Genomic DNA, 72,089 nt, shown 5'->3' with positions numbered 1-72,089 from the left:
TAAATCTCAGAATTCTGGAATATTTTCCATTCGCTTTAGTGGAATGTTTTATTGTTTTATTTATTATTATGATAACAGAGTTTGGGTGAGGTATACTGTGGCATTATACCACAGTATTATATGGACAGGTGTCTTTATGCAGCTAACGACCTCAAACAGGTGCATCTAATTTAGGATAATAAATGTAGTGGAGGTGGACATTTTAAAGGCAGACTAACAGATCTTGGTGTCAGAATTCTAGCTGATAGACAGGTGTTCAAATACTTATTTGCAGCTGTATCATACAAATAAATAGTTTAAAAATCATATATTGTGATTTCTGTTTTTTTTTTTTTTTTAGATTATGTCTCTCACAGTGGACATGCACCTACGATGACAATTTCAGACCCCTCCATGATTTTTAAGTGGGAGAACTTGCAAAATAGCAGGGTGTTCAAATACTTATTTTCCTCACTGTAAATTAAATCGCACTCCGTTCTGCTTTCAGAGGAATTCATTCACCCGTCAATTTGATTGTCCTTTTAAAGCTAAATAAAATGTGTGCCTGCCATGGTCAATTCCATTTCCATCAGCTCTGTGTAGCAATTCAATTCCCAGCTCCTTATCAGCTTGGAAAAGCCTCTCAGACACATCTCATAATGGACAGCTTTGTATTGATCTGCAGTGACCCTTCCTTCTAAGTGGACAAGTTAAGCCAAATCATGCCAGCAAAATGCCCACATGGTATAACAGAGTCACACAACCTCCTCAGTAGTGGTTAAGCATTCAGGTACTTTTCTTTTGCATGCAAATGTGAAATATTGAAAATTTACACAACTCATTTTTCATCATTATGATGGATTTCATGACTGGTTCGTGCACTACAGCTTTACCCACCCCGTGTTTATTTTGACGGATAGCTTATCGTTTCCTGCAATTACATTCTCAGTCACCCGAAGAACAGTTATTTACGTACACTCGTATGCAGTCATGCATGTGTACTCTTCACCACAACATCCAGCCCAGTTTACTACGGATTCTTTCCACAGACCTAAACGCACGTCTGCTGAGTCACTGTTCCTACTGAATCACAATTTCCGCTATTTCTACAGAAACTCTTCTTATCCTTTCCCCAATAATCCCCAAACTCTGTTAGACCTTTAGACCATCTGCACGTTTTCAGTGGATTTTAGGTCAGGGGAATAGAAAAGCCATATCACATGTCGATTCTGTTGTCAGCTGAAAAATTTGTGTGGATTTGGTGGTTATGCATTTCAACACTGTAATTCTTTTTTTACCCTGGTTTAGCCCTGGAGTAGACAGGGTTAAGGGCCTTGCTCAAGGGCCCAAAAGCATCTTCCGATCAGTAACCCAGAACCTAAACCATTAAACTACCACTTAAAAGCTTTCCCCAATTACGGTACTTGTTTTCGGGGTAACTGCAGAGGGTTTACTTGAATTCGCTTTTGTTTAGGGGCCAGATGATCTCAGGAGAAGACTGCGAGTTCATCAAGAAGTTTGAGGTCGCTCATTCTGAGCAGAAGCAGGCAATTCTGACGAATGAAGGACATCAGGTCGGTTGTGATTTATATGTTTGTTGATTATACGGTTATAAGTACTAAATATACTGAAGGTTAATACATTTCCAACACGTTAATGGAAGAATCGTTTTTGCAGGTAAAACATCAAAGCTTTTAATGATCGTGTTTACCAGAAAGACTTTCATACCTTCTGGGAATGAATGTTCGTGTTTGCACTGCTGTTTTAAAAATCAGTGTTTGTTTGCAGTGTGCAAAGACTTTTCTTAACCTAATGGCCCACATATCGAAGGAGCAGACGGTTCAGTACATCTTAACCTTGATCGATGACACTTTGCAGGTACGATACACTCACTCACAAACACAATAAGCGTATACAATAAATGTGTATATATATATATATATATATATATAAAATAGTAGGTGCTGACCTTCACTTATTACCTGAAGTATCTGTTTAAACATTGTAGTTTCAAGAGGAAATTTATTTAGAGGTCACCATGTTGGTTTAAGCTGCAAACACACCGTTTTTATTCAATTGGACAATTCTGACGAAAAGATTGCACAAATACAAGCCAACAGCTTCAGTTAATATTCACGTTAAACATCAGAATGGGAAAGATTGAATCTATGTGAAAACAGTCGATGTCAGGTGGATTGGTTGCGCTGTTTCATAAACAGCTCATCTGGTAATAGGATGTCCATAGACAGCAGTCTCTGGAGTGACTTAGAATTATGCATTAAATGAACTTTAGTTTTGGAGGAAGAAACCTCTTGTTTATGAGCGAGGACAGAGAAGAGTGGTTGTGGTCAATAGTTATTTTTAAAAGCTGAATTGAATTGGTTTGAGCAGTGTTGAGCAGAAGGGACAAATTGACAACTAGGTCAGCTAGACAACTGGGTCAGAGGGGTCGAGGTGGTCGAGTGTTTACGATGCGGCGCTCTCACCGCTGCGGCCCGGGTGAGATCCCCGGTCAGGGAACCAACCCCAGCCACTCTTAGTGCCGGTCCCAAGCCCGGATAAATGGGGAGGGTTGTCTTAGGAAGGGCATCCAGCGTTAAAAACATGTGCCGAGCAAAGGCTGGCCCGTGGGTGGTCCATACAGCAGACGAGCTGCTGTAGATTAAGTTAACGCTGTAATTAATCAATGGGTCAGGACTGTTTTGGCAGCAATAGGGGGGACCAACACAATATTAGGCATGTGGTCATAAATGTATGCCTGATCAGTGGCCATAATGTTATGCCTGTTACTTAAGTCACTTAAGCTCTTGACTAGATTTTATGCATTGTGCTGCCTGTGTGATTAGCTGCTTGGATAATTGCATGGAAGAGCAGGTGTACAAGTGTTTCTGATGAAGTGCTTAAGGAATTGTGTAAATCCTACCAAGATTTAGGTACTACCACATTTGTTTGATAATGAGACGTTCATGCGCCTAGTGGCTAAAAATACTTCATTTCCTTTGAGGTATTAACTGTATATACTTGTCACCAGTAAATTTGGAAAATGGTGTTGCCAAAGTGGTACGTTTTAACTGCGTTACAATTTTCGGCATTTCACCAGCGCAATTCAGCATCTGGGAGTCCGCTTCGAATTTTAACACTTCGGTCACCTCTCACACATCTGACAGTTTAGTGGTGCAAATAAAAAAAAAATCATAAATGGTCAATATGGCTTCAAATTGCTGGATTAATTGAGTATGCAATTAGGCTTTTATAGTTATTAAAAAATTTTTTATCCCTGTGAGTCCTAAATAAACATTCACGTTTCCATTCAAACCCAGGAAAATCATCAGCGAGTCAACATTTTCTTTGATTATGCCAAGAAGACAAAAAACACCGCCTGGTCATATTTCCTGCCTATGCTAAACCGCCAGGACCTTTTCACCGTTCACATGGTAAGTTATTAAAGCAAACACTACTGCAATTAGATGCTCGAAATTCATTTTCCCTAACAGCCACCAGACACTCTGAGTAAATTGTGTCTGCTTTAATTACTTGCCCAGATTGTCTTCTATTATTGAGTCGCTCCTAAAGACATAAGCAGCAATTACAATGACCAAACACATGAAATTTAAAAAGTGCCATGTTCTTGGCCATGAACTTCTTTTCAATTATTTATTTATTCAAATTTCTGCAATGCCAGTTGTCATCAGTCATGATCATGCCTACAGCCATGTGATTTCTGATGGGCTAGAGCAGCGGTCCCCAACCTTTTTTTGGGCCACTGACCGGTTTAATGTCAAACAATATTTTCAAGGACCGGCCTTTAAGGAGTGGTGGATAAATACAACAAAAAATAAAATGATACGACCGGCATAAAAACTGGTATTTTCTAAATATAATAAACGTCAAATCCACTGTGTTGTTTTCTGTTCATTTTGCTGGCTTGGGGGGTTGAATTTAGCGGTAATGTATTATGTGTTAGCGGCCGGAGCAGCCCCTTTAACAAGGTAGCGGATGAAAGTAAAACATGTGACCGAGGCATCATGACATGCATCAAGAGTGAGTCATAGACAGATGTGGCGTTGAAAATCCGGTCATTTTCCAAAATAAAACATAGTTCAGAATCAGATAATAAATAAAACGGAAATAATGTAAGTTATGAATTCTTTTCCGGCGGCCCGGTACCAATTGACCCACGGACCTGGAGGTTGGGGACCACTGGTCTAGGGTGCTCGGATGTTTTGTTCTCAAATAGGAAAACACGCTATACCGACAAACGTGTTGGAACACCTGTGCTTCCCAACCATGTGCGATTCTTCCCCAAAACTGTCATCACAAAGTTGGAGACACACAATTTTATAGGATGTGTTTTGGTGTCCCAAACCTGCTCCAGCATGCTCCATGAAGATGTGGTTTGCATGGGTTGAAGTAAAAGATCTTGAGTGGCCTGATATAAAGCTCTGACCTCAACTCTACTGAACACCTTTGGAATAAATTGGAATGCTGAGTGCACCCCATGTCTCTTCACTCTTTTATCAGTACCTGACTTTGCTAACGTCCTTGTGGCTAAGAGAGCAAAAATCTTTACAACTACACTTCACATCTTCTCAGGAGATGTAACAGTATGAAATGTGGACGAAATGTGGAACGGACTGTTCAAAAAGCTCATTTGAATTTTCTGAGCAGGTGTCCATAAACTTTTGCCATATAGTCTAGATTAGCTATCTTGAGAAAGTTTCAAGTATGAACACTGACTCATCTTTTTGGCCATGGGAGATTAATAATCCTAATAATACTTGATGATTAAAATGTAAAAAGGACTGAAAGTATTTCTAAAAAATAACAACGGCAAATAATAAAAATAGAAAAAAAATCATTAACTCGGAATGTATGATTTCAGGGCAATCTCGGAGAAAACGATCCGAACGAAACGAAAGGACGTAAAAATCATTTTCTTTCTGTTTTGCAGTGTGAGGGTGTTTCCCCCATCCTTAAGAAAAAAAACCAAAAACACTCTCTGGCATTATTGAATTTCTTTAAAGGTCAAGAGTAAATATCCTCAGAATCCAGAGCGATGGCCTGGGTTTGTTTCTTCAGCCGTGAGTTTATAGAATCAGTACCAATCTGTATTTTGATTTATGCTGCGTATCTCTTTCTGCACACGATCCTCCAAATATTCAACGTAAAAAAAAAAAAAAAACGGACACGTTTTTCCGTGTCAATTTCAAGAGTCAAGAGTCAAGAAGCTTTTATTGTCATTCAACCATGTATAGCTGATGCAGTACACAGTGAAATGAGACAACGTTTCTCCTGAACCCAGGTGCTACATAAAACAACATAAAACAACAGTAAACAACAGTCACAGAACAGAAGAACACAGGGCCAGGAACTAAGATCCTCGCCACATAAAGTGCATGTGTGCAACTGGTGCAAACAGTGCAAAGACATCACAAGACAGTGCGAGACAACAGAGGACAGTGCAGGACAATACAAAATACACAAAATATAAAAATAAAAACAACAATAGCTCCGCCAGTAAAACCTGTCATAACAAAGTAAGGTGCACAGTAGCAGAAGAATGTAAACAGAGAAATGTAAACAATTGTGCAATAGCAGCAATCAAAAATAAAGTGATCATTCATTTTCAATTTTCCGTGCCAATAATAAACACAGGTTTAATATTGTAAACTAAATGTGCAACAGGTTCACACTATAAATTCAGATGCATTACATATACAAAATAAGAAAATGTTCAATTGAATGCATTTTGAATCATCAATGATTCTGGATTCGAACAGCTATAACATAATGAGCCCTATATAAAATGCGCACTCCTGCTATTTCACACTCGTTTTGCAAGAAAAGGTTCATGGAACGGGGAGTGGCGAGAACCTGACTCTCGGCGCATGGAAACAAAAAAAGTCGGGCTGGATACAAATTAGAAGTGGCAGCTGTGTGTCTCTGTCCAATCGTGACAAGTGCCGCAGGCAGCGTGCACATCAAGCAGTGAATTTAAGACACAGGGAACAGAGGGTGAAAAGAAAAACCCACCAGCGAAAAACAATTGCGACTGAACCTTCAAATCTCCACTTGACTTGCACTCAGCCTACGGCGCTTTAAACCTGAAAGATGTGTCCGCCTCCCAGTTTACACGAGATCCTTTTAATCATATAAAAGTGCGGATTTCAATTATAGATTAGTTTTATTTCTGTTACCTAGCAACCCACGTGTTATTTTTAATCTTTTAATGCCGTTTTGTCACCTTCTTGCTTTTAACTCGGCAAGAGTTGTCCATATAGGGGTCATGCATAGAGCAGAGTGATACTGCTATAAAAACGTTTCGTAGCTGGATCATTGACTTCTGAATCACACTTGGTCAGGGCTTAAGGTTAGTTGTATCCAGTTCACGTTATTTCACTCAGTCAATTTCTCACTGCTCACCACTTGCTTAATTTTTTTGAGCAACCATCTGAAAACCATCTTCCTCACTAACGTTTCACTTGTATCACACATTGTAAGGATAACCAGTAATAACCAGTAAACCATCAAATTATTAATGAGTGGCGAAAATATGACTTGTTGTGGATTAGAAACTAGAAAAGATGAATGTGAGCGGAAGACACGAGCTTCGATGTATGTGGAAAAATGCTCACGCCGCATTCTCATTAATCGAAGCGCAGGTTTCATTGGACTTTAGATTAGATTGTACGTAACAGCCACAGCACAGCACCAGGTTGTAGCTCAGGTCCAGGGCATCAAGTCCAGTGGTCTAAAACAGCGGTCCCCTTTTTTTGCGCCACGTCCGGTTTAATGTCGGACAATATTTTCACGGACCGGCCTTTAAGGTGTGGTGGATAAATACAACAAAATAAAATGATACGACCAAAATAAAAACTGGTATTTTTTAAATATAATAATAAACGTGAATCCACTGTGATGATGTTTGTTCATTTTGCTGGCTTGGGGGGTTGAATTTAGCGGTAATGTATTATGTGTTAGAGGTCGGAGCAGCCCCCTTAAGAAGGTAGTGGATGGAGGTGAGACATAGACCAAGGCATCATGACATGCATCAAGAGTGAGTCATAGACAGATGTGGTGGAGAAAATCTGGTCATTTTCCAAAATAAAACATCATTCAGAAACAGATAATAAATAAAACGGAAATAATGTAAGTTATGTATTCTTTCTGGGCGGCCCGGTAACAATTGACCAAGGGACCAGAGCCGGTCCGCAGCCTAGGGGGTTTGGGACCACTGGTCTAAAATTCTGATCAATTCTTGGTAATTCTTTAAGGTCTACTAGGTCAGCCATTATTTGAATTATTATTATTTACATAACAAGGCCACCCTGTTGAACAGGGACGAGTTTGTGCTTATATTTAGGATATTCAAGTGAAATTAATTACAGTAAAAAAATAAATAAGACGATCGACAAATTTAAGGTGAAACCCAAAAAAAACTTTTTTGTGTCATGGCAAATCAATGATTAATTTTTAGATTAATCCATTATGTCGATCCCTCCTTACGTCTTTTCACCACACTAATGCATTTTATGCCTTTACTATTTTCACATTCTACAACTACAATATAATATTTAAATATTTCAATGACTGCTTGCTCACTGAGGTTCAGAACATGATTTCTGTATGATCCAGATGATTTCAGAAGATTTCTATTCATTTATTATACGTTAACAATGATGCCCGTTTGAAAAGTTTAATTGTAGTTCATTCCTACTTTTATTTTCCTCTTGGAAGGGATTGCGGAAAGCATGCAGTTCCTTTGAGAAATCTCATCGTACTGAACTGCTGTAAGGCATCTGAATGCACTTGGATGAGAGTGCTACCTGCCCTCTCTTTTATATTCCTGAGAGACATAGACACTAGAGAAATGACTAGCACTGCTCTAATTGATAGAGGGGAAAGAGAAGAGCTACTCTTCCCACTCAGAGAACAGAGCCAATTATGCTCTCTTGGGCCAGGGACGGCTGCAGCCTTTGAACTCTCAATTTCCGGATGATGGAGCAAAAAACTTTCGAGTGGCACTGATGATATTGTAACTTTATGTGGATTGAATATATGCAGGAATCTCGTGTCATTTACTTTTTCTTTTTTCGGTCTTGCAGCTGTTAACTTTTTGAACTTTTTTTAACTTGAAGCATTTTTATCTGATGCCAAGATGTTCGTGATAAATGTTTTTTTCCCCCTTTCTTTTTAGGCTGCCAGGATCATCGCCAAGCTGGCAGCCTGGGGCCGGGATCTGATGGAAGGGAGTGATCTGAACTATTACTTCAACTGGATCAAGACTCAGCTTAGCTCCCAGGTAGAGAAGCGTACTGTATATATGTTTCCATTCCGCAGCATGACAAAATGTGTGTGAGATCAAATTCCTATTAATCCCCAAAACAACGATGAGAAGAACATTGACCAAACCCAGTCCACATCACGTTTCACCGCCTTGCACTTTACATACGAGTTCCTTCTAAAGTCGAGCGGTGTGTGAGCCTGTACAGGATGTCAGGTATTTCCCTGTTTTTCATTCAACCCATTGTGTTCTTGGTAAGTGGTGTGGATGGGCATCAAAGTAGTATTGATATTTCAAGGCCACATGACTGCATCATAAAGTGTATTCAGTTGAAAAATGTGCCTTTTGATGTTCTCATAAGCTAATTACTTTGTGCTGAAGCCAGAGCGGCTGCTGGAGTGAACTTCTATTGTGTTCTCCACCTTTCTCTCCAATACTAGAAGCAACATGCAAATTATATATTTTTTTGTTCTCCTTGTATTTCGGTAGTTTTTAGCGACAGAGTGAATTGCAATAGAAATATTTTAAGGCTCAATAACTGATTTACATTTACATCAATTACTATGTTTGCAATATTGTATTTTATTTTTTTAAGAATTTTATTTTTTTATTTATTTATTTATTTTTTTTACTTTTAGTAGTAAGTGGTAGTAAAACAATAAAATGAAGAATCCTTTTGTTGTAAGGATATAAGTAGCATTTAAAATTGCCTATTAACTAAAATGTCATTATTATTATTAATATTTTTATTTACACAACAAGGCAACCCTGTTGAACATGGATCAGTTTTTGAGGTAATAATCTGAGGTGAAAGCACAGATCACAAATCAAATATTTATTATTGGATTGAGCCATAATGTTGATCCCTTCCCCCCCCCCATCTTTTTACCACACTAATGCATTTTATTAATATGCATGCTGAACTTTGATTCGAAAACATTATTTAAAAAAAAAAAGAAAGAAAGAAATGCTTACAATTCATAGCACTTAAATGAAAGTACCTTTAATGAAGAGGGAAATGCGGCTTTTATGGCTCTGCCTCTCAGCTTTTATTGTATTTTTCCTATATGCAGGACCTGTGACAACAAAAAGCACTCACATTTTCTGTTATGCTAATAAAACACCTCACTGTAATAAAGCAAAAAAAATGTACATGCTAGATAGAAAACCAAATATGGAAAAAAAAATAAAAACCTTTTAAAGACGCATTCTCAATTGTCTACAATTTAAAAGGCTCTTAGACTACCATACATTTCTTCATTCTCTCCCGTTGTATACAGAGGTGGACGAATGATCGATTCTGCCAAGTTAGCAGAGCACGAGTCCAATTATCAAGGATTAAAAGCAGCAACTAAACCTTAAATGTAATCTCAAATTCAACAGTCAAGCAAAGGTTGAAAAAAAAAAGAGGAGTTTTGCCTAATATTTAGGAAAGGAAAGATGGTATTTAGGATTATAAGTTATATATTTTTTTGCTCAGTGAGCTGTTTTAATATTGCATAGAAATGTACTTACTGTATTATGCACAGTTACTGGTATATACACCAGTTGGTGCGTACGGTCTGTAAACAAACGTATCAAAATGAAACTTTTCCTTTGTGACAATCTGTGGTGAAATAGGGTTTCTGCTTGTTCATCCTGGCAACCGTGATTGAAAATCATTACGTACATTCTGTTTGTTGTGGATGCGTGGTCAAACAATTTGCCCAGGTCTGGTTTATTATATAACAATACAACATAGTGATTCAGTTTACGTTGTACACATTTTTATTTTATTAAATATTTTTTTATGCACAATACGCAAAAGAACGTTTCTGGAAACCTGATTTTTTTGTAAATCTCATTCCACACTTCATTTTCTGTTACAATAAAGTCCAATCCTTTTTGGAGGCCTGGGGTACAGTCAGCGTTCTAATTCATCCTAAAGGTGGTCTGTAGGGTTAAGATCAGTGCTTTAAAGCAGGCCGAAATTGAATGGAACTGTGACTAAAAACCGAGTCATGTCCCAAATTTTGTTCACCGTTACACTCCTTACACTCCTAATAAATAATATAATACCAAATACCATCAGTGGCGGGCCGTACATTTGGTACCTGAGCCTTCAGTGGGGACTTATTCGACTTAATCCACCTCTTAACACCACCACTATCACATCGCAATTATAGAAACCATCAATGCTGTACAAAAACGCAATATAACAACGCGACTCATAATTTGCACCACTCCTCAGAGGCTGTATGCCAGTGGTGTCGCTCGTATTCACTGGTATGGAAGTGGCGAACAAACCCTTTCCCGGGCTGAGACACGTTAGCTAGCTTCGGGGTTGGCCGACCTCTCCTCACGACGTCTAGCTTTTCTTGACAATGTTTTTTTCAGTATGTCCGCAACCAAATCAATTTCTCTTCCTCCGTAGGCATAAATAAGTCTAACTCTGATGCATTAATGTGTGCAGAGCTACACACGTGTTTTGCTAGTCGAACTGTCGGCTGTAAAAGTTTCCCTCTGACCATCCAATCAGAGGACGGAAAAATGCTGACATTACTCTGGGCCAGCTAGCTGAGCTAATTTTCAAGGAGACTATGGTAAAAAGGTTAGCAGTCCTGACTTTGAAGGTCCTGGGCAGATTAGATTGACATGGCAGCACATAGAGGGTGAAATCTGATTGGACAAATAATATAATTTCCACATACACGTACTGGAAGCAGTGCATCCAAGAGAAACGATAAAGAAGAAGAAGATAAACTGTTGGGAATAAATGAATACAATTTCATGGAAATTATCTTAGACTTTAGGTTGTAAATGTAGGTCAGTGCTTCTAATAGTGTTTAGGCCAGCAGAGAAGGCTTTGCTAGCCCTGACCGCCTGCTACTGAATACCATTTGTTCAGGGGACACAGTGTAATTATTTATTCATTCATCCCCTTGATTGTACTTCCATATTGGATTCCTCTATACTCCTATAGATTTCCAATAACCAGTCTTACAGCCTAGATTTTGGACAAGAATCAACATTTAAGTTTTTACCTCAGCACACATGCTTTTCTTTTCTGATTTTTTTGTTATCTTTTGTTAGAAACTGCAAGGTACAGAAACAGGAACAGGAACCATCTCTCCCAGTGAAGTAAGTATCATATAGAGAGGCCTTGGTCAGCTTTCAGAAGGACAGCCGTGCTAAATGCGGCATTACCTGACCTCTGCTGCATATCTTTTTCATTCACATGTACTCGATTTCCCCTTTTATCACTACAGCTCTGCTCCTACTCTCACACTGGTCTCTCTTCATCTAAACCCATGCAGTGCTTTAAAATTTTTGGGTTCCCAATCTTCTATTGGTTAATTACGACTTACTCGTTGTAATATGTGAAATTTTTTTCATGCCACTCTTTAATCTGCCGCTATGATGCAAACTGGCATATCCCTAATTCAATTTCCTGTCAGCACTCACAATATCTCAGCCCACTAATTTGCTGTTCTTCAGAACCCCTCTCTCTCTTTCTTTTTTTTCCTCTTGAACACTCGCATTGTATGCATAATTCCTTCATGCTAGCCTGCAACGACACATCTCTGTGTTCCTCTCTCTTTATTTAGCAGCGATTAATTGAATCTTCTTCCTTCTCTCAGCCTCTCTGCTAACCTTTCTCAATCCAGGTTGCAGACGCCACTGTCTTGTTTCTACTGCATTGTGGGAACGTCTGTCTTAAAAAATTTGCATGATCACGATATTTCCCCCCCAAGGTCTTGCACGTGCTTAGGCGAATGCGAATCGATTGTATTACTTTGGGTGGCCTTGGTTCATTGAGTCCTCTTCTGCTAACTCCTACACAGGATGGCCTTATCCCATGCACCCTTTTCCCTTGCTTCTGTGGATTGTTAATGTTGCTCATCTTCTGACCGTTTTGTCCTATCTGTCTATGTCTTGTGTGCATGTCTATATCGTTTGTCTACGTTTGTTCGTGTGTATGTGTGTTTCTCCTCCCCCTCCTGCACAGAGCTCTCAGTATGTTCAGTGCGTCGCCGGTTGCCTGCAGCTGATGCTGAGGGTGAACGAGTATAGGTTCGCCTGGGTCGAAGCCGATGGAGTGAACTGGTAAGACTCGGTGCTTTAAATGTTAATACTTTTATCGTTTAATAGCATTCGATAAAAAAACAACATTCGAATGCGTCAATTACCAGACTGACTGATAAGCACAAATGAGACCAAATGAGCAGTCATGCGAAAAATGCAAGTTTCCCCCCACCTGTTTCCCTTAGTATTTGTTTATACTTAGCCCCATCATACAGGCAGGTTGAACGCTGCATACACTCCTCCATCTGCATCTTTACAGAATACAATCCACACAACACAGTCTAATGTCTTAATCACAGTTTTTAAGTCACAGTTTGGTTTAATTTCTGTATAGATAGGGGGAAGAAATGCAATTTCTGCAAATAAAATAACAAAATTGCTTGTTTTTTTTTTTTTTAATAACGCAGTATATTATTATTCACATTTGTGAACATCAACAGTTCACATTTTCAAAGCAATTTTAAATAAAATGCCTACAAATGAATGCAATGCGCTTTTTATGATATTGATTCATTTGCCCAATCGGTTAAATTGGCACAAATTAAATTGATTATATACGATTAAATAAATGGAAAATAATAATAGTAATAGAATTTGTACGTTAGTTAGACCCCATTTGCGTAGTGCAGATGTGTATTTAAGTGTGTGTTTGTTTGTTTTGCTTTAATATTTAATTTTCTAAAGATATATTCTATTTAACTGTTCTAAATATTTCAGCATTTTTTAACAAATGTCTTTATTTCTTCCATGCTTCATTGATTCACAACCTCGATATGTGAAATTGTCATTTTCTGCTTTTAAGGCTGCAATTTCGTGTAAACACAAAACAGTACTACGGATCATATTTCGGCACGCTACAGTTCATATTTCCAGTACAGACTTTCTTTTTTTCCCCACACCCCTGGCATTGTGTGTTTTCAAGTTTAATAATAATAATAATAAAAACAGTCCGCGACCAAACAAACTTGCGGTCCACCACTTAATACGTTCCCGTGGGTATGTTTCACACATAAAAAGGATTGCATTCGTTACACATGTGCACCAGATTCAAACACGTGTACCGTTACAGCCTGTAGATTTGCAGATCGGCGTGGGCTGGAACATGTGTAACATTTGTGCTGTGCTTCTTCTAGCATCACCGCAGTGCTGAGTAACAAGTGCGGCTTCCAGCTTCAGTACCAGATGATCTTCTGCGTTTGGCTTCTGGCCTTCAGCCCTCAGCTGTGCGAGCAGTTGCGCCGGTACAACGTGGTGCCCGCCCTTTCCGATATTCTGCAGGAGTCTGTCAAAGAGAAGGTCACTCGCATCATCCTCGCCGCTTTCAGGGTACGCCAACCTCAATCACCTGATGCACTTTATCAACCAAGACATAAAGTCTTTATAAGCTGTTGGGGGGGGGGGGGGGTTTGGGGGGCGTGAACGTTGTAGAAAGTACTACAGTAAGGCGAAATGATAGAATAGTCATGAATTAAAGAGTAAAGAAGTGGCACAGGGCCAGAGTGTGCTGATTTTACACACTCACACAAACGCACACACTGTAACCATAACAACGCTTTTACCAGTCCTAGCTACTATTGGCTAAACAATTTGCATTGCTCGCCGTCTAGATTAGATTTATTATAAGCGGTAATAAGGACTGGTTTGAATATGGCGCTGAGGAGGTTGTTTACTTTCGCTGTAGCTTTGAAGTCAGCAAATCAAGGGAAGTGCTGCTGCTTGTGCTCTTTGACTGTATGCACATTGAATCGTCACACCATGTACCTTTTTTCTTCTTCTCCGAAATCAATTTTTTTTAAATATCGGAACCGATTGTGATCAGGTGTAAACTGTGCGGTCTTTTGAAACGAACATTAATATCGCAAAGTGTATAAGAGCTAAAGAAATTAGCGAACGGGAAGCTTAAAATTCAGTAGTGAGGACCACCGGATTTATTTATTACGAAACCGTATCATGGCGACATGACATTCAGAAGAAAAAGACAACTTTATTTCAGAGTGAGGATTTATTGGACAGGGTACACGGCACCAACATTTGCACAACACTTTCTCTTTGCTCACATAAACGAATTACCTGAATGTCCTCCCATCTTCACATGCTGGCAAGTAGAGGGTGTTAAAAAGATCATGGTCTTCATTGTGGGTTATGGATTATTTATTTATTTATTTTTCACACCCTCGCTTTTATTTCTGTGAGCTGGCAATTGTACCATATCATGCATTTAGTCAAAAAAAAAAAAAAAAGGTTTATCTTTTTTTCCTGGGGCTTCATTATGAAATTACAAAGTATGCCATTATTTTCTTCATTTGAGATACAGAATACTAATAGTGTGCTTTTGGATCATTTTGCCTACACCCCCACCCCCCACCCCTCCACTTCCAATGGCACACTCGTGCAGCTTCGCACAACTTCAATTATACTTGCATTATCTTGTACGCTTGGTGAAACCAAATTTTGCTCCCACTTATTATTATCAAGCACCATCTTGGGAGAGGTGCACCTGCACTACAACATTAATGTTAAAGGGGGGAGAAATACCTGTTTTTCTCACTCTGCGATTCTTACATCTGCGGCACATGACACTTAGTATTTAATTTAGCCCTGAAAGCTGGAAGCTGTCACAGGCATTAGAGTTTGGTAATGAATTCATTGTCCACGTCTCTGACAGTATTGAATTAGAGTTCTTCGTTTTCATTCGTTTCATCTGCTTAAGATCTTATTAACTCTAGGGACTGCCTTTGTCCGCACTCATAATTACATGATGGCTTTCATTTTTGAAGCTTGTGGTAAAATGATACTGTTGCCTGTCTTCTTGTTGTGTGCTTGGAATTTTTTTTTTGTGAAGGGGGTTAAACAACTTTAATAAATTAATAAAATAACTTGGGGTAGGACATTAAAACAGTGCTGTGAAAATCATTTTGTTATAGACACTTATTGTTTGACTTTTTTGGGAGTTTTAAAAAGTTACTTTTTTCAGCAGAGAGTAAAAAAAAAATTTTCATCAGGAAAAAAGAATAACAATTCAGTCTATTGACCAAGTTTTTTTATTTGTTTTGCTTTTTGTAGAAAAATGTTTCCATAAATGTACAAAGTCTCCATTTGGTCAACCCCAGTTCCAAAAAACATTTGAGACACTTTGTACAATGTAAATACAAACAGAATGCAGTGATTTTTTTTTTTTTTTTTTTTTTTTTTTTTTTAAATCTTATATACCTAAGAATAATATACTGTTTGAAGGAAATGGTAAGGTAAGTTTGATTTTCATGGTTGCAACACGTCTCAAAAAAAAGCTGGGACGGGCAACAAAAGTGTGGAAAAAGTCAGCATTATTAAAAGGTTATTTGACAACAGGTAAGTGAGATGATTGGGTATAAATTGTGTATCTTAAAGAGGCAGGGTCTCTCATTAGTAATGATTGACAGAGCTTCACCAATCTGTGAAAGACTGTGTCTGCAAATTCTAGAACAAGTTCAGAATAATGTTCCTGAAAATAAAATCGCAAAATAGTCGAATATCTCATTATATCAAATGTTTAAAAGAATCTGGAGAAATCTCTATGCACAAAGGACAAGGGCAAAAATCAATATTGGATGCCCGTGATCATCTTCGGATGTCATCTACAAATTCGGGTGAAATCTCTATCATAAAAGAAGGGACGAGTGAACATCATCCAGAAACACCGACCTTCCTCTCTGGGCCAAAGCTCATTTAAAATGTGCTGATTCGAAGTGAAAATCCGTTCTGTGTTCAGACAAATCAAAATATTTCTTGCTTTTTGCAAACCATGCAAGTCCTCCAGACTAAAGAGGAGAGGGACCGTCTGGCTTGTTATCAGTTTGTGCTCAGTTAAAAGAAACTTACTGCTACTTCTAACTGCTAACTGCATACTGTATTTTACAATATTACTATAGCACGACTTTGTAGTAGAGTCTGTGTGCTGATCTGGTCTGCCCGCAGTCTAGACCTTTCACCATTTGAAAACATTTGGCGCATCATCATAAGAAAAATACAACAGAGGAAACCCAGAACTGTTGACCAGCTGAAATCCTGTATCAGACCCATATAGGACAAATTCCTCTCCCAAAACTTTAGCAGCTGGACTTCTTAGTTCCCAGATGTTTCCAAATGTATACGGACAGATGACGTGATGCGACTCAGTGGTAAACATGGCCCTGTTGCAGCCATCATTCAAAATAACCTTGTTTTTTCCCCTAAAATGATATGTATTGTGTTTTTGTTTTTGTTTGTTTAATTGTGAATAGAGTATGGATTTATGACTTTTGCAAATCATTGAATTGTTTTTATTTAAGATTTTCCAACTTTTTTTGGAACTGGGGTTGTGTGTGTATATACAGTACTTACAGAATATTGTAAATTATGTCACAGCAGAGTTTGTGGGATTTGTACTTTTTAATATACTTTCACAATAACGCATTATTATTTAAATGAACATTTTATGTTTGCTTGTTGTATTCGCTTTTAACCTGTTGAAACGACGTCATGACTGTAGACCTTTATTTAAGATTCAGTCTCCTCTGGGACACGGCCTGTTTTCTTGAATTAAACTTTCTTTGTGAAAAATATTAGTAACCATCTGGCAAAGTGCTATGCTTAAAATTTCCAATTTCCTTCTCTGCTGCACAAGTCCTCCCCAGTACACAGTGCCTCCTATTAGAGACTATATCACGGCCTGTCAAGCCGCCTTACTGCAATTCTCAATTTAGCATTCCCTTTAGCGGCACTTCGGTGTGACAGATTAATATGTTAACACGGTTCTCTCCAAAATACATTACTGCCATAATTCAAGGTGACAGCTTTCACTCTATCAGTTTGGCTTTTTGCTTTCTTCAGTACTCAGATATTTATCTTGTCATTTTTATATGTATTTCCAGCACATCCTTAGTTGATGGTAACTCGATGTCTGACCTTTGTGTCTGAGGCGTGTGTGTGTGTGTGTGTGTGTGTGTGTGTCACCAATGTAGTCAATCAGCAGTTGCCCAGAGCAAGCAATTATAGTGCCTAATAATCACCCTTCTGGATTGTGCTTTCCCTCATCTATACTTGCAGCGTTGCTTATTATTGGTTTCAGTGTATTTTATTACAGGCTGATTTTGAAACATGAAAGCAGTCAGTTGCCAGACTGAAAAATAAAAGAAATGTGTGAGCTTGTGGTGGTAACACTGAGAGGCTATTTACATACAGTGGATACAAACCTCTACAGACCTCTTTCAAAATAGCAAGCTTTTGTGATGGAAAAAAACAATAAAACCAAGATAAATCATGTCAGACCCCACCGGTGCTATGATATAGCCACCAACAAAATGTAAGTGAAAAACAAATAGAGAAAACAAATTGCACAAGTGTCCCTGTCCTTGTTTAAAGCACCTTTTGCTTAGAATAGAACACACAATTTTTTTTTTTTTTTTTTTGGGGGTGGGGGGTAAGAGTCTGTCAGCATAAGTGCATCTTGGATTTGCTGTTTTATTAAAAAAAACACTAGATCTATGAGATTATGAATGGATCACCTCTGCACAAAGCCCTTTCACAGGCTTTCTATAGAATTTGTATCTGGGCTCTGACTGGGTCATTTTCAAAATGCTGAGCTTTTCTTTTTTTTTTTTTTTTTTTTTTTAAAGCTGTTTTTCGTTCACTTTGATTTGTGCTTTGTGTCACCATTGAGCTGCAAGATGGCATTTTTCTTTATGTTCTGTCTGAGTTTTATGGATTTTATGCCAGAATAGATTATTAGAGGGAATATTAGAGGGGTTATTTGATAACACCAATCTTTGCTAAGTTTACCAAGCCTCAGTTCTATGCATAGAGAAGGAGTCTCATACCACGATGCTGCCAGCGCTAGGCTGTATCATTGTTATAATGTTTTTTTGTTTTTATTTATGATACGTTTTAATAGATTTTACACCAAACTCAATTTTTACCATCAGGGCATATACATTTTGCCACATGGTTTGGCAACATTTAGGCAGATTTGTCAGTTTTCTGGCATTCTTCAGGTAAGAATGCACAAGGAGTGATTAGGTATTCCTTCATCTCCTTTTATAAATGTTTTGCCTTAACAAAAATCCGTTTTGCACATGCTTTAGCTTTTTCAAGATGTCACGATAACCCTAGAGAAACAGCGGTTTAACAGCTGTATCTTTCATTTGTTGTTAATTTAGGGTTAATCAGAATCCCTTCACCAATGTCAGGCGTATGATCATTCATTTTTTTTTTTATGTTTTCGATTGTAATTGGTTAATCCTGAGCTCAGTCACATTCATTATTAGAAAAAGGATATACACTTATCTAACCACGTTATTGGCAGAATTTTTTCTTTTTCTCTTCAATTTCTTGTCTTTTTTTTTCACTTCCTTGGAAAAATGGTCATAGCCCAGATCTAAATCCTGTTGAAAATCTGTAATGATTTGAAGAAGGTTGTTCACAGGAGTAATTTGATAGATTTGAAGCATTTTTGCCAGGAAGAGTGAAATCAAATTGTCAAATCGAGATGTTCAATGTTGTTAGACTCTTATCCAGGAACAATGAGAACTTGCTGAACTTCAAGCAAATGTATAATATATATATATTTATAATGTGTGTGTGTGTATGTGTGTGTGTGTGTGTATTGTCAGGATTTTCTCCTTTTAAGAGAAATTCTTGAAGCTGGATATAAAAGGACCTATAGCGCTAGCGTTAACTGCTAGCTACTTCCTGGCTAGTTACTTTAAACAAATCCAATACGTAGTGAGTAGCCACAGTGACACTGCACTAACTCTAGTTTCTTTTTCATACCCCTGGCATTGCTGTGTATGTTAAAGTTCAATAATATTATTAATAAAAATAATAATTATTATAAATGCACTCAGAGTGTAAACAAACACCTGCACGTAAAAATGTAAACAGTTTGCTGAAGACGACCTGTTTAAGAGCATGAATTACTGGAACCATGTCCTGTGGTCTGATGAGACTAAGATAAATTTGTTTGGGTCAGATGGTGTCCAGCATGCCACACATCTTGACTCAAGATAATTGAGTCAAGCATGGTGGTGGTAGCATCATGGTGTGGGTATATATACAAATATACCGCTATCAGTTTCCAAATAATAAATATTCTTTAGGAGGATGGAAAGTTGTTGTTTTTTTTTTTTGTTATGCTTAAATATTTTTGAGCATGTCATGTTCAAAGCAGGGAGTATGTTTAAGTGGCTTCGAACCTTGCTGAATAGATGAATGCCATCGAAAAACTACCTTTAAACTACATTTTTGGAACAGAAAATGGATTTCAGGATATTTCTTGTTTCACCATTTTATACATGAGAATGAAATAGGTTTTGGGGGCACGAGTGGACCCAATAGCTGACACTTCAGGCTTTTATTTTAGTCCACATGTGGTGAAAGAAGGCTTGTATAATGTGTTTTTTCCAGTTTTTTTTCTATCCCCCAGCAAGGTAATGATTAATGTGTGCTTTTGTGAAGGTCTTCTATAATACACTAGCCAGTATTTTCACCCTGTAGTCCATTTAATATAGTCCATTAAAATGTTTTGTGTGGTTTATGAGGAACAGTCTAAATCCATTTTATATCTTTTTTCTAAACAGGAAACAGGCTATCGGATATTTTTTTGTCTTTAGATCTAATTAGCGTTGATCAACTTACTTGTTTAAGTTTAATGTTGGTCGAAGGAGGAGAAGGAGAGGAGGAAGACGTCTACAAAGACAGCAGGGAAAGGAGAAGTGTAGGAGAGTGGAGGTTTGGGTTGGTATTTTAAATGTTGGTATTATGACTGGTAAAGGGGGAGAGGTAGAGAAGAGAGTTTCTGATAGGGTGATGAATGTGAAGCTGAAAGTTGAAGGGGTGATGATAAATGTGATCAGTGCTTATGCTTCACAAGTGGATTGTGAGATGGAGGATAAGGGAAAATTATTGAGTGAGTTAGATAAAGTGGTGGAGAGTGTAACTAGGATTGAAAGATCGGTAATTGGGGCAGACTTAAATGGACATGTTGGTGAAGGGAACAGAGGTGATGAGGAGGTGATGGGCAGGTATGGCCTTTGGGAGAGGAATGTGGAGGGGCAGATGGTGGTAGATTTTGCTAAAAGAATTGAAATGGCAGTGGTGAACACTTATTTTAAGAAGATGGAGAAGCACAAGGTGATATATAAGAGTAGAGGAAGGTGCACACTGGTGGACTACAAAAATGCTGCCATTGAGCAAGGCCCTTAACCTTCCCCTGCTCAGTTGTAAGCCGCTCTGGATAAGGGCATCTACCAAATGCCGTAAATGTAAATGTATTGTATGAGGAAGTCAGGTGTGTCAGAGAAGTATGTGAGGGTGGTGCAGGACATGTATGAGGACAGTGTGACAGCAGTACAGTGTGCAGTAGGAACGACAGACTGGTTCATTGTGGAGGTTGGACTGCATCAAGGATCGGTTCTGACCCCTTTTTTGTTTGCAGTGGTAAAGGACAGGTTGATAGACGAGGTCACATAGAAGTCTCCGTGGACTTTGTTTTGTTTGCGGATGATTGTGATTTGTGTTGAGAGTAGGGAGCAGGTGGAGAACAGCCTGGAGAGGTGGAGGTACACACTGGAGAGAAGGGGAGGGAAAAGTCAGTAGGAGTAAGACAGAGTACGTGTGTGTGAAAAAGAGGGAGGGCAGTGGAGTGGTGCGGTTGCAGGGAGAAGAGGTGGGGAAGGTGGAGTAGTTCAGGTACCTGGGATCAACAGTGCAAAGTAATGGAGAGTTTTTTAGAGAAGTGAAGAAAAGAGTGCAGGAGTGATTTGTGATAGAAGAGGATCTGCAAGAGTGAAAGGGAAAGTTTATAGGACTGTGGTGAGACCTGCGATGTTGTATGGTTTAGAGACAGTGGCATGAGGTGGAGCTGGATGTAGCAGAGCTGAAGATGTTAAGAATTTCTTTGGGAGTGATGAGGATGAACAGGATTAGAAATGAGTTCGTTTTGGAGACAAATGGGGTGCATCGGTGGGAGAATGTTGAGGATGGAGCCACCAGGAAGGAGGAAAAGAGCGAGGTCAAGGAGGCGGTTTATGGATGTGGTGAGGGAAGACATACAGGTGGTTGGTTTGAAAGAGGCAGATGTAGAGGACAAGGGGGGGTGTGGAAACGGATGATTCGCTGTGGCGACCACTAATGGGAGCACCCGAAAAAAGAAGGAGGAGTTTGAATTTAATGTAACACACGTGATTTATTTTTTTATTTTTTTGATTGATGAATAATATAGAGAACAAGAGCTAAATGGAATGGGCCAGAGTCATGTGATTTTATCATATGTATGTTTTACAGCAGAGATGCACAAACTAGTTGCATGTGGGCAAATGCAATATATGAGAGGAAGAAAAAATGGGGGGAAAATTGCACCTACACAGATTTTTTGTTTTATATTTAAGCAGCAAAAAGTCAATTGAAACAAAATGCAAAGAATGTAAGTGAATTTGATCCCATTTTGGAAAAGAAATATAAGGAGCAGCTTCATGACTTTCATTAGAGATCACTGATATTACAAGCATATTTCTGTCTTGCTTATAGCTTGGTATTAAAATCTGTTGTATTATAAATAGGATTGTTTCTGTATCTTCACTGTACTATAACTGCCATTAATCTATACAACTGCTTAAGACAAGCAGATTACAGGGTAATATTTAATATTTATTTGTTTCTAAATATTATGAAATCATAAATGATGGGAACCATGGCAACTTATTTTATTACAGTTTGGTATAATGCGACATTTAGTTTCAGCGCACGTCTTTGATCAAGTTTGATTTTTGGTCCTTCAAAGGAAGAGGTTTGGGCACTTCTGTCATAAAGCATATCATTTGCTATTTACAATAATAAGGGGCTCAGCAAAATGTTGTTTTGATTGAAGTCAGAAATTGACTGAAATTGCATATTAATTACAGAACCTGCTGGAGAAGTCTGGAGAGAGGGAGACTCGTCAGGAGTATGCTTTGGCCATGATTCAATGCAAGGTTCTGAAACAACTGGAGAATCTGGACCAGCAGAAGTATGATGATGAGGACATTACTGAGGACATCAAGTTCCTTCTGGAGAGACTGGGAGAAAGTGTCCAAGACCTCAGGTACCATTCCTTGTTGTTATATATGAAACAAATCAGGTAAAGCATTATAGGTCACTTTGATTTTAAGAAGTTGCTGTCAAAGTGACTTTTGTTGCATATCTGTTTCTGTGTACAGTTGATCAGCACTATTTTACCTGTCTGTTTATGGGAAGAGATCACTATAGACCAGATGTTATGTGAGTGCGGGGCATTTTTAGGGTAGTGGGAGGCAGACAAATTACACATAGTAACAGATGGGCTAGAGGAAATTTTAGTTTATTCATTTGCTTTGTCATTTCTCTTATTACTTTAATCTCCATGACAAGTACTGGCCTCTTTGTAAGGTGCCTACAATTCGATTAAGCTCATCTCCTGTCAGGCACAAAACTGTTACTAAACATTTGCTGCCCACTTCTGGATTGTAAATAGTCTGTCAAACATGAATGTCCAGCCTTCAGCAAACTATAGTCCCGAAGTGGCACTGATAAAGGGCTTGAAGACAAATTGGAAAAGATCCCTAGTCTGTAATTGCGGAACAGTTTGCTCAGCCTGATACAGTTTTAATAAATACTACCATGCCAGTGTGTGTGTCACTGCTCTCTGATATAATAGTGCGGGGGCCCTGCACTCGTCTGGTTCTTTTCATTAACTGACAGGAAAGTAGGGGGAGTAGCGAACGGGGAAGTGTGACGATGGGCAACAGCCAGTAATTGTTTTTCTACAAAGTCCCCTATATATTAGGTTTACCTGTTAATGAATGACCGCACAAAGCTGCATGTAACGACGATATTGTGGGTTTGAACTAAAAAACAATTTGTGAAATGACAGACTGTTTCTAATAGGGGTGTAATGGCATACATATTCGTACAGAAAAAAACAAACAAAGGAACTACAGTTAGCACAGTGTCACTGTGGCTTCTCACTTCATATCAGAAGCAGATTTAGTAGTGTTGTTTTGCGCATGTGCGAAATCGCACCACCATTGCCAATGAAGAAATTGCCATGAATGTCTCTTAAAAGGAGAAAATCCTGACAATTGTGAATGAAGGAAATAATAGGAATATAAAATGAGGGAAGGAAATTTAATAACAAAATACTGCATTAATAAAACAATAAAAATTGTGGAAAATTGAACCGAACTACGAATTTTGTGTCCCGTTACACCTCCAGTTTTCGAAAAATGCCTTATTGTTTGCATAGTTCATTGATTTTATCTTTTCATCTTTGCTCAGCTCCTTTGATGAGTACAGTTCCGAGCTGAAGTCTGGTCGACTCGAATGGAGTCCGGTGCACAAGTCCGAGAAGTTTTGGAGGGAGAATGCGGTCCGTCTAAACGAGAAAAACTACGAATTGCTCAAGTGGGTGGTTAATATAACATGTCCAAATCAAATAAACTCTGGTGTTGACATTGTGATTTCGAATGCTGAAGTTACATTTGGTGCATAGACTGAAGAGGATTGAGTGGATTAATCTTTTTTTTTTTTTATAATGGATTTTACGATAACAGATAAGTGATAAGTATGCACAGTGTACAGTAGAATATGCTGTTTGTTTTCTCACTTTCTGTCTATTACTTAATATAGACGCTCACCTGTAAACCCGCTCATTATTCAGGTAGCCAATCAGCCAGTCATGCGGGAGCAGCACAATGCAAAACGGGGAAAGGTTTACTTTAAGCATTGCAGCATTGTGGTTGAGGATGAGCTGGTTTGAGTACTGGTGATCTTCTGAGATTTCCACACAAGAGTTTATATAGAACACTACCTGTGTGCTGAGGGTCTGTAGGCTGAACCTGGCTGATCAGAGAGATCAGCATGAGACACATGGGCATTGACTTACTCAAACCTAACAGTTAAAAACTGAAGAAAAAAAAATAGACCAGGTGGGTTTTTTTTTTTTTGTTTTGTTTTTTTCCCCGTTCGAATTTTCAACTGAGTTTGGTGCCCACAATGGCCCCAGATTTCTGCTCACGGGGGACAAAAATTAGACCTGATGTTCTTTTCTGCTGTTGTAGCCTATCTACCTTAAGGTTTGATCTTATCAAATACACTTTTAGTTTTTGCACTGTTCCCTGTGAACACCTGAGATGGTTGTGTGTGAAAATGAGCAGTTTTTGAAATACTAAAACCAGCCTATTTGGAGCAACATGCCACTTTTTCCCCATTGTGATGTTTGCTGTGAACATGAACTAAAATCCTACGGCTGTATCTGCATAATACTAATATATATATATATATATATATATATATATATATATATATATATATATATATATATATATATATATATATATATATATATATATATATGAGAAACATGAAAATCAACTGGTCCTTATCAGGTCTTAGTAGGGTGGAGATCAGAGCTCTATAGCAGGCCACTCAAGATCTTTCTCTCCAAACCATGTAAACCATATCTTCACGGATCTCGCTTTATGCATTGCCATTCTGGAACTCGTTTGGGTTTCCAAGTTTGTGTGAACACAAAATTGTTTTATACCGCATCCAAAGATATATACACATTGGAAAAAACCAAACCTTAAACTCTTCCTGATTGAGTAAGAAGACATAATAATCGGAGATGTGTGATCCCAGACAAAGACATTCCATGTATCTTACATCCTCTCATTGTAAAGACCCTATAGACACTGAACAAACAACATAGGAATGGGTATGAGAACCAGTGTAAGCCCATCTTAACACTAACAAGTATCATCTACATGGTGCTTCTTGGTGGCACTTTTTCTACATGTAGTCCACGCACGGCTGTTTCGTACAAAGAAATGTACCTCATTAGACTATGCTATTTTCCTCCATCGCTCCATGATCCAGTTCTGATGCTCGCAGGATTCAGCTGGTGTTGGCAGCTATGCAGCCCGGTACACAGTAAGCTGTGATGCATTGTGTGTTCCGACACCTTTCTATCATAGCGAACCTTTTCAGCAATTTTTGCTACAATAGCACAAAATGGACCAGACGAGATTGCCCATCATTGTGCCTTTGGCCAGTTCAGTGATCATCTGTCCTTGGACTACTTTTGATAGGTGCTCACTACTGTGTACCAGGAGCACCTCACGATACCCTTTAGTGTTGTGATACGCAGTCTTTAAGCCATCACAGTTTGGCCTCTCAAAAGGTCCCAGTGTAATGAGATAATCAATGTTATTAATGCCACTTGTGAGTGGTTTGAGTGTTAAGGCTGCTTGTGTGTTTATAGGCAATATGGTGGATTAAAACGAAAGTTCTACGCAGCCATTCTCTTAGGTTTGGAGGTACATTATTCAAAACTGCAGCACAAGAAAAGTAAATCCTTTCAGTAATTGAAATCATTAATCATGACTCCTTCTAGCCCTTTTGGCACGCCGTAATTTATGTATCTCATCTCACTCATCACTCCTGTCTCCATAATCAGTCCTGGCTTCCTTTTAATACACCTATAATTTCTTTTATCTTAGTCGATCCTGTCCTTCATCCTATACTCCAGCACTTGTAGTTAATTTTCTCTTTTGTTATAATGGATGTCTCTCTTTGTCCATAAGCCATTATGCATTCTTGTACAATTGTTCTAATTACCAGTGCTCCTTGCGATTGCAGCCTCAGGCTTTTCTTGGCCTGTTGTTTGCGATCTCTCTTCTAATCCTGGCAGAAGTCCTGCTGCTTTATGTGTCCGTTACATCTAAAATCACATGCTGTTATTCTCTTACCGCTTTGAACCAGGGCTATTATAAAGAACATCCTTCTTGATGAATGAAGTAGTATTTTATCTTGCGGTTGAGCTAACACTTTAATCTACATTTCTGCTGTGCCTGAAATAGGCCACATATTACAAGGAAAGAGATCTTATAGGTTTGACTCACTTAAACTTTTTTCCTACGTGTTTCCCTGGGACAAAAATCGAACATAAGAGAAACCGTTGATCACGAGGGACTAAATACGGGACAAAAAAAAAAAGAAAAAAGCAGAGCAGATTTTTGAACCGTGGCAGCCGAGAGAGCCGAATCTCTTTGATGTCTCATCAGAGTTGTATCATGACAGGGCAAAAAAAGGGAAACGGCATGGAAAGAAATCGCGGATAAAATGCGGGCTTTGTGCATCCTTATCACATGAGTACACTTTGAAGAATTGGCATTCATGTCGGCGTGTTTTTTTTTTTTTTTTTTTCGCTTTAATACGCATCCATGACTCTTTTTCTTCATGTTTTTGAAGTCATTTCTGTTGCCATAACATTTGGCGCTAGTGAACCAAAAGCTTTTTTTTCTGTTTATGCGACACATTTTATAAACCGAGCTGACTGATGACATAAGCAGAACAGTAATTTTCTCTAATTGTCTGTCGTTAGAGCATCTTTTTTCATACAAGCTGTTATTACGTGTCATTGTGTGGTTTGTAATAGAATTCTGCCAGGTTTTTATTAAGATCATCTCAAACAGTGTTGGAACCATTGACCTTGAAATCTGTATTTTTGCGCTTATTTTCCCCCAGACACCTGAGTTTATATTTGTTTTGCTGTGTTCCAGGATTCTGACCAGGCTGCTTGAGCGGTCTGATGACCCCCAGGTTATTGCTGTGGCTGCTCACGATGTGGGAGAGTATGTAAGGCATTACCCTCGCGGCAAAAGGTAAGCCGATCCACCACCCCTTCCACAGACGCACCATCGTAAATCTTTCATTTGCATAATCGTTTTTTGTGACAGTACAAATATTAGCCGTGCGTTTAAACAGTTGAACGCGCAGGTAATTCCGGTCAGTTTACTCAGCGCCCTGAACGAACGTGCCGTCCTTTTAAACAACCGTAACCATAGTAACATGCAGTCACAGTTGCATACCGAGCGAGGCCGCAATTGTCAACATTTCCTATTGACCCGTTGAGCTGAATGGATAATTGTGCATGTCGTTTAACTCGTATGGTGAATATGGCATTTTTCGATAGAGGCACCGGACGATTTTGAAATTGAAAAAAAATAATAATACGACCTCGACAGCTTTATTATCAGTAATTGAGAAGCAGTAAAGATGCACAGGATTCATTCACTCCTTTTGCACTGCTTTATGTCGGTGTATGATCTAACGAAAATTAACCATAATATTGGTCTTTTCACGCATATCTATCTATCTTTCTAAATTGGTACTGTGACATTGGCACAGGAATTACAAAGTCCTTTATTGTGTTGTTATTAGACAGTATTAAACATCCAAGTGATAACGGCATCAAAACCACCCTGCCGCTGAATTGTTTCCATTCCAACCGCCCAACAGGAGTGTTTTTTTTTTTTTTTTTTTTTGTGAAGTACGAAGAGACTCTACTGCTGATTATTTTCTGTGGGTGACCACCACAGGGGTGCATTTTTACTCTGCTCTCAACAATGCCCCAGTCTTTCCAGGAAGTTCAGTGCTCTCCATAGGCGCTCACGGTTATGAATCACCTCTTGTACTAACCCTTTAATTGACCCACTTCAAAGCAATTTAGTCTCGTAGCTCTGCCCTGCTGGATATCAGGAATTATTCAGGATAATTATTCCCATTTTATTTTCCCTTACCACCCAGGTATTACATTTGGCATCGATTGTGTTTTTTTTTTTTTTTAATAAACATATAAAATGGCATTTGTTTATTCTAAATGAACTTCGAACATTTATTTTGTTCTGTTTTATCGTCTTACCAATGAGTTTCTCAAAAAAAAAAAAAAAAATTGCATCAACGCTCTGTAATTAATAAAAAATGACTGATACCCGGGAGTGCCATTTCCACACTCAGCAGTGCTTCTTCTACTGTATAAGCAGAGTGTTTCAAATGCTCCCAAATGGACGCGTTGAAAATTAATAGTGTGACTTGCCAGTGATTATCAAACGAGGCATTTTAATACAGCGCCTTTATGCTCAACTGAATGACTCTTGAAATGAGATGTTTTGGTAATATGAAGTGACTTTGGCAAAAAAAAAAAAAAAAAAAAAAATTTAATTATCTTCACAGCAGAAATATCTGGACCTTTTCATCGTATCCATTACAATATCGACGCGCCGCTAATGCGGACTTCTCCGAAATAATCTTGAGCTCGAGTGTGCCGTCGTCGAATCACTTAATTGACTTACATTTAATTGATTCACTTTGCCGGAATGCAGATTATATTACACCGTGTGTTGTGTCTCTTCGTTGTTGATGGGTTCGGAGCGTTCTGTCATTTTTAAATGCTATGTTAATTCTAATTAACTGCTCCATTCTCTGTAATTTATCTCAGTCTCTGCCCTGCACTCATTATTTTACTTTGGCTCCTCACTTTTTCTTTTTTCCATTTCCTTATCAGGGTGATTGAACAGCTGGGTGGGAAGCAACTCGTGATGAACCACATGCATCACGAGGACCAACTGGTGCGCTACAACGCTCTACTCGCCGTTCAGAAGCTGATGGTCCATAACTGGTAAGTTCCGAGTTCGTCAGCGTTCGTCACAGTGTTTAAAAACCGGCGCAACACGAACCCGACCCGCCGATGTAAGATGCTGAAGCAATGCAATCAGTCGTTACATGCACAGTACAGGGATGATTAATGGTCAAGTCAGAAGATGAGGGTTCAAGCGCTGACAGATGTGCTGGCAGTCATTCCAACGACGGGTTTATATTACTGTGCTAATTTTAATCCATTTGCGTTTCTATAGTTACAACTAAGTCACAGGGACTAGTTCGGCAGATGATCCGAGTAATCTAAGGCTAAAAATAAAGCGAGCTATTAACACACACAAATAATAAATAATTATTAATATGGTAAATTATGGAGGAGATTTGTTCGAGGGTCATGTACAGAGTTCCAGGTGTCAGAACTGTGTAACAGGCAGGAAGGTTTTCCACCATGAGGACAAGAGGCATGGCTCTATGTGGCTTCTCTGTCACATGTAACAAGCTGCATTTTTTTTCTTATTAAAAAAATGTGAGATGAGAGAAGCTGATTAGGAAAATAATTTTTTGTAATTCGTTGGCTTGACAAAATAAAATTTATCTACAGTCTCCCCAATTTAAAAAGTTGCGGACACTGTATAAAATTAAAATAATAATATGTAATTATTATAATATAATTAATATATAATGAATATATAATATAATTATAATAATAATTCAGGGTAATATATAATAAATGATATAATTATAATAATAATTCAGGGTTTCTGCAGGGTCTTTAAAAGTAAAGTAAAAAAAAAATCTTAAATATAAAATAGAAATTTTAAGCTTAAATTTTTTTTTTTATAATTTTGCTGTTTAAGGTCTTAAATCATTTTTAGATTCTCCCGCAGGACTTTATAAGGTTCTTTCTTGCGCTAGTCCAAATATAATTTGCTGTATTACGACTAAAACATGCAACGGCCAATCGGCTTTGTGTCATTGGTGCGAATCTGTCTTATATTGTACCACAAACTGAAACGGATTTTATTTTTCAGGTATGTGCAAATTTACTGACACTTGGCTTGAAAAAATTTATTAAAAAAAATCAATTAAGGACTTGGGTATGGCCAGCTGCTAATAACTTATATGTGTGTGTTTTTGATGTGATCTGGGTTTTAAATTGTATTTGTAATGTTCTTTCAAAGGTCTTAAAAAGTCTTAAATGTTACTTTGTGAAACCTGCAGAAACTCTGATTTTACAGTGTCCCAACATTTTGGATTTGGGGTCGTATTATCGATCAATAATGGAACTACAGTGTAAAAAAAAGTGTAACTATAACTATAACACTCCGTCTGGCCACGTGGTTATTGGAAGATATTCGGGGTTGTCTTTGGGGTTGTATAACAGCACATCCTGTAATATTTCCAGGATCCTTACATAACCATGGGCCACTAGTTCTTTTATATTTTTCTGACAGATACTTTACTATATTAAACCTTTAAAAACAGTTTCATTTGTCAGTGAAAATCTCAAAACATGGCATTCAGGAAACCACCGTTTTATCACGAAGCACTCGAGGTAAAGATGCACTTCTTGGTAAATGCGCGTATCGGAAATCGTTCAGTTTTTGATGAACACGCTGTTGTTGACTAAAAGCATTCTGGGATGAAGGAGAAAAAAAATAAGAAGAGCACAAATATTTGCTTTCTCGAAAAATTTGTAAACGTACCACAGTATCACTTTAGTCTGTGTGTGTAGAATTGATTTCGCCCGTCAAGGATATTGCTCTATTCTCAGGACTGGCTCATCTTGGCTCAGTGTGGATGGTTAAAGTAAATAGGCTCAAGTTTGATTGTCCCTGAGAACCTGCCAACAACAACAAAATAAACAAATATGCATCCAAGATGTTCCATTTGTGTGCCACGCAGTCCATAAGTAAGCAATGAATTTATATCCAAATTGACTTTTGCATGATCCAATGATCCTCTTATTATGAAAATTACATCAAATTATTAAAAATATATTTCTATAACAATTATCTGCTGCTATTGGTGCTCCGATTATATCACTACCTCTAATTTCGCCTGCTATACACACAATTTTATCTAAGTTCATGTTAAAAAAGGTTCCCTGGTGGTCTAGTGGTTAGGATGCGACGCTCTCACCGCTGCAGCCCGGGTTCGATCCCCGGTCAGGGAACCAACCCCAGCCACTCTCAGTGCCGGATGAGGCGACCCCTAACGGGAGAAGCCGAAAGAAAGTTTTTCATTTAAAAAAAAAAAAAAAAAGAAAGAAAGAAAAAGGAAAATGTGTGGCACTTATCCACCAGTCAAGAGATTTTTTTTTTTTTAACCTTAGCATTTAAATAACCGGTTTATACAATGAATTTATTTTCATTACAAATAGAACTTCAATTTAATCTAGAGAGAACAAGGTAATAGCACTGATACGTATGTGTAAGGATTTATCTAGACAATTTAGACATGGAGTGCTAAACAGTCTATACAGAGGAGCTTGTGTAACACCATCTGGTCCAGAGGTCAGCTTTTATCCATGCATTGGGTAAATACACTAAATGGACAAAAGTATTGGGACATCTGACTTTTCCAGCCATTTATCTTCATTATCGTCTTGTCCAAACGGTTACCACTAAGTCGGAGGCACACCAAACCTGTTCCAGCATGAAAGTGCCTTTGTGCACAACACAAGCTCCATGAAGATAAGGTTTATATAAGTTCTCATTAGGATGAATTGGAATGCTGACTGCACCCCAGGCCTCCTCACCCTACATCAGTAACACTCTCATGGCCAGATGAGGACGTGTTCCCTTTTAAGTCTGGTTCCTCTCAAGGTTTCTTCCTCGTACCGACTCGGGGAGTTTTTTTCCCGCCACAGTCTATAGGCAATATTCTTTTTGTAACTTGCGCATTCTTTTATATAACCTTATTACGTTGTTATTGTAAAAAGACACGTGAACATGTTACTCCTGTTGTAGAATCCTCACAGTGATCTAATAGTTTTGTATAATTACGGAAAACTATGGCATTCACTTCCAGGTGACATCAGACACACACAGACATGATGCATTTTTAAAACATCACCTTAAAACACATACAGTGGTGTGAAAAAGTGTTGGCCCCCTTCCTGATTTCTTATTGTTTTTCGCATGTTTGTCACATTTTAATGTTTCAGATCATCTAATTTAAATATTAATAAAAGATACCACACGTGAACACAACATGCAGTTTTTAAATAAAGGTTTTTATTATTGAGGGTAAACAAAATCCAAAATGACGTGGCCCTGTGTGAAAAAGTGTTTGCCCCCCCTGTTAAAACTGTGGATTATCTCACCTGAGTTCAATTTCTCTAGTCACACCCATGCCTGATTACTGCCACACCTGTTCACAATCAAGAAATCTCTTAAATAGGACCTGCCTGATAAAGTGAAGTAGACCAAAAGATCCTCAAAAGCTAGACGTCATGCCGAGATCCAAAGCAATTCAGAAACAAATGAGACTGAAAGTAATTGAGATCCATCAGTCTGGAAAAGTTTATAAAGCGATTTTTTTTTTCTTTAAATTAGTTTGATGATCTGAAACATTAAAGTGTGACAAACATGCGAAAGAATTAGAAATCAGGAAGGGGGCAAACACTTTTTCACACCATTGTACAGGATGCCAAATTTACAAGTTCCGTCTTTCTAATCTTATTTTTAAGGAAATAGCACCGTGATTGATGGACAGTAATGCTGTAAGTGCCCATTAGATGAATCATTTCAGAGTAAAGCCACTCAGTACTTTCATAGAACAAAATTACCCGTCCTGGTGGTTCTGTATGTTTTGTTTGTTTTGTTTTTAATGGTATTCACAGTTTGATATGGAGAGCTCCTTGGCCAAGTTCCATGGCTTGGTAAATTCAAGTGTTTGCCTTCCTAAGTCATGTGCAATTCAAGTTATTTCAACATAATTAAAGCAAACATGATGCACCTGAGTTCAATTTGGAGTGCGCGAACAGGGGGTTTGGAAAACGAAAATTCGAAAAGCGTCTTTACTTATAGCACATGTCTCTATTTTATGGCTTTTATATTTCACACACGGGAGAGTCACAGGTAGACCACTTCTCCATTAGCCTCAGACCATCGCGGATGCATGCTGGCGTAATTGTTGCTATGGATTTGTTCTTCTAGCAGATGTTCGTGCTGAAGTACACTGTTTATATATAGCACAGATTGTCTTCTCTGGATGCCTGGGTCTATGTTCTTTGTGACTGACACATGCTTATTGTCATCTTATTAAATTCGCATCGGTGTGGGATTGTTCGTACTGCTTAAAGAGATGGAAAGCGATATAATCTTCAAACGTCTCAGTGACTTTTTGTAAGCGTTCGGGAGCTCTCAGAGTCTTACAAAGCACATAAACATGGATTTCTCGCTCCATCCGAAGAGGTCATGAAGCTCTTTAGCTCGTGCTGTGTGTTCGTGGTCTTTTAGCTTGTGTTGCGATTGAGGTTGGAGCACCGCTGGAGCTCTTTTAGGCAATGTCTCAGTTTCTCTGGGACTATCAGGAGCATGCTATTATCACGTTTTTTTACTTTCTTTTTGCCCCAGCAGCTGTTTGATGGGTTGTGACTTTAGAAAAATCCTGTATTTTGCTGCAGCGACAGAAATTAAATGGTTTAATTAAAATGCATCACTCGGAAGATTCTACTCACTGACCGAAAGCGAATGACCGAATTAGTTTTTATTAGTATTAGATTAAATGGAGCATCTGCCATCTACGTCCCTGTGAATGAGCTGTGAATTTCTAATGATACTGAGAATAATTCTTAATATTGCGATCAGTTTTTTACGAATTGAACAAAAATCTAGCATAATGGAATAATAACAGTATACTCAGAGTATGTATTTATTTATTTATTTGTGTGTGTGTGTTTGTTTGTTTACTTATTTGATATTTTCTGTCTGGATTATTCGATAAAAATGTGCAGGATTTATTTATTTATTGTTTTTTATTTAAAAAATGCTTTGTAATATCTTCCTAAGAACAAGAGTGCAAGTGCATTTCCTTGTTTTGTTTTTTTGAGTCATTCGTTCAGACAAAATGAGCCGGAAGGCATGAATATTGAATATAGACTTCAAGATGGCGGGCTTTTAGGGCTTTTAAAGCTTTTAACCAGGAAGCGGTTTCACACAGTATGAAATCCAAATGCTATTGTGTCTTGCTTATGAAAGTGGCCTTTTTTTTTTTCTCCAGCTTTCTATCCTGGAACATAACGTTTCCATAAAAGATTATTCAGAAATGCAGAGTTGGATGCGGTTGCGGTGTGCATTCAGCTTATACGCAGGTCACAATGCGGCGCCTTTGAAAGTGAGACTGTAATTAACATCTCTTTGTCAGTCCACAAATTACTTCTTTAACTCCGTTTAAATAAGTGGCTGAAAAGATCCAGCGCCGCCCCGAACTACATACCTGCAGCCGATTTCAAGAAATCCATAAAGCTGGAAGCAACAGGGAACGAGGTGAAAGGGTTTAACGATTGTGTCTTGTTTTGCAGGGAGTATCTGGGCAAACAGCTGCAGTCCACAGAGCAGTCCACACCGGCTGTGGCCGCCCGCAGCTGAACTCCTTTTCTCTCTCTCTCTCAGCGTTCGTGTTTGCATCAGTGGATGTTGTGTGAGTGTCTGTTATTGCTGCATTGTGGGGGGGAAAAAAAGCCTTGATCCACTCTGTGTTGATGTAAGTGTGTTTGTGTTTATAAGAGTAACTTAACCAACCTCAGGCTCACTGAGTTAACAGAGCATGATTAGTGTATATACGCTACACATCAGTAAGTGTATACGCTTGTAGTCCTCCTTCAGTTTTCCGTGTGCAGCCATTAAATACAGGGGCTTTAACTTGATTTTCATAGGGTTACTCATATTCAGAAATATTATGAAATGGTTCCCAAAGTGACTGATATGCCGTGTTATTTATGTCTTGTGTGTAATACGAGGATGCATTCCAATAAAGGGTAAATTAATGAACCAAATTGTGTGATATACTGTACCTTTATTTCTTATCTGTTTTTTTTTTTCCCTCAGTGATGTTTGAACTCTGGGGTCATGCTCTTCATTTTTCTTTTAAGAACAACTTTATTGAGCTCCTGAACCTGACACCCAAGCAGGTCCTCATCCCAAGCATCCTATTTTGTGTCTGTGAAGGTAAAAATCAGTTAGAAGACTTGATTAGTGCTGCGAGATCCTCGTGCACGCACCTTTTATTCCAACTTTAATTTAATTCCTATTCGTTTCCGCATTCAGTAATAAATAATTCAGTCCGAATCGGTTACATTACTGCTAAACTGGCATTAGAGGAAACATCTGTCTAAAGCATTCATCCATAAATCTGAAAGCTTTGCTATGCATTACTTACCTTTTTCTCCGTATATCATCTAAACTTGTTTACTTGACTCGCCGATGGAGAAAAATTCAATACTAATATCGCTGTATATTGTTTAGTGTAATCTTTCGGTATTGCCTGCGCATCAGTCGTAGGAAAACTGCATAACCCTAGTATCACGAATAACTTGCAAATTCCCGTCACAGCCCGGTGTATTCAGAAGCGTTGAAGAGAAATCGTACTCCATGCTGCAGGTAGAAAAGGGTTTAATGAATATGATGTGCGTCTCCACATCAAACCACACGCTGTGGGGAAATGGAAGGTTAACACTCTGATAGAGATCATAATGAGGTTGTGTGTGTCTTCTCCCCCCCCCCCCCCCCCCCCCATTCCTGTCGACATTATTTTAGAGAACGGGCCTGTTGCAGCGTTGAAGTAATTTTGTGCGAAAATAAATTCTGATGCAGTAAATAATCAGCACACCCCCGGATGTTGGTGACGTGCTATGAATGTGTCAGAGAAGCAAACTAGATCAAGTCTAGGTTCAGTAGGCAGCGGTGGAAAGAGTATTAAAATATTCTACTCGAATAAATGTACTTATGGGGTTCTATAGGGTTCTAGTGCAGCTTAAAAGGGATAAGGGGATATAAATTTAAAACGAAGTTGTATGTTAATTTAAGGAACCCCCTTTACAAATGAAAGTGCAACAGAAAAAAATGATTAAAATCAAAACACCACCCATGTCTCGAGTCTTAACGTGAGTTATGCACTTTCTGTTATGTCGTATGCTAATGAGAGAAATCGCAAATTCAGAAATCAGACATTGAACGTACAACTTTCGATTTGACGGCATTTCGCTTTCAGCCTGGTCTCAATCGCTTACGTCTTTTTTTAATATTATAATTACATTATTTACTCTGTAATAGATATGATTTTAAATGTAGTTAATTACAATATATGGAACAAAACATAAAGTAAAATGGTACATTTTAAAAACCCACTCAAACACTAACGCGAGTTAAAGTCATTCGTTACTTTCCACCTCTGAGTGTAGGTGGGTGTTCGGGATATCACTTAGAACCGCCACTGATCAGCTGCATGAACCTACAGTTTGGCTTGAAAGAAGTTAGTCCATCGTGTTTCTATCATTTTGTCTTATTTATTATTATTATTATTATTAGTAGTAGTAGTAGTAGTAGTAGTAGTAGTAGTAGTAATAATGCTACTAGTAATATGTGTATTATTACTATATTAAAGACATACATATGTGAAAACTGAAGTGGAACAATCCTGCTTGATTATATACGAATCTTCAAATGGATGTCTGTACTTAGTTACTTGTCTGTAATGTGGTCTTCATAGTGCTTGATCATTTCGCTGGGTTATATCCACTATACATAATGGCACTTGATGCATGTTGCCTGAAAGCATGTCTTGTGTTTTTTTTAGTTGCAGTTCTGTTTATGCTATTTTCCAAATGACCTCCAAATGCTGCCATCAGCACCATAATGCAGATGCTGGGTGTGTGCGGTGCGTGGGGGACCCTAGCAGCTGCAGCACCTATATAATTTGTGTACAGACACTCTAGCTGAAATGGAAAACAAGTCATAGAGCTGGTAGCTAACAGGTGAGAACCCTTTTTGTGTGTCCTGCTGGAAATAACCTTCCACCCTATTAGCACTGATTGATGCAGACATCTGGGATTAATTGATGTCAGATTGCGGACCTTAAAATGCTGTGGGCTTTATGCACTGCTTTCTGGACGCAGTCTCGACAGGTTTAGGATCGGAGATGAAAGATCATGTGTAATGATAATGGAAGTTTTGACCAATATGGTGTGTGTGAAAGTGAAGAAGAAAAAAAAACAACAAAAAAAAAAAACAACAAAAAAATAATATATATATATATATATTTGTTAATTACGCGTTAATAAAATTTGTGCCATTTAAATACATTTTCGGTTACAATTCATATTTAATATATTTATATACACGAATGTATTCGCCACATCCTGTATCGTCAACTCGGATATAAAAAAAGAAAAACGACTACAATTAAAAATATTTTTTTTATTTTTAATTAATTTATACTTTCAAAAATAGAAATATTTGTTTTGTTATTTTTTTTTTTTTTTTTTTTTTTTTTTTTTACAAATAACTATATGAAAAGTAAACGAACAGAAAAGTAATCCAAATCAAATCAATAGTTTTGCTGTGACCGCCCTTTGACTGCAAAACAGCATAAATTCTTCTAGGTACACTTGCGCACAGTTTTTGAAGGAAACAGGTAGGTTGTTTCAAACTTCTTGGTGAACTAACCACAGATTTTCCATGGATGTAGGCTTGAATCCTTCTGTCTCTTCATGTAATACCAGACAGGATCGATGATGCTGAGATCAGGGCTCTGTGGGGGCCAAAACTATTGCTTCCAGGACTCCTTGTTCCTCTCTACCCTGAAGAAAGTTCTTAATGACATTGGCTGTATGTTTGGGCTTGCTGTCTTGCTAAAGGTCCGAATAAATTTGTGGACTATCAGACGCCTTCCTGTTGATGTTGCATGGTGGTTAAGTACCTGTATTTCTCACCACTATTAATCCTGACCAAATCTCCAACTCCATCATTTACAGAAATGCAGCCCCAGAATGGCAGAAAACCTACACCATGCGTATGTGTTTTTGTGTGTGTGTGTATGCATGTATATATACAGTGTGGAAAATAAGTATTTGAACACCCTGCTATTTTGCAAGTTCTTCCACTTAGAGATCATCGTAGGTGCATGTCCACTGTGAGAGACATAATCTAAAAAAAAAATCCAGAAATCACAATGTATGATTTTTTTTACTATTTATTTGTATGATACAGCTGCAAATAAGTATTTGAACACCTGAGAAAGTCAATGTTAATATTTGGTACAGTAGCCTTTGTTTGCAATTACAGAGGTCAAACATTTCCTGTAGTTTTTCCACCAGGTTTACACACACTGCAGGAGGGATTTTGGCCCACTCCTCCACACAGATCTTCTCTAGATCAGTCAGGTTTGAGTTTGAGCTCCCTCCAAAGATTCTCTATTGGGTTTAGGTCTGGAGACTGGCTAGGCCATGCCAGAACCTTGATTTGCTTCTTACAGAGCCACTCCTTGGTTATCCTGGCTGTGTGCTTCGGGTCATTGTCATGTTGGAAGACCCAGCCTCGACCCATCTTCAATGCTCTAACTGAGGGAAGGAGGTTGTTCCCCAAAATCTCACAATACATGGCCCCGATCATCCTCTCCTTAATACAGTGCAGTCGCCCTGTCCCATGTGCAGAAAAACACCCCAAAGCATGATGCTACCACCCCCATGCTTCACAGTAGGGATGGTGTTCTTGGGATGGTACTCATCATTCTTCTTCATCCAAACACGTTTAGTGGAATTATGACCCAAAAGTTCTATTTTGGTCTCATCTGACCACATGACTTTCTCCCATGACTCCTCTGGATCATCCAAATGGTCATTGGCAAACTTAAGACGTGCCTGTACATGTGCTGGTTTAAGCAGGGAAACCTTTCGTGCCATGCATGATTTCAAACCATGACGTCTTAGTGTATTACCAACAGTAACCTTGGAAACGGTGGTCCCAGCTCTTTTCAGGTCATTGACCAGCTCCTCCCGTGTAGTTCTGGGCTGATTTCTCACTTTCGTTAGGATCACTGAGACCCCACGAGGTGAGCTCTTGCATGGAGCCCCAGTCCGAGGGAGATTGACAGTCATGTTTAGCTTCTTCCATTTTCTAATGATTGCTCCAACAGTGGACCTTTTTTCACCAAGCTGCTTGGCAATTTCCCCGTAGCCCTTTCCAGCCTTGTGGAGGTGTACAATTTTGTCTCTAGTGTCTTTGGACAGCTCTTTGGTCTTGGCCATGTTAGTAGTTGGATTCTTACTGATTGTATGAGGTGGACAGGTGTCTTTATGCAGCTAACGACCTTAAACAGGTGCATCTAATTTAGGATAATAAATGTAGTGTAGGTGGACATTTTAAAGGCAGACTAACAGGTCTTTGAGGCTCAGAATTCTAGCTGATAGACAGGTGTTCAAATACTTATTTGCAGCTGTATCATACAAATAAATAGTTAAAAAATCATATATTGTGATTTCTGGATTTTTTTTTTTTTGGATTATGTCTCTCACAGTGGACATGCACCTACGATGACAATTTCAGACCCCTCCATGATTTTTAAGTGGGAGAACTTGCAAAATAGCAGGGTGTTCAAATACTTATTTTCCTCACTGTATACAGTATATACTGATGAGTATATATTTATACTGTACAGTGGAACCTCGGTTTACGAGCATAATTTATTCCGGAAAACGTGCTCGCAAATTAAATTCGATATGAGTATTCCCATAACAAATAATATAAATTCACAGTACAGTAATATAATATAATAATACATAATTGATGTTATTGTATTACTGTATACTGTCACAATAATACTTAAATAAAAACAAATAAATATGATGTTTACTGTACCTTTGAGAAGATTCGAGGCTGGTATGAGGTAGATGAGGAGGAGAGGAGGAGGAGGAAAAAGGGTTATTGCCTGGAAGGAGAATCTCCTTCCATTATGATGTCGGAAAGACTTTCACCCGAAAGACTGGCTTCAATTAATTTACACCTACATTTTATTATTCACATTCGTTTTTTGAGTCACTTGAATCTCTTTCTTTACTCTCACTTTTAATCACAAATCTCCTTCTTCGTAGCGCCTTCCATTTAAGGGTTGTTCTCCATGAGAGACATTGCTTCACTATTCTAATAATCACTCCACTTATTAACAACTACACAGTATGTAAAATACGCTGCTTTACCCACACACTGGTTCACCGTAAGAATACAGTATAGGTGACCGACCCGATGGCCCAACAACGGAATCCACTGTCGTGGGTGAAGGTACGCTGCTTGTTCATCTTTCTCGCACTTCACAAACTCGCCAGTCCGAATCTTAGTCAGAGGATATAACCGTAAACTAATATTCTTTCAGTAGGCCGCTCAATGCTTGCTCATGCATAAAGAATAGTTGTCACTTTGTCATAAGTCAGTGATAGTCAGAAATCAGAAGGTCACAGATGTTGTGCTCCATCCGTTCATGAGCCTTCTGTATATACTTTATTTGCCAGGCAATAATCAATAAACAAATGTCAAATCAAAAACAAATAATACAAGAAAGTTACACATAAAACCAAATATTTTAGCAATGCAGTTTACAAAAGAATTGTTAGTCACTGTATCTGGCAATAGAGACGCACAAAGACTGTGTGGGAAGTTCTGACTACAATATGCTTTCCTGAGTGTTTCACCAAATCTCCTTAAATACCCAAACCATCATAAACTCATAAATTTAAAGTAATAAAAGTTTGCAAACCCTTTCAACCCTTTCTTGGGACAGCAGGTGACCTAATAACCAAGTACCAACCTCGGGTAAAAACTAACACCTGATAAAGACAACGGGACAACCCATCATATCAGTAGGACAGAATTTTCCACAAACCTGAGATCTTTATTTTTGGTCTGTTCCACTGATATGCACTAAGACCTTTCAAATGATAAACATGTAAAGGTAAAATTCATACATTCCGAAAATGTAATTATGACAGTATGCAAGTATAGTAACTTGGTAAACTGGGAACTTCTAAGTCACTTTTCCATGACCTTGCCATATGCCCAAGAGGGAAAGAAGGGAGGTTTAAGGATAAGTAAGAGGACATCTGAACAAATGGCTTTTTATCTCCTCAGATTAGAAAGTTTATTGTTTTGTGGCATGGTGGTTCTTGGTCCATCCTTACAACAGTACAGTATGTATGGTAAAGAGAACTTTACTTGGGTTGCTTACGATACGGTAGCTACACAAAGACTGAGGGCAAATACCTGGTTAGCTGACTTGGATAAGCGAACAGATCCATCAGTTGAAAACACGTCCTTGCTCGATGCTCGTATATTGGATTTTTGCTCGCAATCCAATGCAAATTTCAGCAAAAAATTCTGCTTGTATTACAAAACACTCATAAGCCACGTTATCCACAAACTGAGGTTCTACTGTGTACACTTATTATATCTGAACATTATGACCCGTGAGTAAATAAGTCAAGTCAAGTCAAATTTATTTCAATAGCGTTTTCACAACAGACATCGTCTCAAAGCAGCTTTACAGAATTTAACAGTTAAGGTGAGCGATGTGTGTTTATCCCTGATGAGCAGCCGTGGTGACTGTAGCAAGGAAAAACTCCCTCAGATGTTATGAGGAAGAAACCTTGAGAGGAACCAGACTCAAAAGGGGAACCCATCCTCATTTGGGTGATATCAAGAGTGATTATAGTCTTTAAACAATACAGAACACTGGAGAGTGAGAACTAACATGAGCACTGGAATGTTAGATTGAGAAATGTTCTTTCTACAGTCATTTGTGGTTATAAAACTATGTAGATGTAGAAGAATAACACTGATTATCTCTTCATCATGGCACATGTTAGTGGGTGGATATATGAGGCAGCATGTAAACTTTTTCCCCTCAAATTTGATGTGTTAGAAGCAGGAAAAATGGGCGAGCGTAAGGATTGGAGTAGATTTGACAAGTCCCAAATTGTGATTTCTAGACGACTGGGTCAGAGTATCTCCTGTGGGGTGTTCCTGATCTACAGTGGTCAGTATCTATGGTCCTCATCAGTGTAGAATAAACTTATAGTCCTACAATAAAGATTAGGTTGTCTATTTTGATTCTTGCCCAGGTTCAAATAAGGAATGTGCTGCTCTTAATTCGAAACAAACAGCAAACAAGTTTGCACTTTGTGTTTGATAACGTTAATCCCTTGTTCGGTCCTCTGTGCAGGTCCTAAGCAAGTCATGTGGAACATTATCATTTCGTCTTAGTAACTGATTCTCTTTGCTCTTGTTGACACAGGTCACCAGATTGCCTGTTTCCTTGGTTACAAATTAAACAAGAGTGACTCTACAGTTCTGTGGCCGGTCTTCGTGTCACACTGCCTACGTATGTTGAAGTGTCACAGTGGATCACAAAACATGAACTTGCTCTCAGCAGTACATTAAAACATCTCGGTGTATCTGTGTGTATGATTTTCCAGATTTCTACATATACAGACACAAGTTTATATGTACTTTTTGAATATATCTTAATTTCACATTTCGTCCCCATTTCATGTTTAAATAACGTCCACTCTTCTGGAAAGATGTTCCACTAGATTTTGTAGTTGGGTTGTAAATGTTTATGATCTTTTATCCACAAAGGTGTTAGTAAAGTCAGGTACCAATGTAGCAGGCCGGCCTGGGGTGCAGTCAGCAATCCAATTAATTCCAAAGGCGCTGAATAGATACAAGCTTTATAGCAGGATTATCAAGATCCTTCACTTCAACCCATGTAAACATATCTTCATGGAGTTTGCTTTGTGCACAGGGGCATCGTCATGCTGGAACATGTTTGGGTCTCCTAATTTAAGTGAAGGGGAAAACGTCATGCATCTCCAGCTCTGCTACCTCCAGCTCCACCTCCTGTCTTTTACTCAATGCCACTCAAAACCATACAACATCGCAGGTCTCACCACAGTCCTATAAACTTTCTCTTTCACTCTTACCCTACTATTATTTATCACTCCTGCCACTCTTCTCCACCCACTCCACCCTGCCTGCACTATTTTTTTCACTTCTCTAACACACTCTAAATTACTTTGCACTGTTGACCCCAGGTACCTGAACTCCTCCACTCTGCAACCGCACCACTCCACTGCCCTCCCTCTTATTTACTACCCTCACTGCCCTCCCTACTCTCAACACAAATCACACTATCATCCATAAACATCATAGTCCACAGAAAATCTCCTCTCTGCCCTCATCCATTAACCTGTCCATTACCCCTGCAAACAGGGAAGGGCTTAGAGCCGATCCTTGATGCAGTCCAACCTTCACCTTGAACCAGTCTTTCGTTTCTACTGTACACTTCACTGCTGTCACACTGTCATCATACATGTCCTGCACCACCCTCACATACTTCTTTGCTACATCACACTTCCTCATACAATACCGCAACTCCTCTGTTTGACGGCACCCTGTCATATGCTTTCTCTAAATCCACAAACACATAATGCAACTCCTTCTGACCTTTTCTATACTTCTCCATCAACATTCTTAAAGCAAATAATGTGTATGTGATGCTCTTCCTCACCATGAAACCATACAGTTGCTCACAGATGTTCACCTCTTCTCTCAGCCTGGCTTCCACTACTCTTTCCCATAACTTCATGGTGTAACTGATCAACTTTATTCCCCTGTAGTTACTGCAGGTCTGCACATCTCCCTTATTCTTAAAGATTGGTACCAGCACACTCCTTCTCCATTCCTCAGGCATCCTCTCACCTTCCAGAATCTTATTGAACAATCTTGTTAAAAACTCCACTGCATCTCTCCTAAACATCTCCATGCTTCTACCAGTAGCTCATCTGGTCCTACCGACTTTCCACTCTTCATCCTCTTAATTACTGCTCTCACTTCCTTCCTACTAATCCTATCCACTTCCTGCTTCACCATCTCCACACCATCCAACCTTCTCTCTCATTTTCCTTGTTCATCAGCTGCTCAAAATACTCCCTCCACCATCTCAACAACACTCCTCTCCTCAATTGAATTAAATTGATGACTAGCATCAATTTAATTCAATTAATTTTCATTTGTATAGCGCTTTTAACAATGAACATTGTCTCAAAGCAGCTTTACACAGATAATGTGGTGATAAAAAATTTATATGTTTTTATAAGTAAGTTTTCCCTGATGAACGAGAGGGAACCCATCCTCGTCTGGGTTGCACCGAATGTCCATTTATAAATCACATTTCCATCTGCATCCTTTATTGCTCTAACTTCCAGCACATCATTCCCAGCTCGGTCCCTCTGCCTGGCCAATCGGTACAATTTTACATACAGCTCCTCATTTGCATTTTCCTTTGCTTTTGCCACATTCCATTTCACCTGCTTCCGCATCTCCATGTACTCCTGCCTACTTCTCTCATCACTCTGTCGATCCCAATTCTATTTTGCCAACCTCTTTCTCCTTATGCTCTCCTGCACTTCCTCATTCCACCACTACGTCTCTTTGTCTTCCTTTCGCTTTCCAGATGTCACAACAAGTACCTTTCTAGCTGTCTCCCTTATCACTTCTGCAGTAGTTGCCCAATCATCCAGCACCTCTTTCTACAGCCATCCTACAGACCACCATCCGATGCTGTCTAGCTGCACTGCATCCTGCCAACACCTTACAGTCTCCAATCTGCTTCAGGTTGCCTCTCCTACATAGAACATAGTTCACCTGTGTGCACCTTCCTCCACTCTTATACGTCACTCTATGATCCTCCTTCTTCTTAAAATAAGTATTTAATTCATCTAGACATTAAATGATATATATTTTATAACACTGATTGGTAGGTGTGCATAGGAATTCAAGTAATAATTGTAATAGTAGTAATATTTCAAACCTAAGATACAGAACATCACCGCAAATACGATGCGATGCTCTGTCAGTGCTCTTAACAATAACCCACTGACTCAAAACATTACAAACGGCTTGATGTCGAAGACCTTTGAAGTATCATTTGCTGCACTTCTATAGACAGTGCACGTGACCAAAATGTCTATACTGCACTGTGTTACAATCAGCTAGTGATTGGGTTCTTCTGGCATTTCCTGCAGCGAAGCCATTGTTGCACCGATGAGCCTTTCAGTGCCTCTGGGAGTTCCTGTTTAGGTCCTGATTACTGACATCAGTGGCATTTTGTTTGAATTGAGCACCGAAGCAGCTTTAACAAAGAACATCAGACATCCGAAAGGTGCTGAAGAGCAAAACGGGAATATCCGTTTTGTTTTTGTCTTTTCTCCTTATTTTTTTTTTTTTATCAAATTAATTGTCTTCCTTTATAATTACCTCATTAATAATCTTAATGCATGTAAGGTCTGGCGCTCATAATCTGGCCTTATGTTTAAGCAGCGATAAAATTGGTGACAGTTTTTCCTAAATGCTCCGGCAAGTATATTACCTGATCTAAAAGGTTAAGATGAGCCTTCATTTCTCACAGAAATGGCTATAGGGTCAGCTCCGCTCGGCACGAGTCTATAAATTGGCCCTCCATTATTGCGCCATCAGTGCTAATGGCTTTAGTGAGAGCTCCATCTTTTGCTTTTGTGCTAGTATGACGCACAGCGAGGACTTTGATCACGTTTCGTAGCCCTCTGCACAAAGTATCTGTACTTTCAAATAATTTTCAGCTCCTTGTCGAAGTAGGCACGGTGAGAAATTGGGCAGATGGTGTTGCTAATGTGCAGCCTTGTAGATGTGGTGATTTTCAGAGCGGCGTGTTTGAATACAGTGTACGGGACTGGGTATCAACAGCGCTTTTCTGACTCGAATATATGTACAAGAAAGACTTCTAGAGTTGTTCTGATTGTCAGTAGAAAAATGTATGGCGTGCTTTTATTTATATTTTTGATGATGTGTCTCAGGCATGTCAGTGAGGAGATATGAAGGTAGGAAACTCCACACAGTCAGAGATTAATCACCACCATCAGGAACGTTTCAAATAATTTCTTAGATTGCACAAGTATTCAGAAGTACACAGCTTTTTTTTCCCCTTCATGGCCAATTTTATGTCTCCTTAGTAGCGCACTGTGCATCCAAACCTGCGTGTAACTTTATTTGAAGGTAGCTGTGGCACCACAGTTGGAGAACCATCAGAGACCCACATGCCGGATTGTTGTCATAGTGATCGAGTTCCTTTTTACTACTTCTTGTGTTTGTGCATTCTGACTGTGTTTCACAACACCAGATCTAACATTAATGTCATAGAGGAAATACAAGTGTTAAATTAAGATTTATGTAATGAACTAATTCTATAAAATGAACTGATTATGGAGAAGTTTAGATGAAAGTACTATTGATTTCAAGGCAATTCACAGATTAAAGTTACTTTGAATGTTAGCTTCTGTAGGAACAAATCATTCACAATAACTTGTATGGTTGACACATTATCTTGGCCTGAGTATATATAGGTTTTTTTGTTGTTGTTTGTTTTTAATTCAAAATAAGAAGACTATTGTTAATATGTAAAAGATTTCAGGATGCAGGTTTAGCATTTAACAGGAGTTTATTGTATCAACCAGGAGAGACTTCAGGACACAGGTCGTATGTATGTATGTATGTATGTATGTATGTATGTATGTATGTATGTATGTATGTGTGTGTGTGTGTGTGTGTGTGTATGTGTATGTGTATGTGTGTATGTATGTATGTATGTACACACATATATATAGTAATAGTAATATATAAAATTACTATCAAAATAAAGGGAAAAAAGCTGATGAGGCAACAGCTGCTATAACTGGAGCAAGCTTGCATCTTTGATAATGTACAATTGCAACCGTTTAAAAAAATTGCTGTGGTAAAAAGAGGAATAAAACTTCAGGACCTGTAGTTATTGGAAAATGAAAAAACGTTGTAATAGTATTGGTATTACACCACCTGTTTTCTATTACAGCACTCCATTTCATGTTTTATTCTTTACCTAACTTTTGCGATTCCACTGCAGGCAGAGTGTAAGAACATGCATTTTTCATGCATTTTTTTTCCATACAGTTTATGGAATATAATAAGTACAACAGTAGAATTTGATCTGGTTACTGTCGAATCCATGGATTGTTAAACATCTAATTGGCTCAGAATTTATTTACAATGGTGCTGTTGAATTCTCGAAACCGACTGATCCGAAGACGATTCGATTGAATTTTCTATAACATCTCTGAAAGTACTATTGATTGCAAGCCTATTCGCAGGTTATTGTTTCTATAGTAACAATATAATAACGGTGGAGTCAACGTGTTGGCATCTTTCATACAGTTTATGAAATAGACACGGAATATATTCGATCTAATCTAATTGAGCGCTGTAATACCAAAAGTCACAAATCCAACAGGTGTCACAATGAGATTATAAGAATAAATGATGTTGCAGACCTCAGAGATGTTTTTCCAGGTTGTAGTTGTAGTGCTTATTTCAAACCGGTTGTTTTCTCTGTCCGTAATGGCCACCTTGCTCTTTTAGAGTGCTGCGTGTCCTTTAGGTGCAGAAAGTAATTTCCCCTTAAAATGTCATTGTACAGGACTGTGTATTATACACTGTATAGGCAAAAAAATGTGGACACCTGTATGTGCTTGATGAGCATCCTGTTCCAGATTTAGTCCCATTTTAACAGTTACTATAACCTTCACTATTCTGGAAAGGCTTTCCACTACATTTTGGCATGGGGCTATGGGGATTCGTGATCATTCAGCTACAAAAGCATTAGTGAGCTCAGGCAAAGATGGTAGATGAGAAGGTCTGGTGTGCATTCTGCATGATTGTTCATTTGAATGGTGCTCAGTGGGGTTCTTTGGTTCTTTGAGCAGAACACTTTTATCCCACCCTTCACAAACAAGGTCTTCATATAGCTCACTTTGCACTCAGGCGCATTGTCTTGCTGGGAAAAAAAAAGGTTCCAGTGCTGGGAAATAGTCATGGCACAGTACACAAAAACATTCTATACGATTGTCTACCTCCATCACTGTGAAACACATATAGGCATGATGATCATGTGTCCCCATAGTTTTGGTCATATAGTGTTTGTTGTTCCCCTCATGTTTTTTTCATGATTTGTCTGAATCTGTTGCTGCATGATGAGATGTTAGTTAAAAAAAAAATCCTTGTGAGACCCTTGACCCCTGAGGCCGTGCCTCAGGCTGACGGCACCAAGAGACTGTTCTGATGTTTCTTCTGGTCCGTTCTTTCTTCTGAAGCATACTGTGGCGCATGCAAATAGTCAAATAGCCAAATAGTCATCCAACACAACTTATTTCAATCATTTAGAAAGCGTGTTGCCTGCGGAGTACAAAAAAGTACCGCCTTTAATCAATCGAACTAACTCGGGCCGTAATTGCGCTCATTTGAAACGCTTCAGTTCGCTCGTCTCGCAGATCAAGGACACGAAGTTTGGAATAAAAATCTCGAACTGCCAGATTCCTGATGCTCTACAAGGAAACTCTGGTTGCCATAGAAACGTCACAGCCTCTAAACAAACTTGCTGCATTCAGGGTTCTGCATTCACACTTCAAGGTCATTATAAACGCATGAGAACACTCCTACCTATATCTCTTTCTCTCTCTCTGTCTGCCTCTCTTTCACGCCCTACTTGGTCATACTGGTATTTTTTTCCCCACCCTCTGTTCCTTCGTAAATCTTCATACTTTCGTTGTGGCTCTCAAACGTAAAAAAATAAATAAAAAAAAAGCATGTGTTGTGAATAGCCATTTTTTTTAGTTGGCCCAAATATGGAAAAAATAAACATTTCTTTAGAGCTCCTCATGCATTGTAATTGTAAAACCTGTTCGAAAACATATTCCATTATGTGCTGCTTACATTTGACCAGACTACAAAATATGATGTTGACAAGGCAATTAGTCAGGAATAAACTCCTTAAATCAGCAAACCCATCATTGACTCTTGTTAATGGTGTAGGGGTTAGGACTCGTGAGCTCCTTTCATACACAAATGCCACCACATTTACAGCATTAATTACCCTAAAGACCTGCTTTACTGCTCTTGTGTTTCTTGCTTCATGTCTCTAAAGGACATCTCAGCATCTTGAATTGAGCCTCAAAGGTGAGTGAAGAACACTTGACTCGACAATTGTCTCTTTTTTTACCTCAGTTTTTTGTTCGACCTTTTAAAAAAAAAAGCTAAATCAAGCTTCCGTCTGCCCCCGATATTCCCTTACATCGGACGAGAAATGAGTGCAGGAACAATAAAGCACATGACACGAAAAATACCAGTCTCTTAGCAACATGTCATCTTCACCTTATATTGGTTAAAGGGGAGAAAAGGGTAAAGCGGGACATTTAATAGTCATATACAGTGTTCTGGTCCATTAGTGGCGTGCTTAGGTTAAATCAATATGGCAGAGGGCCACATGCATGAGAAGGAGGCCATTAGCAACCGTGGCTCTTCATTTGTCCATGTGCGATTTTCTAGTTCGCTAAGTTTCATCTAACTCGGCACGTAAGATCATCACAGGTGTTATCCGCGATAAGGTTCGGGATTATAAGGGTTGAAAGCGAATAATTTTTCATTTCTAATCGTGTGTTTTTTTTTTTTTTTCCTTCCACATCATGATTTTACTATCCCCCTCGATGACTGTGGCTTGTCTTTAACAAAAGTCCCAACTGTCTGAGCAAAAACACATTACTGCCCTGTATCCATGGTTACATCCAAGCCAGAATGCGATGTTAATCAGAGCCTCCTATTTCTGTTAGGTCAGCGACAAAGTTGCCATTTAAGGTGTAAAAGAGATCCGTTTATGTAGATGCCGCTGTGTCACATACTGTTATAACTCGTGAATTTGTCTGTTTTGCAGGTTTTAACTTAACGCTCAGCCGCTAAACAAACATGTAGCACTCGAAGATGTGTTTCAGGAAGCAGATTGTTTCGAGTGCAGGGGGTCTGGGTCCTGGGGGGGGTTCTCTTATTCCCAAAATAACATGATTTATTGTATTAAATTTATAACTAGACATGCTGTACATGATAGATAGATGTGTATATATAGACACATACTTATAAATCAAATATTAGTGCAGATGTGTGTAAGGCACAATATGTGTACATAGTAAAGGGGTTGCTTATTTTTCTGTATTTCTTGTAATGTCATGAAAAGTCCACACAACAACAACAAAACTGCAGAAACCGGAACGCTTCGGCCCTTTGTGCTGAAGCCTTCCTGTAGCACCAAAAATACAGTCTGTTACAAATATCATAAAAAACAAACACATCCTTAGTTATAGTTTATAGTAATTAAATATAAATGATTTTATAAATTATTGTTAAAGCACTTTTTGAGTTTGTTTGTTTCTGTTAGACCGAGGTTTACACCGAACGTCTGCTGCACGTCATACACAGAACCAGTACATTAATACCAATCTGTATAAACACTCTTTCAGCCGATCAGATCCGATAATTCAACAGCACTGTGGTATTTAAAAAACATACTAGATTATTTGTTGGGGTTTTTTTTTTTATTTGAAAAAGAAAGAAATATATTCAAATTCAAGTTTATTCTGCTCATTGTATGGTTTCGATATCCCAAATGTTAATATAATGGCGTTGCACATTGCATTGCGTTCAAGCATGATCTCATATGCTAGTCTGATTAAATGTTGCTATCTTCCTAATATCCTGTAATAAAAATTAACACATGAGAGAGAGAGAGAGAGAGAGAGAGAGAGAGAGAGAGAGAGAGAGAGAGAGAGAGAGAACCATTTCGGGGGAAAAAAATCTTTATTTCACTTTTCAGCCTCCACTAGACCCGTCTTGTTTTGCATTATGATAAACGTCCTACCTACCCCCTATTTACTACATTTTCATTAGCACATCCAGACAGGCTGATGCTTCCTAATTGGCAGCAGGTAGTAGGCGGTGGCTGCTACACTTCTGCTAAAGTGCCATGTGGTGTTCCTTGAAACAATGAAACCGTGCTTGACACATGTGGCCTTTACCTACTACAACACCCGTGGCATTTTTGACACGAGCTAGCCAGACGCGCATCATGGCATGATCAGTGCTGCCAGGATTATAAGAGAGAGGTTTCGTACATAGCTCATAACGTATGCCTGGATGATTCATTAATTTAGCAGTAAGTCTAACAGAGATCTGTGCAACAGTAACAATACCACTGTAGCTCACATATGCAGCCTTCAAACCGCAGGCTTTTGTTCTGCATGAAGAATTCGTTCAAATTTATGAAAACTTTTCAGCGGCGAAAGAAAAACACACGCCTTTTTCTGATGTCCTGATGAGTTTGTACTCAAAATCTCTCACCAGACGACAGCCATGATTCATCAGCATTTATAAAAGCAGGTCTGCTGTTTCTTCGTGCGACTCCACAATACTAGTTAACATTCTCTATTAGATTAGACACCGATTATTAATTATTATTTTGTATAAGCATTTTTAATTTTTAGAGAGAGTTACAATAAATATACAGTATTATACCGAAAATGTATTTTCCAACACAAAAGGTTTTCCACAGGATTAAATCACACCACCAACAAAACATATAAATAGCTACAATTCAAACAATTCAGACATAATTACCATTCATTTGCCTCAGACATGATTTCTCATGAACAGCCTACAAAACCTAAAAAGGATACTTTAAATTGTCTGTTCAGACAAGATCTACAGAATACACAAAGTGCTATGATGAGAGTTTGAATATATAAAGGCTGACTACTGTAGTAGACATACTGAAGGTAAATTTTCACTATAGCAACTAGACCCAGATCTACATTTAACAAGGTCAAAGAATATTGTTGAGAATATCAAGGGGTGGTTTTTATATATATATATAAAACTTTAAATGAATAGCAAATAAATAGTCTTATCTATATTTCTGATTTAATAATAGTTTGTATAACCCAATTTATATACAACTTTATGAAGGTTATTACTTGGGGAATGGTGAAAATTGTGCAGGGTGTAAGAAGAAATAACCAGTGGATTAATTTACTCTATAATGCTTCCATTTTGCTAATTTATGGACACTGGTTAATTTACTGATGTAATAGAAAATAACTGCTGGTAGTAGCTGGGTGCACAAACTGTTGTAGTCACAGTTGCGTTTAACATGTGCCCAATTCAAAAGACAGACCAAGGGACAGATGCTAGCTGTCATAAGAGCCATCATTTTCACCTGACACTTGCTGTGCCTAAAGTCAACCCTCTCCTGCTAAGGAGCAGGTGTTCTTTGTATTAAAAATATTTAATTAGAACAAAATAAGAGTCACTTTGTAAACCGCATGGTCCCACTGCTGAGTGACAAGGGCTCATGAATGGCATTTCTGGAATGGAGTAGCTGCTACTTCCTGTGCATTTAGTGAGCCAATGTTTAGGCAAGAAGTGGGTGTATTGTCATGAAGGCTGCAAGGCCAGTTAAAACCAGCTAATATGGTCAATCGTGTTATGGAAAAAGGTCACCTCAGAGTGATCTGACCACCAATCTGGCATACAAGGCAATTAGTGGAGAAAGTTCAGAGTAGACAGTTTCCTCTGCTGCTTTTAGAGAAGCCTATTTCAGATTATCATGCATACGCTTGAAAGAAGTCACAAGTAAAAATCCTACAGTCATTCACTCCAATGGATCAAACACAGCCAGACTGAAGATACCAAAATTCTCCGCCTCCTAGGAAAAGCAGGTCTGTAAGAATAAAATAGAATTGCCTTTATTTGTCACATACCTGTATACATTTACAGCACAGTGAAAAACCTTTCTTCGTATATCCCAGCTTGTTGGAAAGCTGGAGCCCGCACGCACGGTCAACCATAATACAGTGCCCCTGAAGCGCAGAGAGTTAAGGGCCTTGCTCAAGGGCTCAAGAGCAGCAGCTTTGGCGATACCAGGGCTTGAACCCCCGACCTTTCGTCGGACTATAAGTCGCTACTTTTTCCCCACGTTTTGAACCCCGCGGCTTATTTATTGATTTTTCCTGGGTTTTTCCCGGTTTCACAAACTTCAAACCAAAAAAACTGAGCGACATAACATTAGACCAATGAAATTTCCGAACGGAAACGAAAAAACGCACTTCACCTGTGTTCTGAGCTGCATGGCTTCGGGAGAAAAACTTCCACCGGTGGCACACGTCGATGACAAAAGATAAACTCCCGAGAGAAATACAGTGGTACCTTGACCTACGAGTTTAATTCGTTACCGTGGACGAGCTCGTATCTCAATTTGCTCGCACATTAAATCAGTTTTCCATATTGAAAATACTTAAAATGGCATTAATCCGTTCCAACCCTCAAAATGACCCGTTTTTATGTTTCATGTTATTAAATTGGAAAATACATTTCTAAATAACAAATCTTGTATAAAAACATAATAGAAAGAGTATGTAAAGATATAATAAGGTTTTATTCAGTGTATTTTCCTTGGAGATGAGACGACTTGAGCTAACGAAAAATGCCGGTGGGGGGTGTGTGTGTGTGTGCGTGCGTGTGTGTGTGTGTGTGTGTGTGTGTGTGTGTGTGTGTGTGTGTGTGTGTGTGTGTGTGTGTGTGAAGGGGGGGTAGAGGCGATAAGCGGAGGCGGTGGGAAAACTCGTTTATTACTATCACTCCTGTACACTACGTATCCCTAAACTTTAACATTTTTACTTTTTCTTCTTTGCTTATCTAAATTTTCGTCACAATCATCGCTTTCTGGCTTCGCTTCGCCATCTAGCAGCAGCGTCTCGAGCTCGTACCTCAATTTTTTTGCGTAACAAAGCAAAAAAATCGCCCGAGCGACCGCTCGTACCTCGGAAAACTCGTACATTAATGCACTCGTAGGTCAATTTACCACTGTAGTTGTGAAAGGAAGGAGGAAGACAGTGAACAATTACTTTCTTGGTCGGCTACTGTTTAGATACAAGCCGTTGTAACGTGTTGAGTCTGGGTGAAGAGAGAGCTCACTAACTCCAGTTGCAACACAAATCATATAAGCACAGACAGGTTTCCAAAACTCGTGCTTTTTTATTTTTTTGGCAACAGCGTTATGGGTTAGTCAAAGAAACTTAGAAATGAGCATCAGAAAATATGAGAACATAATCCTCAGTCTCCACACGCACACACACGCAGTAATACCGGGAGAATGCAGTGACGTGCTCCTAATAGAAGCGCAACATATTGCATTTAGTGTCTTTTGTTAAAGCCTGTGTAAAGTTTATTAGTTTCAGTGTGCGGCTTATAGACAGTTGTGGCTTATTTATGTTAAAAAAAAAAAAAATTGTAAAATTGCGGCTTATATAAGGGTGCGCTTTAGAGTCCGGAAATTACGGTAGTAACCGAGGACCTTAACCAAAGAGCTACCGCCTCCCTAAGAAACCAGAAAACAGTTGAAAAAGCCAGTTACAGGCAATTGCATCCTCCACCAGCACCCTGTCTTGACTCTACCAGGAAGAAGCCTGAATGTCAATGTGGTTTTTACACTGGCATCTGTGCCTGGCCTATATTTCACTCCTGGGCTACTCCTTTGTGAGGATGTCCATGAATAGGCCCACCTTGGGAGAGATTATTGACCGTTCTGATTCCTTGACGGCTGATAATTCAACATTATCTGAAAGAATAAACACATGCTAGCATCATAGAATGAGTCAGAAGAATCCGAGGACCGGACAGACCACCTTAACTTTCAGCTGATTAATGCATTCTGTGTTCACACTTAGGAGTCATACGTCCCTGTGGCACCACTGTGCTCCCCAGATTATAAGGAAATCAGTGAAAAGAGAGAGAGAGTGTGTGAGAGAGTGAGAGAAAGAGAAAGATAAAAAAAACTGAACAGCAGGGAGAATAAAGCAGCTTACCAAATGGAAAGGAAAAAAAACTATCCTCTGAAGAAAATGTAACAAACTGAGGTAAAGGCAATGTTTTATCTATGGGAGAAAACAAAGGAAAATACCCATGTGATCAAGGGGACAACATGCACAGAAACACCACACTGGCTAAAACCAGAACTCAGGATTCAACCATGGACCCTGGAGCTCTCACCATTGATGTTATTATATTTCACACCAGTCTCTATAAACTCCAGCGACTGTTCTGTTTGAACAGCAGTTTCTAAAATTTGTAACCATCGTCTGGTACCAGTATCTATTTCATTTCAAATGTCTTCTTTATTGTGATGTCGAATTTTATATACAGTATGTACAGTATATTCTGTATTTTGTTGTCTGGTCCATTTCAGACAAAGATCCGTCTTTTGTAGCTATTCAAATAAATACATTTTGCTAATAAAAGCTTGAACATAAACATAAGCTTTAGAAACTGATTTAAATGGGCACAAAAATGCCTCTATGAAATGGATGCAGTGCAGCATAAAGCAGTGTAAATGGCTACTACATCATATCCACCAGCTTTGTTACCATTGTGCCATAAATTACATTTCCATTAAATTATTGTTACAGGGCTCAGCTCCATTCATCATCACAGAAACCGAACATTGTGGAGCCACTGATCTCCCCTGAGCTTCAACTTCAGTTTAACTGGTGAGTACATGTATATGTTTGGATGTGTATTTGTTTATTTATGACTGCACCATTACCATGGCATCCTAATTAGGGTTCTTCACAAATGTTCGCTATGGACTGGTCAATTAAAAACCCACTCAAACCAGTACTGATATCCAGATATACTCTGGAGGTTATCTCACGGAGGTTGCATTATTAGGGGTAATTAGTTTGGCATGGTTGGGCTAACGTCAGTAAACAATCATGGCTTAAGGACAAAGACATGTTTACAGGGTATTCGTTTTGGATGTACACTGACTATAGCACTACTCCTACCAGGCATTTTGGAAACGTTGTACAAAGTTAGCATTATGCATCGCAGTGGTGTAATGCCTTTGCTATGATGGGTCCTCGTGATATTGCTAGTGATTAGCAATAGACTATATATTGCTGGTTGGGTGAAATAGAATGCTGCTTGCATATACAGTATAACTTTGATTGTGTGAGAAAACTTCAGGCAACATGGTGATGTCAGTGGTACACTACAGAAGATACACTATATGGACAAAAGTATTGGGACCCCTGACCTTTCCTGCTATACGTGGTTCTTCTCCAAACTGTTACCACAAAGCTGGAGGCACACAATTGTATAGGACATAAAGATTTTCATTCACTTGATCTTGGAAACCGAACCAGTTCCAGCATGGCGATGCACAAATCGAGCTACATGAAGATATGGTTTACATGGTTTGGAGTGGTAGATCTTGAGTGGCCTGCTATAGAGCTCTGATCTCATCCCTACTGAACACTTGTGGGATGAATTGGAATGCTGACTGCACCCCAGACCTCCTACACCAGTACACCTGACTTTACAAACACCCTTGTGGCTGACGAACACAAATGTTCACATGCACACTCCAAAATCTAGTGGAACATCTTCGCAGAAGGAATTATAAGAAGCAAATTGGAACTAAATATGGAATACGATGCTCAAAAAGCACATACCAAACTTGTATCTGCAAACTTCAATACAGTGTAGAATTATTATGTTTTCCCAATGAGAATCCAAATGTACACTGTTGAACAGAAATCAATTTGGAACCCATTTAAGCACTTCTGCATTCTGATATACACAGGTGCGATACACACTGGGAGCGAGACAGAAAATGCATCCTGGGAACAAATTTCCAGTCTATCACTGAGCATTATGCATACACACATTCTCCTGGAATGTTTTTATCAGGGGGTGGCGAGAAACCTACATGGACACAAGGGAGAACAGGCACAGCCACTCTCCAGAACAGTGACTCTCTCAGAACGATTGAACCTGAGCCCCCAGGGCTGTGAGGCAGCAGTGCTGCCTGCTGCTGTGCAACCGTGAAACCTATTCCTGACAGGAAAGCCATCTGTTTTATGGTTATACATAGTACTGATATACTGTATAGAAAGGACAAACCGGAGTTTCTTTTGCATTCTTGGAAAAGGAGTAGCTCTGTGATGTGCAGCTTTTAAAACAATATCTTTTGTGTTTTTAGTGTGTGTGTGTGTGTGTGTGTGTGTGTGTGTGTGTGTGTGTGTGTGTGTGTGTGTGTGTGTGTGTGTGTGTGTGTGTGTGTGTGTGTGTGCAGATGCATGAACTGAACCTGTAAATTATAAGTTCAAGGTAATGCTCCTTAACATACTGTTTTCTGAAGTGTGTAGAAAGAAATGCATGCTTATAGGTACACAAGATGTGCTCAAGGGAGCAGGTATTGTGTGTGTGTGTGTGTGTGTGTGTGTGTGTGTGTGTGTGTGTGTGTGTGTGTGTGTGTGTGTGTGTGTGTTCTGAAGATGTACCAGGTTCAGGACCCCAACCAAAGACTGAGAAGAATTTCAGTTTTTTTCCCTTCTTCTATTTACAGAAAAGCCCCCAGAACGGAACAAAACAGCAAACCCACACTGCAAACACTTGCTGTCGATTCGCTCCAAAACTTCATTGAGAGTCGGTGTGTGTCTCTGCGGGCGGTTCAGTCGGTGCGCTGCGCTCTGATGTCATCAGGCGGCCACAGCTGGAGCGCCTCTATAGCGCCAGTGCGTGTGGAAAACGCATCCTGTGCGGGGACAAATCACGCAATCCAAACTCCTTATTTTTATTTGGTCGCCTCGGAGACTTTCTCACCTATTTTAACAGACTGCACGGTAAGATCATATTGCTTCCTATTATATGTAGGTGTTGCACTCTTGCTCTATAATGTATTTTCCTTTGGTGTTGTTTGGTGTTGTTAGTCATCATCTGCTGTCATCATTTTTTTTATAATCAGTCTTTTTATTTTTCATTTATTTCAAATATGAAATAAAATTAGGAGGAAAAAAATTTCCCCAATTAAACAGACGCGCTTTTTTTGCCCCACGTTTGTCTTTAGAGGAGATGGATATCAGCGTGATGCAGATCTTTAAGGAGGATAAGTGCGCGTCTGCGGGTGTTGAGGACTGTTTGGTGAACTTGGACTCGCTTTCAGAAGCGCCTCTGAACTCCTCAGGGAATGAGAGCTGGCCAAGCGAGGTCGAGAGCCTCTCCCCCATCGTGCCTGTCATCACAGCTGTCTACTCCGTGGTGTTCGTTGTCGGCCTGGTGGGAAACTGCCTGGTGATGTATGTCATTATAAGGTAAGAAGATAAATTGATAAATAAATATACATCAAGCCTGAGGTCCTTGACTGTAGAGGGCAGAGTGTTTTTTTTTGTGTGTGTGTGTGTGTTTAGTTTACCTGGAATATAACCTAAAATCGTAGTCCACGTTGATTTCATATACTTTATGGATTTTTGTTCTTGGAAATATTTGCATTAAGGAGAAAAAAAAAAAGTCTGACTGAAGATCCAAGAACAATATTTGTAAATTGGTGGTTTGGCACCCCCTGGTGGATGTCGAAATTCATTAAGAGACTCAAAGTGGGCAAAAATCCTCCCTTGAAAAATTTGGTATATATTTGATTTTGTACCAGACGTCAGGGATCCACATTTAATATATATGTTTGCATTTATAGCAATGCTTTTATTCATTCACTAACCGGTTAATTGATAAACACTTTGGAGGATGCTGAGAACAGCAGGTTTGAGATTTAATCTAAAGTACCATAAGATTACAACAAGGATAATTTAGCATAGGCAATCCAACTATGTTTTTTAGAAATTAGAGGAACCCAGCAGAAACCCACATGAATATGAAGAGCGCACAGACACAGATAGCTCAAGATGTAACCAAGGGCCCAGGAGCCATGAGGGGGCAAGATACCAGTTTAGAAACAATACACTTACATGAATCTTACATTCTTTTTTTGGTGTAAAACCATAATGTATATACCTAATGTACAAACCGTTTGATGGTCCCTTGATGGTACCACTCCAGCAACTAGAAAACAATCAAACTGGTACCATTTAAACTGTGCAGCTTAAATGAATCAATAGAATTACTCAAATGTTTAGTTCTTATCTTTTTTAAAAGGAAGATAAAAAAAAAAACAGTGCTGTACATTTCACACTTGATTATGTAAGAAATAACTGAAAGTGACAATAAATGTGTTGTAAAAAAAAAATATATGAAAGAAAACACATGGAAAATGTGAAAAAAAAAATAGCATGAAATTAAATGAATTATGTGTAGTTTTGTATGTAAACAAAAATGGTCACTTGAAAATATTTTGCTCACGTAATCATTAAATGTGCAACGATGAAATGAAAATGAATCGTGGGAAAACATATTGATATGAGATTAAGCATGCAATATACCTTGATAATTAATTGCATGTAAAATGCTAATTATTATTATTATTATTATTATTATTTTATTATTTTAAGAAAAGTAAAAAAAAATTAAAGCTTTGGTGTAAAATCACATGAGGATAAACGATTCATGTATATAATTAAGGTTTATTATAATGCATTTATTAATAATATTTAATAATGAAAAAACGTGATGTGGTGACAAAAATGGTATCATAAGTAAATCATATAGAAAATATTAAACAAAAAAAACCCAAATCATTTATTTGGGGAAAATCACATGTGAAAAATGTAAAACAATGGACAAAAATTTACATTTTCTGAAAGATCTCAAGTGAAAATGATCAATGTGTAAAGGAAAATTGTCATAATATGAAAATCATGTATAAAATGTAATATAGGCAAGATATATTTATTGTATAGGCAAGATGAAGCCTAATGTAACTCTTCTCTAAATCTCTAAACCCCTAATGACCAGAATTGATCTTCAGATCTAAATTATTAGTAATAGTGCTAATAGATATTTCTTTATTTTTTTTTTTTGTGGCAAATGACAAATGTATAAATCATAGAAAATGTTTTTTTCACACTACTGACATGGCTTTTATTTAACAGGCAAATATTCCTTGATTAATTACTTATTATTTTATAAATAATTCAGAGCTTTGAGTGATTGTCCTGATCCAAACAAATCTAGACAAATTGAGTGATTAAATCAAATGGATTAAAAATGTGGACTATCCAAACAATGCTTGCTACTTCATGTTCTATAGTACTTTGTTCCCTCATTTCTTTTTTTTATGTTCTCATAGATACACTAAGATGAAAACAGCCACCAATATCTACATCTTCAACCTGGCAGTAGCCGACGCCCTTGTGACCACCACTATGCCCTTTCAAAGCACTGACTACCTGCTCAACTCATGGCCTTTCGGAGAGGTGGTCTGCAAGGTCTTCATCTCCATCGATTACTACAACATGTTCACCAGCATCCTCACCCTCACCATGATGAGCGTCGACCGCTACGTGGCCGTGTGTCACCCGGTCAAGGCGCTGGATTTCCGCACACCCGTCAAAGCCAAGATCATCAACATCCTCATCTGGGTTTTATCTTCGGCTGCTGGCATCCCAGCTCTGGTCCTCGGCAGTACTCAGACCAACAATGGTAATTGGCATCCTAAAGACTAACTATAACATGCATTAATTAATCCATCCATGCCATCTCCTTTTTATTTTATAACAATAGAATAATAAATCTTCATAGACATTATTAGCATTCCTAGAAATATAACAACATCGACATACATAAATACACACCATTCCCTAAGGGCAGGTGTATATGTCTAAATAACTAACAGATAGAATGTAACAGGAATCACATTTGACATGTATATTTATAAAGACCAGTCATTACATTTACGGTATTTGGCAGACGCCCTTATCCAGAACGAATTACATGTATCATGTTCATACCACCAAGCATTTGAGGGTTAAGGGCCTTGCTCAAGGGCCCAACAGTGGCCAACCTATAGGTGCAGGGATTTGAACTATGGACCTTTTATATATACAGTGGGGCAAAAAAGTATTTAGTCAGCCACCAATTGTGCAAGTTCTTCCACTTAAAAAGACGAGAGAGGCCTATCATCATAGGTACACTCCAACCATGAGAGACAAAATGAGAAAAAAAAATCCAGAAAATCACATTGTCTGATTTTTAAAGAATTTATTTGCAAATTTTGGTGGAAAATAAGTATTTAGTCAATAACAAAAGTTCATCTCAACACTTTGTTATATACCCTTTGTTGGCAATGACAGAGATCAAATGTTTTCTGTAAGTCTCCACAAGGTTCTTACACACTGTTTCTGGTAGTTTGGCCCATTCCTCCATGCAGATCTTCTCTAGAGCAGTGATGTTTTGGGGCTGTCGCTGGGCAACACAGATATATATAACACAGAGTACACTCTTCACCTTTCAACCATTTTAGTATATATTATCAAGGGACAATACTAAAGAAATTACATTTGTAGCTTATACAGCCATTATCATCAAAATAGCTGGCAACAAAAGTGAGTACACCCCTAAGTGATAACAGCTGTATGTCACTTCACCATGCAAAGCCACCTGTCCTATTCACCATGTTCATGATTTTGTCTACTTGACAGGACAAAACAAAGCTGTCTATCTAGTAACAGAACAGATAAAGTTATTTGGTGCTTTGAGTACAATTCTCTGATCCTGAACACTGGATGTTCAACATGGCACCTTATGGCAAAGAACTCTCTGAGGATTTGAGAATTAGAATGGTTGCTCTCCACAAAGATGGTCTCGGCTATTGAATATCTGTAACACTCTGAAAAGGAGTTATAGTACAGAGGTTTTCCAAAACGGGTTCCACTTGAAACAGGCCTTCGCAAGGCAGTGCTCAAACCGTATGCTGCACACTGCAACAAGTCGGTTTGCATGGCTGTGGTCCAAGAAGAAAGCCTCTTCTGAAGCTGGCTCACAAGAAAGCCCACAAACAGTTTGTTGAAGACGTCCTGTCCAAGAGCATGAATTACTGAAACCATGTCCTGTGGTCTGATGAGACTAAGATAAACTTGTTTAACTCCGATGGTGTCCAGCATGTGTGGTGATGCCCTGGTTTACCAAGATAATTGTGTCTGGTCTACAGTCCAGCATGCTGGTGGCATCATGAGGCTGAGGACGCTAAGGGTGAAGGTGATGGAGTGGCCAAGTATGTCTCCAGACCTGCACTCTATTGAGCACCTGTGGGGCATCTTCAGGCGGAAGCTGGAAAAACGCTATGTGTCTAACATCCAGCAGCTTCGTCCGGGGTGTCATTATGGAGGAGTGGGAGAGGATCCCAGCAACAACCTGTGCAGCTCTGGTGAATTTCATGCCCAGTAGGATTAAGGCAGTGCTGGATAATGATGGTGCTCACACAAAATATTGACGCTTTAAAGACAGCGTTAACACTGATCACTTTTGTTGGCAGCTATTTTGCAATAATGGCTGTATGTTAAATTATTTTCAAATAAATTTATTTTTGAACACTAAACATTTGTTTTACTGACGTGCCAACGTGTCGGTGCCGTGCCAACAGTTCTGAGCCGTTAAACATTAACAGCATTACATTCTTCAGCAATTTGAGCTGTTGGATTGGACCACACTGACCAGCCTTCCCTCCCCACGTACATCAATGATACTTGGCCACCCATGACCCTGTCGCCGGTTCACCACTGTTCCCACAAGAGCTGCAGTTTTGCTCTGACCCAGTCGTCTAGCCATCATAAATTGTCAAACTCACTCAAATCTTTACACTTGCCCATTTTTCCTGCTTCTAACAATTTTACTATGGGGACGAAATGCTTAAATATTGCCTAATATATACTACCCATTAACAGACACCATGATGAAGACCACCTCTTCTCCCTGCAACCGCACCACTCCACTGCCCTCCCTCTCATTCACACACATGTACTCTGTCTTACTCCTACTGACTTTCATTCCCCTTCTCCACAGTGCGTACCACCGGTATGTCATCTGGTCCAACCGACTTTCCACTCTTCATCCTCTTAATTGCTGCTCTTATTTCTTTCTTACTAATCCTATCCACTTCCTGCTTCACCATCTCCCCACCATCCAACCTTCTCACTCTCTCTTTTTCCTCGTTCATCAGGTGCTCAAAATACTCCCTCCATCTTCTCAACACACTCTCCTCACTAGTCAACACATCTCCATCTCCATCCTTTATTGCTCTAACTTGCAGCACATCCTTAACAGGTCGGTCCCTCTGCCTGGCCAATCCATACAAATCCTTTTCTCCTTCCTTAGTCTCCAACCTCTCATACAGCTTCTCATATGCCTTTTCCTTTGCTTTTGCCACATCCCTCTTTACCTGCTGCCACATCTCCTTGTACTCTTGCCTACTTTTCTCTCTCTTTTTTTGCCCTTCCACATTCCTCTCCTTAAGGCCATACCTACCCATCACCTCCTCATCACCTCTGTTCTCTTCACCTACATGCCCATTAAAGTCTGCCCCAATCACCAATCGTTCCTTCCTAGGTACACCTTCTACCACTTCATCTAACTCACTCCAGAATTTTCACTTCTCCTCCATCTCACAACTCACTTGTGGAGCATAAGCACTGATGACATTTATCATCACCCCTTCAACTTACAGCTTCACGTTTATCCCTCTATCAGAAACTCTCTTCACTTCACTACACTCTTACTGTACTCTTCCTTCAGAATCACCCCTACACCATTTCTCCATCTACACCATGATAGAACAGTTTAAATCCACCTCCAATGTTCCTGGCGTTACTCCCTTATCACTTGGTCTCCTGAACACACAACATATCTACCGTTCTCCTCTCCATCATATCAGCTACCTCTCTTTCTTTACCAGTCATAGTACCAACATTTAAAGTACCAACCCAAACCTCCACTCTCCGCCACTTCTCCTTTCCCTGTCATCTCGGTAGATCCGGTATGAAATTCTGATTCGTAATCCGCGTATTTGATTTGGCACATGTTTTTAAGCTGGATGCACTTCCTAACGCAATCGTCCCCATTTATCCGGGCTTGGGACCGGCACTAAGAGTGCACTGGCTTGTGAAACCCTAATGGCCGGGTTAACTCTGTATACAAACTGCAATTCAAATTCTGAAAAATATATCCCATATTGAGAGATTCAAGTCGTATTAATGGATTTTTATGGATTCTTAGTCCTAATCTCATTAGCACATTAGCTGTGCAATTCGGTTTTATTTGTTAATGTATTTGTTTATTTATTTGGTTGTTTATTTATTACTTAGATATGCATAGATGATCTGTGTTTAATGAGATTGTACCAGTTTAATGAAGCTCATACTTTTTTTAAGGCAATTGTTTTGAACACTACTTATTTTTATTAGCTTCTTTCCAGCTTTCAGCACAAACATCAAGAAACTCTTTGATTTCTTCATCCTTCCACTGAATAAATTCCCTACTGTTGCTCTGCAACTGTTATTTTGCCAACACCGGGTGAAGACCACATGTGAATTCCTATCTGACCGTTCTAATTCATGTCACATGGTCACATATTGTATATGTATCAAATTTCAAACCACATATGAAAGTGGCTGAAAAATGTATTAAATCAGAAAACCAGATTTGTATCCCTTCATCTTGGTAATATGTAATAAAACTTAGGCTGTTGTGTCACTGGGGAGGGTCCTTTTGACCTGAACAGAGTATCAGAGTTAAGAGTAAAAAAATAAAGGGCTAAGCACATCTTTCCAATTTCATAATCGAGATTGTTCCATCTTCCAAACATGATTCTGTTGGAGTTCTTTTTTCACAGTAATGAGAGTTCTCCAAGCTGAGATGACCTTTTGTTCCTTTATTTTTATTCCCTTAGGCACCACAGAGTGTGCTCTCCAGTTTCCTGATCCCTATGTCTACTGGGACACACTAATGAAGATCTGTGTATTTGTCTTTGCTTTTGTGGCACCCCTGCTTATCATCAGCGTGTGTTACACGCTGATGGTGTTGCGCTTGAAAAGTGTCCGTCTGCTGTCGGGCTCCCGTGAGAAGGACCGTAATCTGCGGCGCATCACTCGTCTTGTTTTAGTGGTGGTAGCTGTGTTCGTCGTGTGCTGGACGCCCATTCATATCTTCATCCTGGTGAAGGCGCTGGCACCCGAAGTGCCTGAGACTACGGCTGTCATGGGCGCCTACTTCTTCTGTGTGGCGCTCGGTTACACCAACAGCAGCCTCAACCCCATCCTGTATGCCTTTCTGGATGAGAACTTCAAACGATGTTTCCGCGATTTCTGCTGTCTCACTCGGAGCAAGGCGGACGGCGTGGGGGTGTCGCGGGTCAGGAGCACTCTCCGCGAGCACACGTGCCAGGCAGACGGCAAGGGCGAGGGGGGCCGTGGCAGATCAGTATGACTAGCTGTGGAGCTCTCCTCCTTCCAAGGCCTGGAAATCTCCAATGACCTGGGATTGACACAGATCACCACCACCATCTGAGAAGGACACAGATCAAGATGGGCCTTTAGGTGAGAGAGCCGCAGCATAAGGAAAGCACATCAACATCGTTTCACAATGCCGTGTCAAAATTCAGCATTTCATTCAACCGAAATTTTCATTTTTAATGTTCTCATAGATATCTCAATACGGTTTTATTACCCCGAGAACTTAAAGGATTCAGAAGAGCTTTATATTCTGAAGTTTTCTGGCGATGAACTGATGTTGTTAAGGAATTAAAGCCACATCCTATACTCAGCCAAATCAGCTGATTTGCCTGCAGTGCCGCTTTTTAGAAACATCTACACCATGCAGATTCTTTTCAAGAGGATTTAATTCTACCTGTTCCTGAACTCTGGCTCAAATATTAGTTCCTACCCAGTTCCCTCTGTGCCATATCATCTGAGCCAGAGACCAAAGACAGTGTCCATTAAATATAATAAAAAAAGATTGACATTTAGAGGTGATGCTCCATGTCTGAGCAATACCCAGAATTCTAAGTGCATTATGAATGAAAATGGAGCCTGATGCAAAGGAAGCTGGATGCAATGGGTTTTACTACATCAAGAAGAAGGAACTATATGAGAGGACATTGGGTTAACTCTTATAAAGGAATGGGAATGATTCATCTTGTATATATATGGTACAGACCATTTCAACGGCCATTCGTTCATGTGAGGAAGTGACGTATTTTAATCCGTTCCGGTTAGCAAACGCTCACATTCAAAACATCGGCGGGATACGAATTATACACAGCGACAGTTTATATATTCTTGTGATTATAATGTGATTAATTCAACTCTGTTGTTTATGATTTCTCAGACCAGGACCCAAGTTGCTGTCGGAAAATTAAAGTGGTTCGGTTTCCGAAAAACAAAACACAGCGATCCACATTTGATCTCAAACTTACAACAATATCGAATTCAATATCAGTACGATTTTTTTTTTCGTTAGCCAGCAGTATTGCATGCGCTTATTGTTTATTCGTGACCAGAAGGTGCATTCACACCTTCTTTCACACTGTTTCACCACCACGTTTGCTATAAGTTATGATGGAACACAACAATTAATTTGCGTGGCTTCTTGGCTTTGTTCTGCAGATCGGACCAATGCACAAGAAGTTTGGGAGATCACAACACTCGGTTTATTGAACATCAGGAGGCGAAACTCGTACGATACATTAGTCCCAGCGGATTAATACAATACAATACAATACAATACAATACAATATATACATTTTTATTTGTATAGCGCTTTTAACAAATAACATTAACAGCTTTACACAGATAATGTGGTGATAAACAACACAACTGCAGTCCAACCCTCATACAGACACACAAACACACACACTACACGCACTACAAAAATACATCTCTTCTAATAATGTAACACACAATAACACCACATCAGATTTATTATGAATACAGCAAAGTATCTATGTGAGTGTGATTGTTGGACACACACTTACTCACTCACTCACTCACTCACTCACACACACACACACATACACACACACACACACACACACACACACACACACACACACACACACACACACACACACACACACACTTTTCTCGTTGTATTATCTACAGGTCTTACATTTATCCTTACATTTTCATTCCCTACAATTTAATACAATTCAGCTAGCAACGCAACGACCACGCCCCCGGTTACCATAGCAACGACCCAAACAGACGACGTTTGTGACACCAAGCAATCTCCAAGCGCAAGATAAACATCATCCACATTGTGTTAAAAATTTCAGTAATTCGAGGCATCTGGACTACATTCAATGTTTCTCGTTTCTCTCGTGTAGACGCACTCGATCTCAACCAGATAACAATACACATCTGGATACGGTACTTCAGGTGAGCGTTTAATGTTGAAAAAGTTGTGTGAGGGATCCGGGAATTTTAGGTTAATGATCTATTTTTAGCCTTTATAATTAATGATTTTATTAACTGTACTGTTTTCGCTCAGTGATTTTGTTTTTGACAGCTCCGTGCTTTCAAAAATAGCTCCATCGGAAATGCTTTGAGACCGGACATGCGCAGTAGTTATTGTTTACTTTTTTTTTTTAATGGTCTATAATTTCACCAAGAAAACATGATCGTACCTTAGAAATCAGTGTCTTATTAAAATCTGTTTTATGTATAATGCTATTTGAATCTAATAAGAATGTAAATATATTAATGTAATAATGTTATATAATTTATTACATATATTGTATTTTAGACATTTAAAACATATATATAGACATTAAGAACTGCTGATTTTCACTGCATTTTGTAAAATGATCTGTAATGTAATTGCATATTGGTTATTAATGATAAAATTCATGTTTAGTGATCGCTAGAAATATTTGATATCAAAAGAGGTATCAAAAAATGATGTATAATAGATTTATAGATATCTCTAAACACTATATGGACAAAAGTATTGGGACACCAGCCATAAGTGGTTCTTCTATAAACTGTTACCACAAAGTTTTAGGATTAGGGATACGTTGTCTTTGGATGCATTAGCATGAAATTTTCCCTTCACTTGAACAAGGAGACCCAAACCTGTTCCATCATGACAAAGTCCCTCTGCACAATGCCAGCTCTATATAGATATGTTTACATGGGATGGATCTTGAGTGGCATGCAGTAGAGCTTTGACCTCAACCCTACTGAACATCTTTGGGATGAATTGGAACATCAAATGCACCCCAGGCCTCCTCACCACACCTACATCAATATCTGACTTTACTAAAGCCCTTGTGGCTGAATGAGCACAAATGTCCACAAGCACACTCGAGAATCTGGTGGAAAATCTTCCCAGAAGAGTGGAGATTATTATAACAGCAAATAGGGACTAAATGTGAATTGGGAATGTTTAAAAAGCACATATGAATCTTATGGTATGGTGCCCAAAAACCGTTTGTCCATATAGTGTATATATACACTTTTGCTGCAAATCTTAGATGTACATTTTGGACAGAGGGCTCTACAAAAAAAAAAAAAAACTTGAATCTGTTGTTAAGTTGTATATAATCGATACTAGTTTATCAGAATCCAGTGCATCATTCATGTAGTCCATGGCGAGATTTGAACGGAGTATCATTTGTCATTGTTTCATCTAGATTTTATCTTTTATCAAAGATATGAAATAACCATATATATGTGATAAATGATGCTTGAATTTTTTGATGTTGTCTAAAGCAGCACTCTTTAGACAATAGTAAGACATGAAGCAAATTATTTTTACTATTTACATGTTTACGGTATGTGTTTGGTCATCGTTGTTTAGTGCTCATGCAATATTGTATATTACTGTAAATGCTGAATATGTAAATGGGATCGGTGATAGATCATCTTTAGCGATAGCATCTGTGGCTCTCTGGAAATCGACACGCTCTTAAAGTACTCAATCCATTTTAACCATAGCAAAGTATATTTTATTTTCTCAACAAAAAAAAAAATCAGTCTCGCAAGACTCAAATTTTTGTATTGTACTTACTGTAATGTGGTTGTACAGTATAAGATAATGCTGATATTAATTGCTGTTTTTTTAATTGCTTTTAATGAATGCACATTCTTTTTGTTAAACAAACAAAAAAGTAAATACAGTGGCTGATATTTTTTGCTGATTCATGTCAGGGCTGCAGGATGGTGGTGCAGGGGCCATCACACAGCTCCAGGGTTCTCAAATTGATCTTGAGCTCAAGTTTTACATACTTTGGCCATGTAAATGTGGTTCTTCTTTGGATTTTATGGTTCCCACCGACGTGTCATAAACATGAATGTAGATGATTTGATTACTTTAAGTTGCACTGAAGTGTGTGTGTGTGTGTGTGTGTGTGTGTGTGTGTGTGTGTGTGTGTGTGTGTGTGTGTGTGTGTGTGTGTGCACGTGCATGCGTGCTTGAAAATAATTTAATGAACGAGTCATACCTGTGCCAGTAGTTACAGTATTACACGGCTTGCATGTAACTTGCAAACACTGAATTCCTGTGTTATAAAAGAATAAAATCATTTGTGTTGAATTCATTTTAATATATACTGTAAGAAGTACTACTTTCTTTTTTCTTACTTTCCATTTTTGTCGAAAGCAACTACTTTGACATGTATACATTAATGTACAACTTCCTTTTTAGCTAAATAACCATTTACACAGAGATACATTAAGCACTTGGTAAGCGATTGCCTGCATTTACATTTATATGCATATTATATTATATATTGTACATATGCTATTATTAAAATACATGATTATGGAGAATAAGTATAATAAGTACAAATTCTAGCTTTATTGCACCATAGCAATAGAGATAGAAATTCTACATAACATGATACTTAAATATGACCTTTAATGTGTCAGTTTCTGGTAAAGACAATAAGTAAAAGTGTCCCAACACTGACCTTCTGGTGAATGCCAATCTCCCACTATAATTCATACATTCATCTGTAGTAACCATACTGAAGGGAATACCAGGGAATAATCAAGTCAAGTCAAGTCAAGTTTATTTGTATAGCGCTTTTCACAACAGACATTGTCTCAAAGCAGCTTTACAGAAAACAACAGTGAAGGTGAATGGTGTGCGTTTGTCCCTGATGAGCAAGCCGTGGCGACAGTGGCAAGGAAAAACTCCCTTAAATGTTATGAGGAAGAAACCTTAAGAGTAACCAGACTCAAAGGGGAACCCATCCTCATATGGGTGACATCAAGAGTTTGGTCATAAATCTTTCAACAATACAGAACAATTTGTGATCATCATAGATCCAGCATCAGCTTCTCCATGCCAGGGCCTTTAAACACTCGGCATCTACTTCTCCATGATCATCCATAGGTCCATAATCTTCACGAGGTGGGACGTGACTGGAGCTGGCCAAACCTCAGGATGCCTCGGGATGGGGAGAGAAAGAGAAGCAGTGGAGAGGAATTAGCGTAGCTGCTGTTCATGATATTAACAGCACAAGTTGATAATGTGCATGTAATCATATATTCTGGAGCACAAGGTTGTGATGTGATGTGTGTGATGTGTGTTATGTGTAGGCTTTGCTAAAAAGATATGTTTTTAATCTACACTTAAACTGGGAGAGTGTATCTGAACCCCGAACACTGTCAGGAAGACTATTCCAGAGTTTAGGAGCTAAATGTGAAAATGCTCTACTGCCTTTAGTGGACTTTGCTATTCTAGGAACTACTAGAAGCCCAGAGTTTTGAGATCTCAGGGAGCATGACGGATTGTAGCGTGTTAAAAGACTGGATAGATACATGGGAGCCAAACCATTTAGTGCTTTATAAGTGAGTAGCAGTAGTTTGTAGTCTATTCGAAACTTAATAGGAAGCCAATGTAGGGACGATAAGATTGGGGTTATATGATCGTATTTTCTTGACCTAGTAAGAACTCTTGCTGCCGCATTCTGAACTAACTGAAGCTTGTTTATTAATGATGCAGGACATCCACCTAGTAATGCATTACAGTAGTCTATTCTAGAGGTCATAAACGCATGGACGAGCTTCTCTGCATCAGATATAGATAAGATATTTCTTAGCTTAGAAATATTTCTAAGGTAAAAGAAGGCTGTTTTTGTAACTTGATTGATGTGATTTTTAAAAGATAAGTTGTTGTCTAAAATAACTCCCAGGTCTTTTACCGTTGAACTAGTAGTTACAGAACAACCGTCTAAATGCAGGCTGAGATGCTGGAGCTTCTGTGTACTATTTTTTGGGCCGATGAGCAAAATCTCCGTTTTATCAGAATTTAATAGCAGAAAGTTATGGGTCATCCAATCTCTTATTTCTTCAACACACTCAGTTATGCGAGCTAATTGAGCTGTATCGCCTGGTTTGGATGAAATATATAGCTGGGTATCATCAGCATAACAATGGAAGCTAATTCCATGCCTTCTAATAATATTTCCTAATGGAAGCATGTATATTGTGAAAAGCAGGGGTCCTAGAACTGACCCTTGTGGCACGCCATAATTTACTAGCATTATCCTGGATAGCTCTCCATTTAAATCTACGAAATGGTAACGATTGGACAGGTAGGATTTAAACCAGCTTAATGCCTGTCCCTGAATACCGATGTAATTCTGTAAGCGATCGAGGAGAAGATCATGATCTATAGTGTCGAACGCAGCACTAAGATCTAGTAAAACTAATAGGGAGATGTAGCCTTGGTCTGAAGCTAAAAACAGGTCATTAGTGATTTTAACTAGAGCAGTTTCTGTGCTATGATGGGGCCTAAAACCTGACTGAAACTCTTCAAAGATATTGTTCTCCTGCAAGTGGTTACATAACTGGGCAGCGACAATCTTTTCTAAAATCTTAGACATAAATGGGAGATTTGAAATTGGTCTGTAATTCGATAGCGTGTTTGGATCCAGATTAGGTTTTTTAATGAGGGGCTTAATAACTGCTAACTTGAGGGATTTAGGGACATGACCTAACGATAGTGAGGAGAATAATATTGAGAAGAGGCTCACCAGCTGTATATAACACTTCCTTCAGTAGTTTAGTGGGAATTGGATCTAACTGACATGTTGTTGATTTAGCTTTCATAATAGCATCATACAGCCCTTCCTGTCCTATACATGTAAAACAGTGTAGTTGTGGGGTTGTAAGTACGATTGTGTCATTCAAAGTGTTTTATGCCCATGCACATTGACACACTTAATCACACCTCGCAGCAATTTAAAATAGCTAATCTACCCTGTGATATGTTGTGGCGTGGGGGGGATGAAGGAAACCGGATAATCCAGAGGAAATCCTTGCGGACATTAAGAGAACACGCACAGAAACTCCTCAATGAAAATGACCCGGAGCTCAGAATCGAAGCAGAGACCCTGGAGCTGTCGCCCGCTACCTGCCAATCTCCTGTAATAGACAGGAGGATCAATCTGTTAAATGCAAATTGCACACGGTATTGCTTATTGAACCGAAAGTCCCCAGCATTGTCATGATAACTACCTTTACATCTGAAACCTTTATTTAGCACAGCACAAACAACCTACAGGCGTGAAGAATAGTGTTTTCTACGACCACTCCCACTCCAGCTGAAGCACTCTTGAACCCACACATGAT

At 38.8% G+C, this 72,089-nt stretch overlaps 2 protein-coding genes and 2 long non-coding RNA genes across 6 annotated transcripts in view; 3 read left to right on the top strand and 1 right to left on the bottom strand.

Annotated features, from left to right (window-relative positions):
* atp6v1h (ATPase H+ transporting V1 subunit H) overlaps positions 1-34,796 on the top strand; it is a 39,855-nt gene extending 5,059 nt beyond the window's left edge. The window contains exons 3-14 of one of the 3 annotated variants that reach the window (XM_083541788.1): positions 1,454-1,553; positions 1,768-1,857; positions 3,300-3,413; positions 8,177-8,281; positions 11,336-11,383; positions 12,252-12,349; positions 13,462-13,654; positions 22,243-22,421; positions 23,633-23,758; positions 26,917-27,018; positions 28,701-28,814; positions 34,323-34,796. In XM_083541788.1, the coding sequence (XP_083397914.1) occupies positions 1,454-1,553; positions 1,768-1,857; positions 3,300-3,413; positions 8,177-8,281; positions 11,336-11,383; positions 12,252-12,349; positions 13,462-13,654; positions 22,243-22,421; positions 23,633-23,758; positions 26,917-27,018; positions 28,701-28,814; positions 34,323-34,389 (1,336 nt within the window). In that variant the 3' untranslated portion in view covers positions 34,390-34,796. Of the gene's footprint in view, positions 1-1,453; positions 1,554-1,767; positions 1,858-3,299; positions 3,414-8,176; positions 8,282-11,335; positions 11,384-12,251; positions 12,350-13,461; positions 13,655-22,242; positions 22,422-23,632; positions 23,759-26,916; positions 27,019-28,700; positions 28,819-34,322 lie in introns of all 3 variants that reach the window. The other 2 variants (XM_083541790.1, XM_083541789.1) reach the window with 2 other exon arrangements.
* LOC310726421 lies at positions 8,836-11,327 on the bottom strand. The gene is made up of 2 exons (XR_014533756.1): positions 10,251-11,327; positions 8,836-10,174 (listed from the first exon to the last, which is right to left on the bottom strand). It is a non-coding gene; the product is annotated as an uncharacterized lncRNA (long non-coding RNA).
* Positions 28,848-29,383, top strand: LOC310726418. Its single transcript, XR_014533753.1, has 2 exons — positions 28,848-29,175; positions 29,246-29,383. It is a non-coding gene; the product is annotated as an uncharacterized lncRNA (long non-coding RNA).
* A 1,825-nt stretch (positions 34,797-36,621) lies between the features above and the next one.
* On the top strand, positions 36,622-66,504 carry oprk1 (opioid receptor, kappa 1). The gene is made up of 5 exons (XM_083541817.1): positions 36,622-36,773; positions 57,137-57,413; positions 57,638-57,881; positions 59,807-60,159; positions 64,400-66,504. The coding sequence occupies exons 3-5, from the start codon at positions 57,643-57,645 to the stop codon at positions 64,933-64,935; spliced, it is 1,128 nt and encodes a 375-aa protein (XP_083397943.1). The 5' UTR covers positions 36,622-36,773; positions 57,137-57,413; positions 57,638-57,642; the 3' UTR covers positions 64,936-66,504.
* The last annotated feature ends 5,585 nt before the right edge of the window (positions 66,505-72,089 follow it).

This window comes from Silurus aristotelis (genome assembly GCF_946808225.1).
Source record: "Silurus aristotelis genome assembly, chromosome: 5".
NCBI classification, from domain to species: Eukaryota; Metazoa; Chordata; class Actinopteri; order Siluriformes; family Siluridae; genus Silurus; species Silurus aristotelis.
Note: the sequence above shows the minus strand (reverse complement) of the source record. Positions and strands in the feature narration are given on the sequence as shown.

Excerpts from the sequence above, each read along its gene's own strand:
- oprk1 (XM_083541817.1), top strand. The coding sequence starts at position 57,643 with ATGGATATCAGCGTGATGCAGATCTTTAAGGAGGATAAGTGCGCGTCT. Across the intron at positions 57,882-59,806 it reads GTGATGTATGTCATTATAAG|ATACACTAAGATGAAAACAG; the intron begins GTAAGAAGATAA and ends ATGTTCTCATAG. Across the intron at positions 60,160-64,399 it reads CAGTACTCAGACCAACAATG|GCACCACAGAGTGTGCTCTC; the intron begins GTAATTGGCATC and ends TTATTCCCTTAG.